The sequence below is a fragment of the Bombina bombina genome, chromosome 8 (assembly GCF_027579735.1).
Source record: "Bombina bombina isolate aBomBom1 chromosome 8, aBomBom1.pri, whole genome shotgun sequence".
Taxonomy (NCBI): Eukaryota; Metazoa; Chordata; class Amphibia; order Anura; family Bombinatoridae; genus Bombina; species Bombina bombina.
Genome location: NC_069506.1, coordinates 209,054,164 through 209,115,111, shown reverse-complemented (window position 1 = coordinate 209,115,111; position 60,948 = coordinate 209,054,164). Strand labels below are relative to the sequence as shown.

The following is a 60,948-nucleotide window of genomic DNA, read 5'->3' as shown; positions in this document are numbered from 1 at the left end:
GAAAACACAACACGTCCTCTCATTAAAAAAGCAAGGTCGTTATGAGTCTAAAATGGCGGATTCCGAGTAGCTGGGAGTGTCTGTGAGGGAGTGTCTGATGTTGATTGGCTCTAATGTGTCAGGCGGCTGTGACATAAAGGGTCAAAGTTTCCACAATGATGACACATAGGGGCGGATCGAACATCGCCATGTGTTCACCCACAAACGCGAACAAGCTATGTTCGCTGTGAACCGTTCGCGGGCGAACAGTTCGGGACATCACTAGTAGATAACACACATTCATTGCAACCAAACCCTCAATGGTCAGATTTATAGTCAAATGTGCAGTTGTTACCCAGTTAGGGCATTGTGACTTCTGTAGTTTGTTATTGTGTATCAATTTTTTTTTTACAATTCTGTTTATTAAAAAAAGAGATCAGGAACAGATACAAATTTTCCATAGGTATACAAGTTACAAATCATCTGCATCACATGTATATTATCACTTGCTACATAAGACAGACTTTTAGGTAAAGTTTCATTGTGTATCAATTTTATGAAAAATCTTAAATACCTACAGATAACCTGGAGACTTTATCAAGCCTCATCTACATAATGAACTCCATACATATTAAATAAGGCAACATGGTATGTATAATAATAATATAATGTAAAAAAGTAACATAAATAAGGAATATTAGGTGCTAGGGAATACAAATCATATTAATGATACAATTACAAAACAAACCTAAGGAAAGTTATTAATAAATAGTGTAGTTAATTTGAGAAATAACAGATGTCTGGAGAAGATCCATGGGAATGACCCAGCTGCTGGCTTTGGGTTGATAAAAAACCTATAAATTAATACCCCGTGCCACACACCATTTCTAAATTGAAGACACCATGTCAGTAATCTGGATCTTGTTGTTCCTGGGGGCTGCAGGTAAGATTGCCAGGTAGAAAATACCTGAATTTTAAGGAGAACATAGAACAACTTTTTATTCTAGTTTTGATGCTAAACAACAGATTGTTTGGTTCCTGTAAAGTTTAACAAAGCTTCACGTCACTTTGGATTTGTCTAGTTAAATACTTTATACTTTTCTACCTGGATATTTTTGTGGCAAACTAACGTGCAACTATTTGTGCATTGAAAGGGCCAGTCACAGCACTTATGCTGTTTGGTTATCATTTTTTTTATATATTATTCTTTATTGTATTTCTGCCATGTACAAAACAAATACAACAATAACAAGAACAGGAGTATCAACTCAATTAGGCAAGTACCGTAAACACAATATGTAGCATGAGCAATGAGACTATAGTTTGTTACAAATATACAGACTTCTGATAGGCAGTCTGCAAGCAAGGAGTCTGCTTTAAGAAGTCTTAGATATGCCATGATTTGGAGTGAAAAAAACATTAACTTTAAGATTTTTTATCACTCATACAGCAGTAGTTAACGTTAAAAAATATTTTGCCTGAAAAAAATAGGAAGTAAAATCTGTTTAAATTTAAATTCAAATTAATATAGCAGCATTAGTTGTGGCAGATATGAACTTCCAACTAAAGCTGATTGCCTGATAGATACTTCCTGCCAATGCCTTGGTATAAAATGTGCTCTTTCATATCAGTAAGTACAGTGTCCTTTTAAAGGGACAGTATACACTCATTTTCATATAACTGCATGTAATAGACACTACTATAAAGAATAAGATGCACAGATACTGATATAAAAATCCAGTATCAAACTGTTTAAAAACTTACTTAGAAGCTCTCAGTTTAGCTCTGTTGAAAAGGTAGCTGGAAAGCCCACTGCAAGTGGCAAATAAGACACTCCCCCCTCCCCCTTCATTTGCATATGAAAAGACCCTTTACACAAACAGGAGCAAGCTGGAGAAGGTAGCTGACAGTATTCTCATAAAACTTTGGGGCTTGGTTAGGAGTCTGAAAATCAGAGCAATGTTATTTAAAAATAAGCAAAACTATACATTTATGTAAAAAAAAAACTTTATGGGCTATATAAATAGATCATCTACAAAACATTTATGCAAAGAAAAAATGAGTGTATAACGTCCCTTTAAGTGCATTATGCATTTGCATGTTCATTATGTTATCACTAGAGTGTGTTGTTTCATGGCTTTCTTTGAGAGACATTATATTTACTTAAATGGACATTAAACACTTTGAGATGATAATAAAAAAGGATAAATTGTATATATAAAAAGTCTGCAATATACTTTCATTATTTATTTTTTCTCCTTTTCTGAAATTGTGAGCTTTTCAGTTAATATTAGAAATGGAAGTGCAAACACTGTTATATTCCACACAGTCATTGGCCACAACAGAGAAGGTAACCTAAGTTACAACATGGCAGCTCTCTTTGTTTTATAGATTCTAAGAAGCTGATTTATCAACCCCCCAAATGCTTATAATTCCGCGCAAGTCTTCAGGCTCGCCGGAATCAGGAGTTAAAAAGCACCGCTGCTCCTTAACTCGTCCGCCACCTCTGATATGGCGGACAGCAATCAGACTGATCGGGGACGATCGGGTTGATTGACACCCCCTGTTAGCAGCCGATTGGTCGCAAATCTGCAGGGGGCGTCATTGCACATTTCACTATAAATACTTGAGCAATGAAAAATGCAGACAGCGTACAATGATAATTCGGCCCCCAGAACGTTACACTTATTTTGTCATTATTTAAACATCTGATGAAACTTTAATAAATATATCTATGTTATTCTCAGACTAATATTTTATTTGAATGCATCATTCTATCTAGCATTTATTTAGTGTTTAATGCCCCTTTAATGGAAATACATTAACAAGTTAGGCTGATGCTTTACAGCACAGTCTATAATAATCTTAATAAATCTTAATAAATACTGTTTCCCTGTAGCTGCTGCTCCTCTGGATGATGATAAGATAATTGGTGGCTATGAGTGTGGCCGTCATTCACAGCCCTGGCAAGTGTATTTCACGTATAATGGCAATCGCTGGTGTGGAGGATCCCTGATCAATTCTCGGTGGATTATTTCAGCTGCTCATTGCTACAAACAGTAAGTTACTTCACTTATTAAAGGAACAGTATAGTCAAAATTAAACGATGATTCAGGTAGAGAAAGCAATGTTAAAAGGACATGAAACCCAAAATTTTTCTTTCGGGATTCAGATAGAGAATACAATTTTAAACAACTTTCTAATTTACTTTTATTATCTAATTTGTTTCATTCTCTTGGTATGCTTTGTTGACCGAGCAGCAATGCACTACTGGTTTCTAACTAAACACATGGGTGAGCCAATGACAATCGCTATATATATATGCAGCAACCAATCAACAGCTAGAACCTAGGTTCTCTGCTGCTCCTGAACTTGCCTAGATAAACCTTTCAGCAAAGGATAACAAGAGAATGAAACAAATTAAATAATAGAAGTAAATTGGAAAGTTGTTTAAAAATGCATTCTCGGTTTCATGTCCCTTTAAACAACTTTCAAATTTACTTCTAAAGCAGATTTGTTTTGTTCTTTTGGTGTCCTTTGTTGAAGATTAAACCTAGGTAGGCTGATAGGAAGTTAGGAATATACACGTCTTTCACAATCTATGTCAGCAGTGTTTGCAACTATGTATAAGACTTCAATAAACATTGTTGAAAACACTGATGCCAGATGGCTAAAGACAAGTGCACACACACTCCTGAGCTCACCTACAATTACTCTTTAATGAAGGATACTAAGAGAACTAAGCAAGATTGATAATAGAAGTAAATTGGAAAGTTGTTTAAAATGCCATGCTCTATTCATTGAAGTAACATTTTTTCCTTTGGTACATGGCAGATATAAAGAATAGAGAGATGACCTCTTAAAACAATTTTAAATTGACCAGTCTTTGTACTTCAAAGGTATAAAGGAATAAAATATGAGAAACTATAGATTTGACATGAACTTTTCTATACATTAAAGGGGGTGTGACTCATACTCGTCTAATTTTTTAAAATTATAATTTATTCATATAGAGCATGTGATTTTATACAACTCTCCAAGTAAGTTCTATTATCTAATTTGTTTTGTTCTCATGTTATCCTTTGCTGAAAATGATACCTAGGTAGGCTCATGATGAGCTGCTGATTGGTGGCTGCACATAAAGTCCTCATGTTAATGGTTTACCCAATGCGCTAACTAGCTCCCAGTAGTACTTTGTTTCTTCAACAAAGGATAACAAGAGAATGACGCAAATAAGATACCAGAAATAAATTTGAAAGTTTTTTAAAATTGTAAATTCTATCTGAATCATAAAAGAAAAATGTTTGATTTAAGGCATTGTTGTGGCTGATTCTGGTTATAACATAATATGTGTATGCACTTTTTTAATGTTGCGCCCGCACTAAATTGTGCTCATATTACAAGTTGAAAGTAAACGTGTCCACATGAGCGCAAACTACATTTTTCGCATAAAGGGTTAGGGCTAAATTAAAAGTTTAACCAAACACAAAATAAATACATTAAAATAAAGTGTTACACTAATATATACACTATATAAATATGTGTATGTATGTTTATACACTTATGTATATATGTGTATAAATAAATATTTATGTTTATATGTGTATATATGTATGTAAATACATATATACACATATGGATATATATATACGCATGTATACACATATATATATATGCATATATACTTTGGAGCCCTTATCAATTTAAAACTTGCAAAAAAAGAAAAATCTTTTTATTTATTTTTTGTTTTAACATTTAATAATCATCTAGATTATGAGCTATGCGCGTTATAGGGAAATTGATGAATGCAAGAAAAGTTGCGTTATTTAACCCCCTATAGCGCAGCCACTACAAGTTTTTCAAAACCCGGCTTGTGCGTGCGATATGGGTGTTTTAAGCTCCATACCACACACAAAACAAGTGCTGTTTTGACGTGCTTGAGCACGCTTTCCCCATAGACATCAATAGGGAGAAGGTGTCTGAAAAAAGTCTAACATCTGTGATCGCGGAAAGAAAAGCTCTGTAACGCAGCCCCATTGATGTCTATAGGGAAAAGAAAAGTTACGTTTAAACCTAACACCCTAACATAAACCCCGAGTCTAAACACACCTAATCTACTGCCCCCGACATTGTTGGCACCTACATAATGTTATTAACTCCTAATCTGCCGTCCCCAATATTGCCGCCACCTAAATAAAACTAGCAACCCCTAATCTGCCGCTCCCGATATTGCAGTCACTATACTAAAGTTATTAAACCCTATTCCGCCACACCCCAACATTGCCGCGGCTATATTAAAGATTTTGACCCCTATTCCGCCACTCCCCAACATCGCTGCAACTAAATAAAGTTATTAACCCCTAAACCTCTGACCTCCCACATCACTACCACTAAATAAACCTTTTAACCCCTAAATCACCAGCCCCCCACATTGCAACAACTTAAATTAAACTATATTAACCCCTAAACCTAAGCCTAACGTAAACCTAAGCCTAACCCTAACCCTCAACCTAACCCTAAACCTAACGTAACCCTAACGTAACTCTAACATCCCCTAACTTTAACATAATTAAAATAAAGCTAAACTAAAGTTACAATTATTAAAGTGAAAGTAAATTTGAAGATCCTGGAATATGGAATATGCATTCACCTAGTAGCAAACTATCTAGTCGCTAACTTTTTTTAAAAATAATTGTAACCGTTTGCGATGTTCATCCACCCCCTGCTCGTTTCCTGCTGTTGGTGTGTTACACGTAAGAGCGGTCCCACCTGCTCTATGTGTAATGTTCCCTGCTCGCTCTTGTGAACAAAATTTCTAGAGTATGCGCAAAAATACGCTGTACGCTCAGAATCAATGTGGATGCAGTGAAGTAATTAGATGGGTTTCCCTGTTCATTTAACTGCACATGCGGGTATCATGAACGTGCTTCCTACACACAGAGTAAATTTAGTGATAGCCGCATGCGCATTTGGCATGCGCATTTGAACATGGGGGCGTTGATAGAAAGGTTTTAGACGCCACTGGGGGACAAATCAAATAGTTATATGAGCATTCGTCATCCCACACTCTTTTTTTTAATGCGGGTGGAGGAACGGGGAGATTGTTTTGCGGCTTCAAAGGTACATAACTAGGCGAATGAAGCAGCTTTAAAAAAAATTATGAATTAAAGTTAGCTTAGCATATTTTTACATGTATTTTCATGTCAAACATAGTGATTATGTATAGTTTACCTTCACTTTAACTAACTAATTCCTATTTAAAACTAAATACTTACCTGTGAAATAAAACCTAAGCTAGCTACAATATAACTAATAGTTACATTGTAGCTAGTTTAAGTTTTATTTTTATTTCACAGGTAAGTTTGTATTTATTTTAACTAGGTAGACTAGTTTGTAAAAAGTTAAAATAAATACAAACTTACCTGTGAAATAAAACCTAACCTGCCTTACACTTAAACCTAACATTACAAAAAATAAAAAAACCTGCCATTACAAAAAATAAAAAAACTACCATAACAAAAAATAACAAACATTATCCAAAACAATAAAATTATTCCTATTCTAATACCCTTTTAAAAATAAAAAAAACCCACCCCAAAATAAAAAACCCTTGTCTATAATAAACTACCAAGGGCCCTTAAAAGGGCCTTTTGTAGGGCATTGCCCTAAACTTAACAGCTCTTTTGCTACAAAAAAACAAACACCTCCTAACAGTATACAACCCCCCACCCCCCAAACCCACAAAATAAAAATAAAGTAAAACCTAATCTACCCATTGTCCTGAAAAGGGCATTTGTATGGGCATTGCCCTTAAAAGGGCATTTAGCTATTTTGCTGCCCAAGCCCTAATCTAAAAATAAAAACCCACCCCAAAACGAAAAAAAAAACCATTACACAAAATAACACATTATCAAAAATAATAAAAATGATGCCTATTCTAATACCAATTTAAAAAAAATAAAAAACACCACAAAATAAAAAACATAATCTAGAATAAACTACCAATGGCCCTTAAAATGGCCTTTTGTAGGGCATTGCCCAAAATTAAAAAGCTCTTTTACCTGAAAAAAATATATACAAAGACCCAATAACATTATAAATTCCCCCCCCAAACCCACAAAATAAAAAAAAAACTATCTAAAAAACCTAAGCTACCCATTGCTCTGAAGACATCCGGCACGGAGCATCCTCTTCATACGGTCACCGCCGTATACTGAATCTGATTCAAGATGGCGTCCCTTGCATTCCTATTGGCTGAAAAATTTGAATCAGCCAATAGGAATTAGACCTGCTAAAATCCAATTGGCTGTTCAAATCAGCCCATAGGATTTAAGCAGCTCTCATTCTATTGGCTGATTCAAATTTTTCAGCCAATAGGAATGCAAGGGAAGCCATCTTGAATCGGGAGGGCGGCGGCGGCTTAGAGGTTAATAACTTTATTATAGTGGCGATGATGTCGGGGAGCGGCGGAATAGTGGTTAATACATTTTATTAGTGGCGGCTATATCAGGAGTGGCAGATTAGGGGTTAATAAATTTAATATAGTATTTGCGATGCGGGAGGACCTCAGTTTAGGGATTAATAGGTAGTTTATGGGTGTTTAGTGTACTTTGTAGCAGTTTAGTTATGAGTTTTATGTTACAGCTTTGAAGGGTAAAACTCATAACTACTGCTTTTAGATGGAGTTACGGATCTTGTTAGTTTAGGCTGTAATGCAGGTTTTTTAGCCAGAACGCAAAACTCGTAATGGCAGCGCTATGGGAATCCCATTAAAAATGTAATTTTTAGTAGTGCGGTATTGACGTTGAGTTACAGGCTAAAAGGCTTGCGGTACACCTATACCGACAAGACTTGTAATGGCTGAGGTGCTGTTTTAACGCTGATTTTTAAATAGATATTCCTCTCTCTCTCTCTCTCTCTCTCTCTATATATATATATATATATATATATATACTGTATATATATATATATATATATATATATATATATATATATATATATATATACAGTATATAACAGGTTTCCGAAGTCAGTCATTCATAACTTGAACATTCTATGATGCCCACTTCCAGTCTACACAAGTTATTTCACTTCCGGTTACGCAAATGGTATACAGACCGGAATCTACAACATCATTTGATGATATGGCACTTGTTACACATGTTTATCACTGCTACTTCTGAACGCAATATTGCACTTTGGGTTTGAGATGTTGAAGTATTTGTTATACATTATGTGAGTTTTCAATACGTTACGTCGGACTGGAAGTGGTTTAGAATACTACTTCCGGTTTGGTGATTTTCTCAATGTTTGCAATGGTTTGAATTTTGGCACCTTACACACAGGGGAGGAGGTAACCATGGTTTCTTTTTTGCCCAATTTAAGAGTGTGATTCACATAATTTGTTTGTTCTGAAGAAGGGGAGATTCATCCCCGAAACGTCAATTAAACTTGGAACGTTTGGAAAAATCCTGAGGCTTCACTGTAGGTCTAATGCAGTGTTTGGTTAGTGCTGTAGGTCTAATACATGTTGGGTTAGAGCTGTAGGTCTAACGAAGTGTTGGGTTAGTGCTGTAGATCTAACGTGGTGTTGGGTTAGCCCGCGAATTATAGGTAACAGTTTTTCCCCAGTTTGTGCTCTCCATTAAAGTCTATGGGAAAAGTTAGCAGTTGTGATATCCGAAGCCCTCGAGTTAAGAGTCGGCTTTGGCTCACACACACAAATTTTACTTTCAACTTGCTAACCTGCTCACATTAAGAATTTACTTCTGGTGGTGTAATCTATCCCTTATTGTTTTGCTTGGTATTTTTATAAAATCATTGCAAATACTTTCTTTATAATTTGCATTACATAATCCAAGTATATAAAATCTGCAATTTTTATTTTTTTATTACATTTTTATTTTTTATTAGGGAATAGGTTTGTCAATGGTTTATCACACGTTTGCTGATTACTGCTTTATTACCAAAATTATTTTGGTATTTTTATTTTCTTTTTCCTATAGTTTGTGTTGTTATTGGTTCACTATAGTTAATAAATTGCATTATCACTTATAATACATGAATGGCATTTTCTTATTCTAATTTTGCTTTGGGGGACACATGAAAAAGAGTTTGGTAACATTTTCATTCAGTGCGTTGTTTTATAATTATTCAGAGTGCTATAATATGTGTTTTTCCTTACTTTACTATAATAAACATTACTCCTATTTTGTGAGAACCATTATCCCTATAAATGTAACTTTCCACCTAAATGTACAATATATGCTTAAATATAAGCTAGAATTTGTTTTACAGCAAGCATAAGCAGTTCCAAAATTTGCAATTCCTTTATAAAGTACTTAGTTATCAGCTTTGAGTTTTTATATATGTGACAAATTATTTATATAAAGCTACAACAAATATACACTCACCGACCACTTTATTAGGTACACCTGTTCAGTTGCTTGGTAACACAAATTGCTAATCAGCCAATCATATGGCAGCAACTCAATGCATTTAGGCATCTAGACGTGGTGATGACGACTTGCTGAAGTTCAAACAGAGCATCAGAATGGGGAAGAAAGGGAATTTAAGTGACTTTGAACATGGCATGTTTGTTGGTGCCAGGCGGGCTGGTCTGAGTATTTAACAAATTGCTGATCTTCTGGGATTTTCATGCACAATCATCTCTAGAGAATGTTCCGAAAAAGAGAAAATATTCAATATGAGCGGCAGTTGTGTGGACGAAAATGCCTTATTGATGTCAAATGTCAGAGGAGAATGGGCAGACTGGTTCGAGATGATAGAAAGGCAACAGTAACTCAAATAACCACTTGTTACAACCAAGGTATGCAGAAGACCATCTCTGAACACACAATATGTCGAACCTTGAAGCAGATGGGCTAGAGCAGCAGAAGACCACACCGGGTGCCACTCCTGTCAGCTAAGAACAGGAATCTGAGGCTACAATTCGCACAGGCTCACCAAAACTGGACAATAGAAGTTTGGAAAAACATTGCCTAAAACTTCTTGAAACTTGAAGCAGATGGGCTAGAGCAGCAGAAGACCACACCGGGTGCCACTCCTGTCAGCTAAGAACAGGAATCTGAGGCTACAATTCGCACAGGCTCACCAAAATTGGACAATAGAAGTTTGGAAAAACATTGCCTAGTCTGATGAGTCTCCATTTCAGCTGCGACATTCAGTTGGTAGTGAAAGCATGGATCCATCCTGCCATCCTGCCTTGTATCAACGGTTCAGGCTGGTGGTGTATATAATTATAACTACAGTCTGCCCATCTTCTGATGGCTACTTCCAGCAAGATAATGCACCATGTCACAAAGCTCAGATCATCTCAAACTGGTTTCTTGAACATGACAATAAGTTCACTATACTCCAATGGCCTACACAGTCACCAGATCTCAATCCAATAGAGCACCTTTGGTATGTGGTGGAACGGGAGATTTGGGAGATTTGCATCATGGATTTGCAGTCAACAAATCTGCAGCAACTGCGTGATGCTATCATGTCAACATGGGCCAAAATGTCTGAGGAATGTTTACAACACCTTGTTGAATCTATGCCATGAGGAATTAAGGCAGTTCTGAAGGCAAAAGGGGGTCCAACCCGGTACTAGCAAGGTGTACCTAATAAAGTGATCGGTGAGTGTAGATATTAAGCCAAAATTCATCATACTCCAGAATCTCACAAAACATAGTTTAAAATTATCTTCTAGGGCATGCTGTGCAAATAAATATATATATTTTTTTATCCCTAATGGCACCATTCCAATCAATTAGAATATTCTTATCTATTAGTTAGCCTATATGATTTGCATTTGCAAAAAAATCTTTAAAAAACTCTAGATTTCATACATATGAATTGCGTAAACATTCAAACCTATAATAACCTTTAAAAACAGTTATTAGAGTATCTTTTTTTGTTTTAAATACAAAACACTTTGGAACCAAACAATAAGCCGCCAACAGTATGGAGAATGTTATTCACAAATTGATTATGAATTACTGGTGCTGTCTCATTTGTTAGATGATAGCTTAACCTTAGGTGCAATCATAAACAGTATCTTGACCTTATTTTAGTTATGAACATGATTCATAGTTTAAAAGTTTGATTTGATCACTATTTTTTTTTTTTTTATAGAACCAGAAAATTATTATGTTAATTGAAATGTTATCTGAGGATACATGAGGAAGCCAATATGTGGTGTTTGAAAAATGCCTAAATAAGTTTTTAATAGGGCAAGGCTGTGGAATTAGTAAAATTAAAATAAAATAAAAAACATACAAAATCTCAATTTAAAAAAGTATTTTTTGATGGATTTGGATATAACTGGTGAGAGTTCAAATAGCTCATCCAACACATTTGAAAAGAGCCCACTATTTCAAAAGCACTTTCTGATGAACACCAATCATATCATGCCCATCCTTCCAGACCTCTCTTATTGCACAACCATTTTTATGTTTTTACATTTTTTTCTTTCTTTCTTGTAGGCCCAAAACTTTGGTTGCTCATCTAGGAGAGCATGCTACTTCCAAAGAAGAAGGGACAGAACAGCATATTCAAGTAGAGAAGGCATATCAATACTTCTACTACAATCAATATGATTTGGACCATGATTTCATGATGGTCAAACTTAAAGAACCTGCTCAGTTTAACCAGTATGTCCAACCAATCCCAGTTGCAAGCAGCTGTCCAAAAGAAGGCAGTCACTGTGTGGTGTCTGGGTGGGGAAACCTGCTAACATCTGGAGGTAAATAAGATTCATTATTTGCCTACAGCACTAGGAAAGGTTATTAACACTATTTGTACTACATTTTCCATTTCCCCATGCTAAGGGTTAATGGTATGGGTATACAAACAGCTGGTAACTAAAATCATCACTATTTGAGTAATAGTAAGTGTACATAATGGGCTAGATTACAACCGGAGAGCTAATTTATCGCTCACAAATTTGGCTGTTTACAAGTGTGCAATAAATAACCAGCCATTACAAGTGGCTGGTTATTGCTACAGTGAGCTCACGGTAGCAATTAGAGCTCCGAAAATTAACCAGAGATTAGATCCCTGGTTCATTTTCCAAAAGTGCCCCAATTGCTCCCAAGATACAGTGTAGTGTAGTTTATTAAAATAAAGCAGTTTTTCTGGCTTAAAATTAGTGGGTCTAAGGTATTAGAAAAGAAAAAAAAGGCACTGAAAAGTGCCTTTACATTGCGGTCTATAGGGAACTGTGTGTTCTCTATAAATATATATGTATATGCTTATATACATATATATTTAAATTTGCTGCCCATTGCTGTGCGACTTACGCTCTTCGCTGCGCTAGGTTTTCATGCCGTGTCTGGCGGCATGAGAACGAGGCTCCTATTGGAGCCTATGGAAGCTCACTCTCGTGAGTGCAAAGCTTCCCTGCAATGCGAATGTGACCTTAAACAATTAAGGGACAGATTACAAGGTGGGGCAAAGTATTGCTTACGTGAGTGCCATATTTGCGCTCCACTCAGTACAGTACACTGGCCCTTAATTGCTAAAGGGGCAGTTAAATACAAATTAACTGCTCATAATTCAGGTAGAGTGCACCATTTTAACCAAATTTCCAATGTACTTCTATTATCAAATTAGCTTTGTTATTTTTGTATCCTTTGTTGAAGAGTAAAACAAGGTAGGTTGATAGGAGTTTAGGAGTGTGTGCGTGTCTTTAGAAGTCTATGGCAACAGTGTTTGCAACTACGTATAACATTGCTATAAACATTAGTGCTTCCAAATGGCTAAAGATACATGCACGCTCCTAAAATTACCTATGATTACTTGTTAACAAAGCATACAGAGGAAAGTTGTTTAAAATGTCATGCTCTGTTCCATCTATCAAAGTTTAATTTTGACTTTACTGTCCCTTTAACCACTTAAGCCAATTGGACATAGCTACTATGTCAAAGGGTACTTTGGCTAGCGTACCCTGTTGACGTAGTGGCTACGTCCAACCTTCTCCCTCATACTGCGGTCCTAGTTGTCAGCTCTGACAGCTAAGATGGCAGCCAGAAGGACAAGGCATTTGCTTTCATATGGCAAGAGTTCTGATCCTGCTCCCATTGCCATATGAAGCAGATTACTGATGCAAACAGTGAAAATCTGTGTCACTGTTTGCATCGGCATGCGGTAGTGCAGTTGGTGGTGTGGGAGGGACAGTAGGAAGGCGGTTGGGAGGCCCATCACCGGAGAGGTCAGGTAGGGGTGGGATCGATACACTGCAGGGATCCGCTACACTAGGGAAAATAGTTTTTTAGAGGTGAGAGGGGGCTCTACAGTAAGATCGCTTGAAAGCGGGAGGTGGGGAGGGGCGTCACTTCACTACAGAAACATTGTCTAATAAATAAATAAATAAATAAATAAATAAATATAAACATGCATAAACAAAGTACAGCTTCCAGTACCTAAAGATGGCAGAGATCGTTAGGAGGTTTTGTCTCTGAAATTTCCGGTCTTTAAGGGGTTATTGTATACAGTTTATGTATGTTTCCCCACGTATACAGTGCAATGGGTATGTATCTCTTGCTGTATACATTGTTTAATGAAGTGCATACAACAGAGCGCCTTAAAAACTCACAGTTTGCTGAACGTCAACAGTTTTCCACCAGGGCCGGATTTATAATAAAGCAGAGTAGACATGTGCGCATGCACGGAGTTCAACTTCCCCCCACATGGGCAATGCTTTTATTTCACTGCCGGTGGCCATCTTAGTTAAGGTCACTGGCACAGCAGTGAGTGTGGAGCATGGGGGGCACTTTAGATTTTGGGTTATAAATCTGGCCCTGGCCACCACCTTGGAAGTCCTTACTCCACCCTTTTCTCACCAGCGACATCCATAGACTGACTGATTCCATGTTATTTACCTGTTCTCCCAGCTGTACAGACTCATTTCTGAACCTCTTGGTCCTGACAACTTAGTTGTCAAAGTTGGATGGATTGATACAAGATTATGGCTGTTTTTAATATATAAAACTAGCATGTTTGTCACTTCATATACATTACAACAGGAGTGTACGCCATTATGAACATGCCTTATTCTTTATATATTATTTTGTTTGTTGTAGTGCAATATCCTGATTCTCTGCAATGTCTGGATGTACCTGTGCTGTCTGATTCCAGTTGCAAAGCTTCATATCCTAGTAAAATAACAAGTAATATGTTTTGTGCTGGTTTCCTGGACGGCGGGAAGGACTCATGTCAAGTAAGTATATAAAATATTTATTTACAGCTATTTGCATAAGAAAACAACAACAACAAAAAAAACAACCTCCTCTGACAATTATATTATGTTTTAGGGAAGTAATAAATTCTGCAAGACCAATTGCTATATTTTTTATTTCTCAATGTATTTACTCATCCTTATTTGAAGCTTAAAGGGACAGTCTAGTCAAAATTAAACTTTCATGATTCAGATAGGGCATGCAATTTTAAACAACTTTCTCTGCTCTCTTGGCATTCTTTGTGGAAAGCTAAACATAGGTAGGCTAATAAGATAATTTCTAAGTCATTGAACTGCCTCTTTTTCAGTACTTTTTGACAGTGTTTGACAGTTAGACTACTAATTCATGTTAGTTATATAGATAAGGTTCTGCTCACTCCCGTAGAGTTATTTAAGAGTCAGCACTGATTTGCTAAATGCATATCTGTCAAAAGAACTGAAATCTGGGGGCAGTCTGCAGAGGCTTAGAAACAAGGTAATCACAGAGGTAAAAAGTGTATTAATATATATATATATATATATATATATATATATATATATATATATATATATATATATATATATATATATATATGTTGTTTATGTAAAACTGGGGAATGGGTAATAAAGGGATTATCTATCTTTTTAAACAATAACAATTCTGGAGTAGACTGTCCCTTTAATACTTTTTTTTTTTAAACAATATTTTTTTATTTCAGATTTTAAAGCAAAACAAAGAAATATATAACTTTCAGTGTTCATACAAACATATTGGTATTACAGGTCATGTTATCAAAATACATTGCTACAAGAGGGAGGGAGAGAAAAAAAAAAAAAAAAGACATTCAATAACATCACTGTCATAGTATATATAATCGTATGTATTTCCTAGGTATTTGCTGTTAAGGGTAAATTAGGGTTGTGAGATTCATGGAAAGCAGGGTAAGAAGAAATAGAAGGGGGGTAAGATGAAATAAGATGAAATCCAAGGGTGGAGGGAAAAAGGCCCCTAACCAAAAACATCTGTTGTGTATGAGTCAGGGCGAATGCACATCACAGTTTGCCTTTTATTTATCTATAGTACCTAGGAAAGAGTCCCAACAAAACCTAATATCATAAAATCTAGTCAGGGTTCCCCTTCTATAATAGACATATTCTTCGTGGGATAGCAGTGTTGTTGTGTTTTGTATCCAGTCATTCCTAGAGGGGATTAAAGCAGATTTCCATTTTCTTGCTATCAAGTTCCTAGCGCTGTTAAGTCCTATCAACAATAGGTTCCATCTAATTTTGCAAATATTCGTTGGTTTATAATTTAGAATTGCAGTCAAAGGAGTTAGTACAAAAGAGTCTCCTATTATTGTTTGAAAGTCCTTCTCAATCTGTGTCCAAAGTGGTCTAATTCTGTCACATTGCCACCAGATATGAGACATATTGCCTTTCATGCCGCATCCCCTCCAACATCTGTCATCAGTGTTAAAGTAAATATGTTTTAAGCGATTAGGGGTCATGTACGATCGTGTCAGTATTTTGTGATTCATTTCTAATGTCTTTGGTGAGGCTGATGATTTATGGGTATTATGAAATATATTCTCCCAGTCCTCCCCTGAGATAGAAATCCCCAATTCTTTCTGCCAACTTAAAGTGTAAGATGGAAGTGCATTAGTTAGAGTATCTTCCAGTAATCGCCTAATCATAGATAAAGTGCCCGACATATGCACCTCCATTAAGCATCATTTTTCAAATCTTGTAGGGGATCTAAGTAACTCTGACTTGTGTTTGGAATTATGAACCAAATGGCTCAGTAGCGCATGTTTTAGCCATGATGAGTAGTTTCCACCCGCTATCTCCCCCATCTCATTTCTATGCCTCAATCTGCCGTATATAGTCAATTTTACAAACGGGATCGTATATCCCAAGTCACCTCGAGTATTTTTTTTAGGTTCTAGTCCCCCAAGAAATTCTGCATTGTATGATATAGGCGAAAGAGGAGAGACCCCGGATGAAATGCCTATCTTAGAATCTCTCAAAATATCCCAGCTTTAAAAAATATGTGTGTATAACGAGGAGGTTCTAGCTAAGAGTGGCCTTACATGATGTGGAACCCAACATAGAGCCCCTAATGATGTTGCTTGTAAAAGATGTGAGTCAATTGTGGGCCATGCCTTGTTCTCTACTTTACCATGCCAATTTAAAACACGTTGAAGCGTCACTGCGTTGTAGTATCTTTCTATGTTTGGTACTCCTATACCTCCTTTCCCTAGAGGTCTATGCATAGTAACTTTATTTATCCGTGGTCTAATTTTTCCCCAAATAAATGCGTTGATTTCTGACTGTAACTGAGATAAATATAACTTATTGAGATGTATAGGGACTGTTTGAAGTATATATAAGATCTGTGGGAGCGTGGTCATTTTAATGGCCTGGATTCTACCCCACCAAGTCAAGGGTTTGTCTTGCCAGAGCCGAAAATCATTTTTTAACCTATTTAGCAGAGGAATGTAATTATGTTGGAAAAGCTGGTTGGTTTTTGGTGTTAAGTCAATACCCAAGTATCTGATCTTACGTTGTTGAAGTCTATACGGGCATATGTCCTTTAACTTCTTAAATTGATCACCCCTTTAATACTTTTATACAGACACATCCAGGGTGCCTGAAAGTTATATATTAATAAAGACTTTTATAATATCAAGATTAAAAATTAAATACTATATTGTACCAAAACCACACATGATATAATCAGCAAAGTGATTACTAAAGTAGTGCATATAAATGTGTACATCTGTAGGCTTACAGACTAGTACACACAGACAGCAAACCTGGTGTTGCTTTAAATTAATCATAGTATTTTCTTACAGCATTGGCCAAATTAATTACTTCTTTATTTACTCATATCATTTTTTATAACAAGTTTGATGTTTACATATGAAAGAAATGTATATAAGGTGCACAAGTAAGAAAAACAGCACACAGATGGACTGACAGAAGATTAGCATCAGTACACCTGTAAAGTGGTCCAGATTACGAGTGGAGTGCTATTTGTGCGCAAGCAATGTCGGGGTTTTGTATATATATATACATATATATATATATATTTATATATATATATATATATATATATACATAGAAACATACACCTAGATTATGAGTTTTGCGTTAGAGGCTATGCGGTGCTAACGAGCAGTTTATGCTCACTGCTCACTTACAGACAACGCTGATATTACGGGTTTTTACAAACCTGGCGTTAAAAGACAAAAAGTGAGCATTGAGCAAAATTTTGCTCCACATCTCACTCCAATACCAGCGCTGCTTACGTTAGCGGTGAGCTGGTGTAACATGCTCGTGCACAATTTCCCCATAGGAATCAACGGGGAGAGCCGGCTGAAAAAAAGTCTAACACCTGCAATAAAGCAGCGTAAAGCTCAGTAACGCAGCCCCATTGATTCCTATGGGGAAATAAAATGTATTGTCTACACCTAACACCCTAACATGAACCCCGAGTCTAAACACCCCTAATCTTACACTAATTAACCGCTAATCTGCCGCCCCCAACATCGCCGACACCTACATTATATTATTAACCCCTAATTGGCCGCTCCAGACATCTCCGACACCTACATTATACTTATTAACCCCTAATCTGCCGCCCCCCACATCGCCGACACCTACATTATAACTATTAACCCCTAATCTGCTGCCCCCAACATCGCCGACACCTACATTATATTTATTAACCCCTAATCTGCCGCCCCCAATGTCACCGCCACTATTCTAAATTTATTAAACCCTAAACCTAAGTATAACCCTAACCCTAACCCCCCCTAAGTTAAATATAATTTAAATAAATCTAAATAAAATTCATATCATTAACTAAATTATTCCTATTTAAAACTAAATACTTACCTATAAAATAAACTCTAAGCTAGCTACAATATAACTAATAGTTACATTGTAGCTAGCTTAGGGTTTATTTTTATTTTACAGGTAAGTTTGTATTTATTTTAACTAGGCACAATAGTTATTAAATAGTTATTGAAGTTAAATCCTATTGGCTGATCCAATCAGCCAATAGAATGCCAGCTCAATCCTATTGGCTGTACCTGCAAGACTCGAATACCAGCGGGCGTTAAAAAGCAGCATTAGGACCGGCCAACGCTGCTTTTTAAGCCTAACGCACAACTCGTAATCTAGCCGATAGATATTGACTGCATATAAGAGTCATAGGCCCAGCAAGTTTGTCCGATATTACCTAAAAGTATAAACTTATCTAGTTCGTAGGATAGACTTATGCTTGTCCCAGGCATTTTTAAAGTCCCCCACAGTGTTTGTCATTAATACCTCTTGAGGAAGTTTATTCCATGAATCAATCACTCTTTCTTTTTTTTACCTCTCCACCCCTGTTCTCTCTCCCTCTGTCCTTTCTCATGTCAGCAACTGCTTATCTGGTATTTCTTCCTGGATGGCCTCTCACCACATAAAGATTAACATGTCCAAGACTGAGCTCCTTCTTATCCCCCCCTCAAGCACTACGCCGACTTCTGACTTCTCTATCCCTGTTGACGGCATCACCATTTCCCCATCGCCCCAAGTCCGCTGCCTCTGAGTCACACTTGACTCAAACCTATCCTTCATCCCCCATATCCAATTGCTTTCTACATTCTGCTGCAACCATCTAGGCAATATTTCCAAAATTCACCCTTTTCTGAGCGCTGACACCACAAAGCAAATAATCCACTCCCTTGTTATCTCCCGACTTGACTACTGCAATAACCTACTCGCTGGCCTTCCTCTTTCCCCCCCTCTCCCCCCTTCAATCCATCCTAAATGCCTCTGCCAGGCTGATCCACCTTTCCCGTTGATCTGTATCTGCTGCACCTCTCTGCGAGTCCCTTCATTGGCTCCCCATTCACAGCAGAATTAAATTCAAAATTCTCACCCTTACATACAAAGCTCTCACCAACGCCGCTCCCCTCTACCTATCCTCTCTAATACACAAGTATACTCCAGCCCATCCACTAAAGATCCAACAATGACCTGCTCCTTGCATTCGCAACTATCACCTCCTCTCATGCTAGACTGAAGGACTTCTGTAGTGCAGCACCTACCCTCTGGAACACTCTCCCTCATGCTGTCAGGCTTTGCCCTAATCTTTCTTCCTTTAAATGTTCCCTGAAGACTTTTCTGTTCAGGGAAGCCTACCACCCAACTCAATAATAAATTAATTTCACTTACCCAACATTTCCCTCATCTAACTCTGTATTAACATCTTTCTCAATCTTGCAGTCCTCACCTCCTGTTTCTTAACCTCCTACCCTTCTAGATTGTAAGTTCCCATGGGAATAGGGCCCTCAATCCCTCCTGTATGTGTTTGTAAATTTTGTTCTGTCTCTTACAAGTCTTGTATTGTTTTATTTAAATGAATTGTATACATGGACAGCGCTGCGGAATATGTTGGCGCTTCATAAATAAAGTATAATAATAATAATAAATAGCACACAGAAGCACACCAGTGACGTGCGGTGAGGTCAGAGACTGGGGAGGCAATGGCTATGATACTCCAGAGAAACACACACGTAGTATAGTATATATATATATATATATATATATATATATATATATATATATATATATATATATATATATATATATATATATATATATATATATATAAAATCATTGGCGGCTGGTGAATTTTCAAGATGGTGGGGCGCAAGACCTCACCCCTTGAAATAAAGCCCCACCCCTCAGCTCCACCCACAAAGGGGGTAAACACATAGTTAAAGTACCAGTAATAGTATTATAATTTAGCCATAATATTTTCTTTATGTAGGTTAAATCATCAAGCTCCTTATCTCCCTTATCCTCTTCTCAAGCACATCCTTGGTGGAAGAATAGCTTTATAGCACATGAACAAAATAAACAAGTAAAGATTAAAATACTAACCCTCCGGCATCTGTATAGCATGACACCACAAATAATCCTAGTTTATACAGATAATACAGAACCTGAAATTAGACTGATATTAACTCTAAGACTGTACTTTTCCCCATCCAGACCCTTCAGGGTCTCTGACACAAAGTAGCTATGCAGGCATGGGCGTGCAAAGGTGGAATATATAATATATATATTATATATGCGGTGTATATATATATATACATATATATATATACATATATATACACACTATATATATATATATATATATATATATATACATATATATACACACTATATATATATATATATACACACACATCACACATATATATATATATATATATATATATACACTATAGTATATATATATATATATATATATATACACACATATATATATATACACTATATATATATATATATATATATATATATATATATATATTCAATGCAATTACAGTATTACATTTATTTGGAGGACCAGTCATCCCCTACCTTTTTTCTCCTGTGTGCTGGCTGCAGTGAGGTTGAGTCTACAGAGGGTCTGGACACATGGGGGCTGGAGGGGCAGAGCACTGTGTTTAAAGTTAAGCACCATGATCTGCAGCATTGTGAGCCGTGCACTGAACACTATACAAAGTGTGTATTGGGGCTGGCTGGGGGAGACTGCTTTGGCTGCCCTGCTGCTTCTCATTGTCACATTGTGAGAAGATCATCTGCTGCACTGGGCAGCTCAGGGCTCTTCAACTTTTTACAGATCGTGCTGCTGCTTCCCTCCTCCCCCCTCTCAGCAGCTATCAGAAATAAAAAAAAAAGAGTAACGCTTTGACTGCCAGAGAGGGAGCTGATAAGCATCTGTTCAGGCAGCCAAAGTTAAATCAAACAAACTTAGTTAGTTTGTTGTAATTAGCCTTGTGTAAATTGCTGCAAAGGTCAGGGTTTACCTTTACATCGTCTGCTGATGTAAAAGTAAACCTGGACCTTTGCAGCAATTTACACAAGGCTAATTACAAACTAAGTTTGTTTGATTTAACTTTGGCTGCCTGAACAGATGCTTATCAGCTCCCTCTCTGGCAGTCAAAGCGTTACTCTTTTTTTTTTTATTTCTGACAGCTGCTGAGAGGGGGGAGAAGGGAAGCAGCAGCACGATCTGTAAAAAGTTGAAGAGCCCTGAGCTGCCCAGTGCGGCAGATGATCTTCTCACATTCCCACAGTGAGAGTGACTGGTTATGACCCCTGACAGACGTGTTTCTGAGCTGCTTACTATCTTTCCGCCCTGAGTATGCTACCTGCAGCTAGATTATTGTATGTTATAAGGAGGTGGTGCAGCGGAGTGAGGGCTTAGGGCTATGTAAAAAAAAAAAAAATGCACACATTCACAACCCTGCAGTGCTTATTGCGCAATCTATCGTTCGGAATTAGAGGAGCAGATGAGAGTAATCAGAGTAGGTTACAAGTTCCAGTCCAGTGTAATAAATAGCACAATGGGAAAAATATTTTACACTGGACTGGAACTTGTAACCTACTCTCATCTGCTCCTCTACTTCAAAATGATAGATTGCGCATTTTAAGTATTTAATTTTGTTCCCATTGTTCAGCTGGGTGGGTGCTGCTGTGGAAGTGTGAAACCTACTCATCGGCTTCCCTATTCCAGCAGATAGATTGCGCATTAAGTATTTTATTTTGTAATTAGAGGAGCCGATGAGTAGGTTTTTGGTTTTACACAAGGCACAAGCTGAAGCTTCAAAGGCAAAGCACCGCACCCTGCACAATAGCACATAGAGAATGTATCTGTTGGTAGGTACCGTACTAGAGCGCCGCTCGTGTCTTAGACAGTGGACTTTCAGGCAGGGCAGCAGTCATATGGGCTGAATCACACTCACTCGGCAGCCGCAGGCACTGTCTTGATGATTCTCCCTCCTTCACTATTCCCGCCAGCAGCAAATGACGCCAGTTAGTCCGACGTCACAAACAAGCCCGGCCGACACGCCTCCCTGATGGCTGATTGGCTGTGAGTATCTCCATCTCATAGAGGCGGTTTTAAGAACCGCCTCCATTGGAGAGTGATATGGGCCCTGGTGAAACACCACTGGGTGGCGCTGGCCAAGAACAGTAGTCAGCATCCATTGTTGCGCAATCAAGAAAGGCAGCGGAAGGGCTTACTGCCTCTTAATTGCGCAACATGGATGGGCGGCGAATCTGGCGATGGGAATGGATGGGATAACATCTGGTGGCGCACGCGCGGGGGGGGTACCTATGGGGGGGGGCATGGTCCAAAAATACTAATAAAAAAAATTAAAAAAAAAGTTTTTTTTTTTTTTTTAATCATAATTAAAAAATTCTTTTTTTCTGATTGGACAGGGTAGGCACTGCCTCCCCTGCCTCCTATTACTGCACGTCACTGAAGCACACAGAAAAAGTCCTATAATTGGGCAGTGTGACTGTGGTATGCAGGTACTTATATAGGTGCCGATTCTCACCAAGGAGACTCTGAGGATCTAACCGGGAAGAGAGGGGAATTGACGTGTGGCGATGACATCATCGCTACACGCTCACAGCAACCGACACATCTATGGCAATGGCCTTAGCAACAGAGCGGCACAACGGAAGAAAGGAGCAGCTCGGCGTGACACTGACAGCCTCAGTTTTACTAAGCCCTTTAACGTACTTGAAAGTTGCTATCATATTACCTCTTTCCCTTCTCTTCTCTAAGCTTCTCTCCTCTAAGCTATACATATTTAGGTCATTGAGCATATCCTGGTAAGTTTTATTTTTTAGACCATGTACCATTTTGGTAGCCCTCCTTTGCACAGATTCAAGTTTGCTAATATCCTTCTGAAGATATGGCCTCCAGAACTGCATTCAATACTCAAGATGAGGCCTAACTAATTATCTATAAATTGGCATAAGAACCTTCCTACTTCTGCTGCAAATACCTCTACCAATACATCCAAGCATTCTGCTGGCCTTACTCGCTGCAGTACTACATTGTTTACTAAATTTTAAATCATCTGAAATAATAATTTCCAAGTCCTGTTCCTCATTTGTAACAGTCAGTAAAGTGTAATTGAGTCTGTAATTAACATTTTTATTTTTCTTCCCTAAATGCATACTTTTACACTTTGCTGTGTTAAACTTTAGATCCCAGTCATTTGTCCAATCCTCTAATTGTTGTAAATCACTTCTCATTTTGTCTACCCCCCTGAAACATCCACTCTGTTACAAATTTTTGTATCATCTGCAAACAGACATACTTTCCCCTGTAGCCCTTTGCTGATATTACTGATAAATATGTTAAACAAAACAGGCCCAAGAACTGACCCCTGAGGAACACCACTAGTAACAGCTCCCTCTGCTGAATGTATTCCATTTATTAAGACACTTTCGGCTAGATTATGAGTTTTGCGTTAGAGGCTATGCGGTGCTAACAAGCAGTTTTCTCTTACCGCACTCCAATAGCAGCGCAGCTTAAGTCAGCGGTGAGCTGGTTGTACGTGCTCGTGCACGATTTCCCCATAGGAATCAACGGGGAGAGCCGGCTGAGAAAAAGTCTAACATCTGCAAAAAAGCAGCGTAAAGCTCCTTAACACAGTCCCATTGATTCCTATGGGGAAATAAAATTTATGTCTACACCTAACACCCTAACATGAACCCCGAGTCTAAACACCCCTAATCTTACACTTATTAACCCCTAATATGCTGCCCCCGACATCACCTACACCTGCATAATATTTATTATCCCGTAATCTGCCGCTCCGGACACCGCTGTCACTTACATTATACTTATGAACCCCTAATCTGCTGCCCCCAACATCGCAGACACCTACATTATATTTATTAACCCCTAATCTGCCACCCCAATGTCGCCGCAACCTACCTACACTTATTAACCCCTAATCTGCCGCCCCCAATGTCGCTGCTACTATAATAAACATAGTAACCCCTAAACCGCCACACTCCCGCCTCGCAAACATTAGTTAAATATTATTAACCCCTAATCTGCCATCCTTAACATTGCCGCCACCTACCTACACTTAACCCTAATCTGCCGCCCCCAACGTCGCTGCCACTATACTAAATTTATTAACCCCTAAACCTAAGTCTAACCCTAACACCCCCTAACTAAAATATAATTTAAATAAATCTAAATAAAATTACTATAATTAACTAAATTATTCCTATTTAAAACTAAATACTTGCCTATAAAATAAACCGTACGCTAGCTACAATATAACTAATAGTTACATTGTAGCTATCTTAGGGTTTATTTTTATTTTACAGGCAAGTTTGTATTTATTTTAACTAGGTACAATAGTTATTAAATAGTTATTAACTATTTAATAACTACCTAGCTAAAATAAATACCAAAGTACCTTAAAGGAACCTTCATTCATCGGGTAGTCGTCGGATGAAGAGGATGCTCTGCGTCGGATGTCTTGAAGATGGACCAGCTCTGCGTCGGATGGATGAAGATGGAAGATGCCGTCTGGATGAAGACTTCTGCCCATCAGGAGGACCACTTCGCCTGGCTTGGATGAAGACTTCTCCCGGCTTCGTTGAGGACTTCGGCCCATTTGGATGAAGACTTCTGCCGCTTCCCTGAGGATGGATGTCCGGTCTTCAGAACTGTAAGTCGATCTTCAGGGGGTTAGTGTTAGGTTTTTTTAAGGGTGTATTGGGTGGGTTTTATTTTTAGGTTAGGGTTTGGGCCTGCAAAAGAGCTAACTGCCCTTTTAAGGGCAATGCCCATCCAAATGCCCTTTTCAGGGCAATGGGGAGCTTATGTTTTTTTAGATAGTATTTTATTTGGGGGGTTGTTTGTGTGGGTGGTGGGTTTTATTGTTGGGGGGTTGTTTGTATTTGTTTTTTACAGGTAAAAGAGCTGTTTACTTTGGGGCAATGCCCCGCAAAAGGCCCTTTTAAGGGCTATTGGTAGTTTAGTTTAGGCTAGGGTTTTTTTTTTTTATTTTGGGGGGGCTTTTTTTATTTTGATAGGGCTATTAGATTAGCTGTAATTAGTTTAAATATCTGTAATTTGTTTATTATTTTCTGTAATTAAGTGTTTGTTTGTTTTTTGTACTTTAGCTAATCTAATTTAGGTAATCGTATTTAATTTAGTAAATTTATTTAATTATACTGTAGTGTTAGGTGTTATTGTAACTTAGGTTAGGTTTTATTTTACAGGTACTTTGGTATTTATTTTAGCTAGGTAGTTATTAAATAGTTAATAACTATTTAATAACTATTGTACCTAGTTAAAATAAATACAAACTTGCCTGTAAAATAAAAAATAAACCCTAAAATAGCTACAATGTAAATATTAGTTATATTGTAGCTAGCTTAGGGTTTCTTTTATAGGTAAGTATTTAGTTTTAAATAGGAATAATGTAGTTAATGATAGTAATTTTATTTAGATTTATTTAAATTATATTTAAGTTAGGGGGTGTTAGGGTTAGACTTAGGTTTAGGGTGTTAATACATTTAGTATAGTGGCGGCGATGTTGGGGGCGGCAGATTAGGGGTTAATAAGTGTACGTAGGTGGCGGCAATGCTAGGGACGGCAGATTAGGGGTTAATAATATTTAACTAATGTTTGCGAGGCGGGAGTGCGTCGGTTAAGGGGTTAATATGTTTATTATAGTAATAAAAAAATATAAAGAATCCCAGCCACAGAGTCTTAGAAATCAATTCAAAACAAAGTTTTTAATTTATAATGTTTATAGATACAGGTTTATACCCGAAGAAATAGCATCAAGAGTGGAATAGCACACAAGATGAAAGCTTACTCATCACCACACATACCCCATCCACCAACCACATCCATACTCCCACCAAGCAATCCTAAACATAAAAAATCAAGTGATGCTCAATTCTAGAGAAAAAGAGCAAAAGATACACCCACTGGGCGTCCCCAGTAAGTGCAGACACACTCCACCTGTCACTCAGAACAAATGTAACTATATAGCTTCAAAAGAAAAAATTGGACCATAATGTATGATGTTTCACAGTATCACCATAACCTCATATAACTTCAGCAAAGAAAAAAACAGTTTATGTTATAGGACACTTGTATCATAGTAATGAAAAAGAAAAACAATCCATGTTGAGATTTTGTATCCAAATTGAGAGAAAGATTATGTTTAGGATTGCTTGGTGGGAGTATGGATGTGGTTGGTGGATGGGGTATGTGTGGTGATGAGTAAGCTTTCATCTTGTGTGCTATTCCACTCTTGATGCTATTTCTTCGGGTATAAACCTGTATCTATAAACATTATAAATGAAAAACTTTGTTTTGAATTGATTTCTAAGACTCTGTGGCTGGGATTCTTTATATTTTTATATTATTAGAGTCTTAGGCCAGACTCCATCCCGTGCCTGAGCATTTATTTGACTGAAAGGTGGTGCGGTTACTATTTATTATTATATGTTTATTATAGTGGCAGCGACATTGGGGGCGGCAGATTAGGGGTTAATAAGTGTAGGTAGGTTGCGGCGACATTGGGGGCCGCAGATTAGGGGTTAATAAATATAATGTAGGTGTCAGCGATGTTGAGGGCATCAGATTAGGGGTTCATAAATATAATGTAGGTGGCGGCGGTGGCGGCAGATTAGGGGTTAAAAATTTAATTTTAGTGTTTGCGATGCAGGAGGGCCTCGGTTTAGGGGTTAATAGGTAGTTTATGGGTGTTAGTGTACTTTTTAACACTTTAGTTATGAGTTTTATGTTACGGCATTGTACCATAAAACTCTTAACTACTGACTTTTAAATGCGTTAGAACTCTTGACAGGGTAGGGTGTACCGCTCACTTTTTAGCCTCCCAGGACAGACTCGTAATACCAGTGCTATGGAAGTCCCATAGAAAAAATACTTTACAAAGTTTACGTAAGTTGTTTTGCGGTAAGGCCAAAGAAGTGTGAGGTGCCCCTAAACCTTCAAGACTCGTAATAGCAGCGGTAGTGAAAAAGCAGCGTTAGGACCTGTTAACGCTGCTTTTTCAGCCTAGCGCACAACTCATAATCTAGCCGTTTGTTTTCTGTCCTTAAGCCAGAATTCCACCCAGTTCACAATTTTTGAGTCTAGACCAAGGAGATACAGTTTGTAAATTAATTTGTTATGTGGCACAGTGTCAAATGCTTTGCTGAAATCTAGATATGCTACATCAACTGCTAAACATATATGTCTACTCTATATATGTATACTTTTGTATTTATGTATTTATAATTGCATACATGTATTTACAGACATATATACACATATAAACAAATAAATACATATGTACCCATATATAGACATATAAATAAGTGCATTGGAGCCCTTTGCAGTCAAGTACATGAAAACATGTAAAAGCATATTTATGCAATAATCATTTTAATAAATGTTTTAACTATGTATTTACTGTAAATATTTCTCATTCCATTGTTCTTCACATAGGGGAATATGTTCTAAGTATTTTTAAATAGATATTCCTATATATATTTGTGTCTATCTATACAGGTATAGATATATATTGTACCAAATTAGCATCAGGTACTGTATATATATAGAAATATTTATTTCTTGTGCAATGATAAATGCCTTCATTGTATCATGTCCGCTCGCACTTTGATAAATATGCCCCTTAATCTGGCCCTCTATTGGCTGAGGTGTTTTTGTCTCTTTTTCTAGCTGAAAAAGACACTTTTTATTTAATAATTTATCTATCACAATAATGTGTTTTCTGCTATTTTTCCAGCCATGACAGCATTTTTGGTTCACAGAGAAAAGTCTATTCTTAACATGCCAACATTTTTTCTCAGATCACAATCCATTTTCAAGAGACTTTTGAACAGCTTTTTAAGGTCATTTTTGCCTTTTCTAATTAAACGCCTCAGGGCACTTCATAAAGACCCAAAATGGATTTTAGGACATATTTGCAATTATTCAAAAACTATTTTGAATTGTTCTATTCATGTGCAACAGCCACAGGACCACTTTAGAGGTGTTTAGCATGGTATCATACTGTATGGTATTGATTCATTAAAGCTTTGTTCATTGCTATTGTTTAGTCTGTAGTGGCGAGGCCACACAGTTACATAGTAAAGGTTAATTTACATTTTATATGTATTGAATACGTCATATCCTGTACAGCGATCTGCGGGAAAAGTGAGATCAGGTCCCCAAATGCTTGAAGTAGTGTGTAGGAATCCATTTCTGTAAATGTCACACTCGCACTGTCGTGATTGTCACTGTCATTGGAACCATTTAGCAGGACAAAACTATGATAACTATAACAACAAAATTTAAGACACAATTTTATAAACATGATTACTAATAATGCATGCAATTGTTAAAAAGACCCTAAAGTCAAAATTAAACTTCATTTTCAGATAGAGCTTGTCATTTTAAACAACTTTTAATTTGAATTTGTTTATCTTATTTGCTTTGTTCTACTGGTATCCTTTGGTGAAAAAACATACCTAGCAGCAACCTAGCACTATTGGGAGCTTGTTTTTGATTGGTGGTGGCACATATATGTCTTTTTCAGCTAGCCCTCTGCATTGTTGCTCCTTCAATAATGGATATCAAGAGAATGAAGCACATTTGATAATAGAAGTACACTGGAAATGTATTATATGATTTCTCTATCTGCAACATGAAAGAAAATTTGGTGTTTTATGCCCTTTTAAATATTTAGAATGAAATTTGTCTCAGATATCTCACAGACACTAACACTAACAAGAGGCTGATCTTGTTAGTTCTTTAGGTGTTCTAGGGTATTCTTGAGGGGTGGTCTGGATTTTTTACTTACTCCTCAACTGAGCATCTGTAATATAAAAAGTCCCGATTTCCCTTGTTAAGTACCTTGTCTCATGATTGTCTCACTATTTTTCAAAGCTAATGGCCTTGTGTCCTTTTTTGTTTTCTTTTAATTTTCTTGAATTTCTTTATATTTTTGCGTGCGCAAATGTTACAGTGGTGTATTTTTAAAAACGTGTTTGTTTAGTAATGTTTTGAGGCGCTTTTTTGATGCTGGTAGCATCGTCAGTGGAATTTATTTTATGGATCAAGAAGTGAACGGTTATTTATAATGGAGCAAATCTCTCTGTGAACAGGAGCAGTTCCAGATCTTTATGAAATCCACAATATTTAGGCACCAATATTTTCAGCTAGATATTAGTTTCAATAATGGATTTTATTTAATCTAGTCTGTTGTGTACAATTACTTTTTGTTGTTGGAAAGCACTGGTTATGGATGTTCACTATATTTATTGTACCCTAAGACAGTTTGAGGAATTTTTATCTCTAAATAAACTAGGGCTCGTTTAAACAAGGGCTGCTAAAATTCTACATACAGGGAGTGCAGAATTATTAGGCAAGTTGTATTTTTGAGGATTCATTTTATTATTGAACAACAACCATGTTCTCAATGAACCCAAAAAACTCATTAATATCAAAGCTGAATATTTTTGGAAGTAGTTTTTAGTTTGTTTTTAGTTTTAGCTATTTTAGGGGGATATCTGTGTGTGCAGGTGACTATTACTGTGCATAATTATTAGGCAACTTAACAAAAAACAAATATATACCCATTTCAATTATTTATTTTTAACAGTGAAACCAATATAACATCTCAACATTCACAAATATACATTTCTGACATTCAAAAACAAAACAAAAACAAATCAGTGACCAATATAGCCACCTTTCTTTGCAAGGACACTCAAAAGCCTGCCATCCATGGATTCTGTCAGTGTTTTGATCTGTTCACCATCAACATTGCGTGCAGCAGCAACCACAGCCTCCCAGACACTGTTCAGAGAGGTGTACTGTTTTCCCTCCTTGTAAATCTCACATTTGATGATGGACCACAGGTTCTCAATGGGGTTCAGATCAGGTGAACAAGGAGGCCATGTCATTAGATTTTCTTCTTTTATACCCTTTCTTGCCAGCCACGCTGTGGAGTACTTGGACGCGTGTGATGGAGCATTGTCCTGCATGAAAATCATGTTTTTCTTGAAGGATGCAGACTTCTTCCTGTACCACTGCTTGAAGAAGGTGTCTTCCAGAAACTGGCAGTAGGACTGGGAGTTGAGCTTGACTCCATCCTCAACCCGAAAAGGCCCCACAAGCTCATCTTTGATGATACCAACCCAAACCAGTACTCCACCTCCACCTTGCTGGCGTCTGAGTCGGACTGGAGCTCTCTGCCCTTTACCAATCCAGCCACGGGCCCATCCATCTGGCCCATCAAGACTCACTCTCATTTCATCAGTCCATAAAACCTTAGAAAAATCAGTCTTGAGATATTTCTTGGCCCAGTCTTGACGTTTCAGCTTGTGTGTCTTGTTCAGTGGTGGTCGTCTTTCAGCCTTTCTTACCTTGGCCATGTCTCTGAGTATTGCACACCTTGTGCTTTTGGGCACTCCAGTGATGTTGCTGCTCTGAAATATGGCCAAACTGGTGCCAAGTGGCATCTTGGCAGCTGCACGCTTGACTTTTCTCAGTTCATGGGCAGTTATTTTGTGCCTTGGTTTTTCCATGCGCTTCTTGCGACCCTGTTGACTATTTTGAATGAAACGCTTGATTGTTCGATGATCACGCTTCAGAAGCTTTGCAATTTTAAGAGTGCTGCATCCCTCTGCAAGATATCTCACTATTTTTGACTTTTCTGAGCCTGTCAAGTCCTTCTTTTGACCCATTTTGCCAAAGGAAAGGAAGTTGCCTAATAATTATGCACACCTGATATAGGGTGTTGATGTCATTAGACCACACCCCTTCTCATTACAGAGATGCACATCACCTAATATGCTTAATTGGTAGTAGGCTTTCGAGGCTATTCAGCTTGGAGTAAGACAACATGCATAAAGAGGATGATGTGGTCAAAATACTCATTTGCCTAATAATTCTGCACTCCCTGTAGTATAAAAAATAAAACTTATAAGGAAATACTCCATGATCTTATTATGTATAACGGATACATTATATAATATAAACTTTTATGTTTAAATATTTTTATTGTGGAAACATTCATAGAGTTTACAAAACCAAAAATACAGCAAATTACAAATAAAGGGAGATCTATTAATGTCCTCTCTCGACTCCCAGCTGTAAATGTGTATATAACTTGTTGAAAGGGATGCAAGGGTTCTAGTGTATAAGTCTTCAACAAACCATGGGTTTGACCACCTCTTACTGAGTCTATGAAGTGTCTCAATATCTTTAACTTCATCTAGCATTCGTCATAACTGTGACTAACTTTAACAGCTGTGAAATAAAGCTAGTAGATATAAATAAATGGGGTAGGGGGAGGGAGAGGGTAAGGGGCAATAAAGGGTGCAGTGACATTTTAGAATTTATTAGTTATCTATTGACCAATATGTTATTCCATGATGCATGACAAGGCATATCCAAAAGGGAATGTTTATGTACTTGGTTTTCCCTACCTATCCAGTAGTACCAAACCTTATTGACTAGTTCTCTATTGTTTAGGATGCGGACTCATACATATTGTAGGTGTGTTGCACTTTATAATATATTTCGGGACAAGGAGGGGCACCTGATGTCCAGTATTTCTCAATACTGGTCCTGGTGACTGTGCAGAATATTTTAATAAAACTGTTAAGGTTTGTCGTAAGTGTTACTGCCTTCATGAAGCAGAGCCTGTTGGGCTGTGAGTTTAAATTCCTCCCCTATTAGTTGGCCAATAAGAGCGGATGACAGTCTCCACACTGTCCGGACTTCAACACGCTCCCACCACATATGTTTGTACGAACCCTCCTCCCCACACCCTCTATAACAAAGTCTATTGCCCAGTGCATATGTACAGTTTTCACCGGTGTTAGATACCATCTGAAGATGTTTTACATAGAGTTTACTTTTAGATTTTTACTCAACAAATCTTTGTCAGTGGACTGGAATATACGATCCCAATCTTGTACATCCCAGGATATATTTAGATCTTTTTCCTGTGCTAACATTATGGGGGATTTAGTCCTGTTTGGGGAGGACTGTATGGCCACATAAAATTTGGATATGGAATGTTTAGTTCGGTTAGGACTATTACTAAAAAGTTCCAAAATAGTAGGTGCTCTACTCTGGGATTTCTTTAAAAATGATTGAAGAGACAAATTTAATTGGAGATACAGATACCAACACAGTTTCAGGGGTTCTAATCTTATTTGTAATTGACTGAATGAAATCATCTTTCTATTTTCTAAGATATCTGCTACTCTATACAGCCCCTTATTTCCCACTTCTTGATTTGTATCTAGAGGTCCCTAGGTAATAAGAATCTGAGTGAAGTCGATAAGGACTGCTCTGGGAGAAGATCTTTGTTTTTCACAACCCTCGTCCATGTATTTAATGTGAGGTCTAAAGTATAAGGTTTAGAGATATCCCTATTAGTAAGTGAGCTGCTTGTGTCCCACAGAATTGAGTCCAGGTCTCCCCATCCTCCTATCTCTGCCTCAAGTGAAGGCTATACAGTTTCCCTTGTTCTTTTCAGAATTATAATGCCTTGTGCTATTCTGGCTGCTCTATAATAGTCCATCAAGTTAGGGGCTCCAAAGCCACCTAACGATTTATGTCTGTTTATTATTAGTTTTGTGATTCTCGCTGACTTATTTCCCCTTATAAAGGAGAGTAACTTGGCTTGTAATTTTTCTATATCCGATCTAACAATCTTGATGGGTAGGGCTCTGAAAAGGTATAAAATTCGAGGGAGTATGTTCATTTTCGCCACGGCCCTATACATCTAAAGGATACCTACCTCTATACAAACTTGAAAAACAACATCGATACCAATTAACTCTCTCAAGCAACAAATCAAGGTACTGAAGTGAATCAACAAATGAGAAATGACCTTTAGGAGATCAGTAAAGGGAGACAAAGCATTGAAAAAATACAGCAATGTCCACCTTCTTTACACCTCCCCAGTCTTGGAAGAAAACCAAAGATATGGAGATAGAGGAAGAATCAGGCAATGAATCACTGCAACAATCAGAGGATAACACCCCATTGATGAAAGCTGATCTCAAAACTGGTCTGGTTTTGGCGCTCTTCTGACATCTATCACTTTACCCAGCTGCTTTCTCCTCCAGAACTTATGGGTTTCTATCACTCTGACTGGGATTTGCTTGCTGTCCTGTATCGGGAGTTGCGTGGGTGCCCTCCGATGGCTCCGGTATAGTCACCTCTGCAACTACTCTCGCAGGCTGCAGGCCCCGTATCGAGGCAGCACTGTTTTTTCTCAGCTGCTTTGGGGATATATCCCCTAGAATCTGTTTAACTGTTGATCCCAGTCACTTCCAGACTATAGGTGGATCAGTTCTGTCATTAAGTGCATAAAATTTAAGTTTTTAGGGCATTAAAACAATTTTAGTAGCTCCACCCCCTAATATAAACTTTTAAAGGGACATGAAACCCTTTTATTTTCTTGTTATATTTTGTTGAAGGAGCAGCAATGCACTATTGGGAAATATCTGTACACACCAGGTTAGCCAATGACAAGAGGCTTTTATGTGCACCCCATCCAGCTCCAAGTAGTGCATTGCTGCTCTTTAGCCTACCTAAGTATGCTCTTCAACAAAAGATAGCAAAAGAGCAAAGCAAATAAGATAATAAAATTGATTTTGTAAAGCTGAGGCAAACAGATCAACACCAGAAAAACATAATTTATGTAAGAACTTACCTGATAAATTAATGTCTTTCATATTGGCAAGAGTCCATGAGCTAGTGACGTATGGGATATACAATCCTACCAGGAGGGGCAAAGTTTCCCAAACCTCAAAATGCCTATAAATACACCCCTCACCACACCCACAATTCAGTTTAACAAATAGCCAAGCAGTGGGGCGATAAAGAAAACATCAACAAAAGAAATTTGGAAATAATTATGCTTTATACAAAAAAACATAACCACCATAAAAAGGGTGGGCCTCATGGACTCTTGCCAATATGAAAAAAATGAATTTATCAGGTAAGTTCTTACATAAATTATGTTTTCTTTCATGTAATTGGCAAGAGTCCATGAGCTAGTGACCTATGGGAAAGCAATACCCAAGATGTGGAACTCCACGCAAGAGTCACTAGAGAGGGAGGGATAAAAATAAAAACAGCTATTTTCCGCTGAAAAAATTAATCCACAAACCAAAAAAATAAGTTTATTCTCATAAATGAAAGAAAAAAACTAAAATCAAAAGCAGAATAATCAAACTGAAACAGCTGCCTGAAGAACTTTTCTACCAAAAACTGCTTCTGAATAAGCAAATACATCAAAACGGTAGAATTTAGTAAATGTATGCAAAGAGGACCAAGTTGCCGCTTTGCAAATCTGATCAACTGAAGCTTCATTCTTAAAGGCCCACGAAGTGGAGACTGATCTAGTAGAATGAGCTGTAATTCTCTGAGGCGGGGCCTGACCCGACTCCAAATATGATGAATCAAAAGTTGTAACCAAGAAGCCAAGGAAATAGCAGAAGCGTTCTGACCTTTCCTAGGACCAGAAAATAAAACAAATAGACTGGAAGTCTTCCTGAAATCTTTAGTAGCTTCCACATAATATTTCAAAGCTCTTACCACATACAAAGAATGTAAGGATCTTTCCAAAGAATTCTTAGGATTAGGACACAAGGAAGGGACAACAATTTCTCTATTAATGTTGTTAGAATTCACAACCTTAGGTAAAAATTGAAAAGAAGTCCGCAAAACTGCCTTATCCTTATGAAAAATCAGAAAAGGAGACTCACAAGAAAGAGCAGATAGCTCAGAAACTCTTCTAGCAGAAGAGATAGCCAAAAGGAACAACACTTTCCAAGAAAGTAGTTTAATGTCCAAAGAATGCATAGGCTCAAATGGAGGAGCCTGTAAAGCCTTCAAAACCAAATTAAGACTCCAAGGAGGGGAAACTGATTTAACCCCTTAACGACCAACGACGTATGGGGTACGTCCTGCAAAAAAATGCAGTTAATGACCAAGGACGTACCCCGTACGTCGTTGGTCTTTGAAAGCCCTGGAAGCGATCCTGATCGCTTCCAGCCGCTTTCATGTTATTGCAGTGATGCCTCGATATTGAGGCATCCTGCAATAACAGTTTTGAGCAGTCCGATTTAGAGAGAGCCACTCTGTGGCCCTCTCTGCATCGGCCATTGATCGCGGTGTTCGTTGGTGGGTGGGAGCTTACCAAGGGAGGCGGGTGGGCGGCGATCAATGGAGGAGGGGGGCAGGATCGCGTGTGCGGTGCGTGCCAGAATGCGCGCACGTGCACAGGAGCGGGTGCGTGCGCGTGCACGCGGGCGGGTGCGCGCGTGTGCGGGTGGGAACCCTACACTATGGAACAATTATAGTGGGAGAGACTCAGTGGGAGAGAGGGTATAAATGGTATAAATAAATACAATTAGTAATCTGGGAGAGGGTTGGGGGTTGGGGGTTGTGGGGGGGCAGCTACACTACAGAAAATAGTTGTTTTTTTTAATAAAAATAAACATAACCGTTTTAATTTGAAACTGGGTACTGGCAGACAGCTGCCAGTACCCAATATGGTGCACAATAAGGCAGGGGGGGGGGGTTAGAGAGCTGTTTGGGGGGGGATCAGGGAGGTTGGGGGCTAAGGGGGGATCCTACATAGCAGCATATGTAAATATGCTCAAAAAAAAAAAAGATAACTTTTATTTTAGTACTGGCAGACTTTCTGCCAGTACTTAAGATGGCGGGGACAATTGTGGGGTTGGGGATGGAAGAGAGCTGTTTGGGAGGGATCAGGGGGTGTGATGTGTCAGGTGGGAGGCTGATCTCTACACTAAAGCTAAAATTAACCCTGCAAGCTCCCTACAAGCTACCTAATTAACCCCTTCACTGCTAGCCATAATACTCGTGTGATGCGCAGCGGCATTTAGCGGCCTTCTAATTACCAAAAAGCAACGCCAAAGCCATATATGTCTGCTATTTCTGAACAAAGGGGATCCCAGAGAAGCATTTACAACCATTTGTGCCATAATTGCACAAGCTGTTTGTAAATGATTTCAGTGAGAAACCTAAAATTGTGAAAAATTTTAAGTTTTTTTTAATTTGATCGCATTTGGCGGTGAAATGGTGGCATGAAATATACCAAAATTGGCCTAGATCAATATTTGGGGTTGTCAACTACACTACACTAAAGCTAAAATTATCCCTAAAAGCTCCCTACATGCTCCATAATTAACCCCTTCACTGCTGGCCATAATACACGTGTAGTGCGCAGTGGCATTTAGCAGCCTTCTAATTACTAAAAAGCAACACCAAAGCCATATATGTCTGCTATTTCTGAACAAAGGGGATCCCAAAGAAGAATTTACAACCATTTAAGCCATAATTGCAGAAGCTGTTTGTAAATAATTTCAGTGAGAAACCAAAAGTTTGTGAAAAAATTAGTAAAAAAGTGAACAATTTTTTGTATTTAATCGCATTTGGCAGTGAAATGGTGGCATGAAATATACCAAAATGGGCCTAGATGAATACTTTGGGATGTCTACTAAAAAAAAATATATACATGTCAATGGATATTCAGAGATTCCTGAAAGATATTAGCGTTCTAATGTAACTAGCGCTAATTTTGAAAAATAATGGTTTGGAAATAGCAAAGTGCTACTTGTACTTATTGCCCTATAACTTACAAAAAAAGCAAAGAACATGTAAACATTGGGTATTTCTAAAATCAGGACAAAATTTAGAAACTATTTAGCATGGGTGTTTTTTGGTGGTTTTAGATGTGTAACAGATTTTGGGGGTCATAGTTAGAAAAAGTGTGTTTTTTTCAATTTTTTCCTCATATTTTATAATTTTTTTTATATTAAATTATAAGATATGATGAAAATAATGGTATCTTTAGAAAGTCCATTTAATGGCGAGAAAAACGGCATATAATATGTGTGGGTACAGTAAATGAGTAAGAGGAAAATTACAGCTAAACACAAACACCGCAGAAATGTAAAAATAGCCTTGGTCCCACGGACAGAAAATGGAAAAGTGCTGTGGTCATTAAGGGGTTAATGACAGGCTTAATATGAACTAACGCCTGTACAAAACAGTGAATATCAGGAAGTATAGCAATCTTTCTGTGAAATAAAACAGAAAGAGCAGAGATTTGTCCCTTCAAGGAACTTGCAGACAAACCCTTATCCAAATCATCCTGAAGAAACTGTAAAATTCTTGGAATTCTAAAAGAATGCCAAGAGAATTTATGAGAAGAACACCATGAAATGTAAGTCTTCCAAACTCTATAATAAAACTTTCTAGAGACAGATTTACGAGCTTGTAACATAGTATTAATCACTGAGTCAGAGAAACCTCTATGACTTAGTACTAAGCGTTCAATTACCATACCTTCAAATTTAATGATTTGAGAAAACGGAACTTGAGACAGTAGGTCTGGCCTTAACGGAAGTGGCCAAGGCTGGCAACTGGACATCCGAACCAGATCCACATACCAAAACCTGTGTGGCCATGCTGGAGCCACCAGCAACACAAACGATTGTTCCATGATGATTTTGGAGATCACTCTTGGAAGGAGAACTAGAGGAAAATGAAAGCAGGATGATAACACCAAGGAAGTGTCAGTGTATCCACTGCTTCTGCCTGAACATCCCTGTACCTGGACAGGTATCTGGGAAGTTTCTTGTTTAGATGAGAGGCCATGAGATCTATCTCTGGAAGACCCCACATCTGAACAATCTGAGAAAACACATCTGGATGGAGAGACCACTCCCCTGGATGTACAGGGAGTGCAGAATTATTAGGCAAATTAGTATTTTGACCACATCATCCTCTTTATGCATGTTGTCTTACTCCAAGCTGTATAGGCTCAAAAGCCTACTACCAATTAAGCATATTAGGTGATGTGCATCTCTGTAATGGGTGTGGTCTAATGACATCAACACCCTATATCAGGTGTGCATAATTATTAGGCAACTTCCTTTCCTTTGGCAAAATGGGTCAAAAGAAGGACTTGACAGGCTCAGAAAAGTCAAAAATAGTGAGATATCTTGCAGAGGGATGCAGCACTCTTAAAATTGCAAAGCTTCTGAAGCGTGATCATCGAACAATCAAGCGTTTCATTCAAAATAGTCAACAGGGTCGCAAGAAGCGTGTGGAAAAACCAAGGCGCAAAATAACTGCCCATGAACTGAGAAAAGTCAAGCGTGCAGCTGCCAAGATGCCACTTGGCACCAGTTTGGCCATATTTCAGAGCTGCAACATCACTGGAGTGCCCAAAAGCACAAGGTGTGCAATACTCAGAGACATGGCCAAGGTAAGAAAGGCTGAAAGACGACCACCACTGAACAAGACACACAAGCTGAAACGTCAAGACTGGGCCAAGAAATATCTCAAGACTGATTTTTCTAAGGTTTTATGGACTGATGAAATGAGAGTGAGTCTTGATGGGCCAGATGGATGGGCCCGTGGCTGGATTGGTAAAGGGCAGAGAGCTCCAGTCCGACTCAGATGCCAGCAAGGTGGAGGTGGAGTACTGGTTTGGGCTGGTATCATCAAAGATGAGCTTGTGTGGCCTTTTCGGGTTGAGGATGGAGTCAAGCTCAACTCCCAGTCCTACTGCCAGTTTCTGGAAGACACCTTCTTCAAGCAGTGGTACAGGAAGAAGTCTGCATCCTTCAAGAAAAACATGATTTTCATGCAGGACAATGCTCCATCACACGCGTCCAAGTACTCCACAGCGTGGCTGGCAAGAAAGGGTATAAAATAAGAAAATCTAATGACATGGCCTCCTTGTTCACCTGATCTGAACCCCATTGAGAACCTGTGGTCCATCATCAAATGTGAGATTTACAAGGAGGGAAAACAGTACACCTCTCTGAACAGTGTCTGGGATGCTGAGGTTGCTGCTGCACGCAATGCTGATGGTGAACAGATCAAAACACTGACAGAATCCATGGATGGCAGGCTTTTGAGTGTCCTTGCAAAGAAAGGTGGCTATATTGGTCACTGATTTGTTTTTGTTTTGTTTTTGAATGTCAGAAATGTATATTTGTGAATGTTGAGATGTTATATTGGTTTCACTGGTAAAAATAAATAATTGAAATGGGTATATATTTGTTTTTTGTTGAGTTGCCTAATAATTATGCACAGTAATAGTCACCTGCACACACAGATATCCCCCTAAAATAGCTATAACTAAAAACAAACTAAAAACTACTTCCAAAACTATTCAGCTTTGATATTAATGAGTTTTTTGGGTTCATTGAGAACATGGTTATTGTTCAATAATAAAATTAATCCTCAAAAATACAACTTGCCTAATAATTCTGCACTCCCTGTAAAGCCTGATGGCTGAGATAATCCGCCTCCCAATTGTCTACACCTGGGATATGCACCACAGAGATTAAACAGGAGCTGGATTCCGCCCAAGCAAGCATCCGAGATACTTCTTTCATAGCTTGGGGACTGTGAGCCCTACCCTGATGATTGACATATGCCACTGTTGTGATATTGTCTGTCTGAAAACAAATGAACGGTTCTCTCTTTAACAGAGGCCAAAACTGAAGAGCTCTGAGTTCTAAAATATTTATTGGTAATCTCGCCTCTTGAGATTTCCAAACCCCTTGTGCTGTCAGAGATCCCCAAACAGCTCCCCAACCTGAAAGACTCGCATCTGTTGTGATCACAGTCCAGGTTGGCCGAACAAAAGAAGCCCCTTGAATTAAATGATGGTGATCTATCCACCACGTTAGAGAGTGTTGTACATTGGGATTTAAGGATATTAATTGTGATATCTTTGTATAATCCCTGCATCATTGGTTCAGCATACAAAGCTGTAGAGGTCTCATGTGAAAACGAGCAAAGGGGATCGCGTCCGATGCTGCAGTCATGAGACCTAAAACTTCCATGCACATAGCCACTGAAGGGAATGACTGAGACTGAAGGTGCCGGCAGGCTGCAAACAATTTTAAACGTCTCTTGTCTGTTAAAGACAGAGTCATGGACACTGAATCTATCTGGAAGCCTAAAAAGGTGACCCTTGTCTGAGGAATCAAGAAACGTTTTGGTAAATTGATCCTCCAACCATGTTTCCGAAGAAACAACACTAGTTGATTCGTGTGAGATTCTGCAGAACGTAAAGACTGAGCTAGTACCAAGATATCGTCCAAATAAGGAAACACTGCAATACCCTGTTCTCTGATTACAGAGAGTAGGGCACCTAGAACCTTTGAAAAGATTCTTGGAGCTGTTGCTAGACCAAATGGAAGAGCAACAAATTGGTAATGCTTGTCTAGAAAAGAGAAACTAAGGAACTGATAATGTTCTGGATGAATCAGAATATGAATATGAATATGAATAGCCCCATCAACTTTGGGGATTTTTTCCCAAAACTCTATAGAATTTGTTGGTAAAGGATACAATTTTTTAAACCTTGAAGAAGGAATAAAATAAGTACCTGGCTTATTCCATTCCTTAGAAATCATATCAGAAATAGCCTCAGGAATAGGAAAAACCCATGGAGAAACCACAGGAGGTTTAAAAACAGCATTTAAACGTTTATTAGACTTAACGTCAAGAGGACTAGTTACCTCAATATCCAAAGAAATTAACACTTCTTTTAATAAAGAACGCATATACTCTATTTTAAATAAATAAGTAGATTTGTCAGTGTCAATGTCTGAGGAAGGATCTTCTGTATCAGATAGATCCTCCTTAGAGGAGGATACATTATTATGTTGTTGGTCATTTGAAATTTCATCAACTGAATGAGAAGTTTTAAAAGACCTTTTACGTTTATTAGATGGTGGAAATGCAGACAAAGCCTTCTGGATAGAATCAGAAACAAATTCTTTAAAATTCATAGGTATATCATGTACATTAGCTTTGGTAGAACCGATGTCAGGCAGCAATGTTCCAGCAGAAACTTCTGAGGCAGGATCAGATTGAGACATCTTGCAAAATGTAAAAGAAAAAACAACATATAAAGTAAAATTATCAATTTCCTTATATGACAGTTTCAGGAATGGGAAAAAAAATGCAAATAGCATAGCCCTCTGATAGAGAAAAAGGCAAGAGGCAAACATCAATGGGGTATTAAAATAATGAAAAAGTTTGGCGGCAAGTATGACGCGCAACGTAACTGAAAACTTTTTTGGCGCCAATAATAACCGGAAATTACACACTCGCGTCACTAATGAAGCAACCGTGTCAAAGGCTTCGGTGTCAACTATGACGCCGGAAATGACGAAGCTGCGTCATAGACGTATTTTTCGCGCCAAAAAAATTCTCGCGCCAAGAATGACGCAATAAAGTCTAGCATTTGGCGCACCCGCGGGCCTAATACTGGCCGCAATTTGCAAGAAAGAAGTCAATTGAAAAAAAGACTAAACCCCAGGTAAGAAAAAAATTTCTCAAAAAATATTTATTTTCCCCAAATATGAAACTGACAGTCTGCAGAAGGAAATACATGAACCTGACTCATGGCAAATATAAGTACAATAGATATATTTAGAACTTTATATAAATGCATAAAGTGCCAAACCATAGCTGAGGTGTCTTAAGTAATGAAAACATACTTACCAAAAGACACCCATCCACATATAGCAGATAGCCAAACCAGTACTGAAACAGTTATCAGTAGAGGTAATGGTAAATTGAGAGTATATCGTCGATCTGAAAAGGGAGGTAGGAGATGAATCTCTATGACCGATAACAGAGAACCTATGAAATAGACTCCCATTAGGGAAATCATCGTATTCAATAAGTGATACTCCCTTCACGTCCCTCTGACATTCGCTGTACTCTGAGAGGAATCGAGCTTCAACAATGCTGAGAAGCGCAACGTAGAAATCTTAGCACAAACTTACTTCGCCACCTCCATAGGAGGCAAAGTTTGTAAAACTGAATTGTGGGTGTGGTGAGGGGTGTATTTATAGGCATTTTGAGGTTTGGGAAACTTTGCCCCTCCTGGTAGGATTGTATATCCCATATGTCACTAGCTCATGGACTCTTGCCAATTACATGAAAGAAAAGGAATCATGGTATCAGTTTGGTTTTATTTAATGGGACATGAAACCCAATTTCTTTCTTTCATGATTTAGAAAGAGCATGCAATTTACTTCATTTATCTAATTTGCTTCATTCTCTTGATATCATGTGTTGAAAAGCATATCTAAATAGGCTCAGTTTCTTCTGATTGGTGTTTGCACATAGATGCCTAGTGTGGTTGACTCATCCATGAGCTTTGCTATTTCTTAAAGAAAGAATATCTGAAGTTATACGCAAATTAAATAATAGAAGTAAATTGGAATGTTGTTTGAAACTGTATTCTCTATCTGAATCATGAAAGAATAATTTTGGGTTTCATGTTCCTTTAATGCCTAGAGGGGTTGCATTTTACTTAGTGAGACTGGGAACCATTGTAGCTTACAAGTCATGATGAGTTCTTTTTTCTTTAGCTTTTTTTAATGCTGATTACTGTTCCTGTGGTCAGCACAACAAGATACCCTGACACAAATAGACTGGGAAGTAGTCAAATGTGGAACTGTTTTCTTACTTCAGACTATATCAGAGTAGTGTTTGCAAAACCAGTTCATAAACAAATCCTTTTATGTCAAACTACAGTTTAAAACAATATATGCACCATATTTCATTATTAAAAAGACACATTTAAATATTTTTTCTTCATATTTGTATTTAAAATGTGTTTTGATATTGTTCTCACTCATAAAACTATTATATTTTGTCTCTCTACAGGGTGACTCTGGCGGCCCTCTGGTGTGTAATGGAGAGCTCTATGGTGTGGTATCTTGGGGGCAGGGTTGTGCCGAAACTGGTTATCCTGGTGTATACACCAAAGTTTGCAATTACATAGATTGGATAAAGAATGTTACAGACAATTACTGAAGAAGCTCAGCCCTTAAGTCACTGTTTTTATTGTATCGCTAACTTACCAATGTGCGTTCATATTATTGGCAACAAAAAGCAATAGTAATTACTGCTATGTTATTTAATATCTTAAAGCAAATATATCATTTCAATAAATGACTCATTGTAACATCTTCAATGCATATGGTCTTCCTTTTAAACCAAACACTTCCATTAAATTAATATTCTGTAAATTATTTCAATTAAAGTAATATTTGTAGGTTCTTAAAGGGCTATTATAGATAGAAAAAATAACACACAGTAATTCAATAGATCTTGTATTTTTCCGACTAGCGACCCTGCACCTCTATGTTTTTAACCACAGTGAAGATGTTAAACATATACAGTAGTAACAATACTGCTTGGGACCCACAGAGCACTGCTGGTCAAGAGCAGAAAATGCCACAAACCCAATCAGCAGCAATATCAGGATCATGCCACTAACGCTGCTGATTGGGTCAGCTGCAGTTTCTGTAAGGAACAAGCAGTGCTCTGTGGGTCCAAAGTGGTACTCCTACTATGTGTTAAACAGAGGTACAGGGTCACTAGTCTTTAAATTATTTTTTTCCACTATTATGACCCTTTAATAAGGAAAGGGAAAAAAAAGGTGAAAAAAATACGTAGCTTCTCTCTGCAATTTACATGGGGCACGTAAAAAAATAGTTAGTCTGTTGCTGATAATGAATGACTGTTGTAAAGTAAGAACAAAAGGTATAGCATCTTAATTATACTTAAAATAGAACTATACATAACTCTACCCCCAGTTGATAGTATGTACAAGTTCACTTGTGGATATTGATTTGATCACACATTTATTTGTGAATATTCTGGATAAAAAAAATGAATTGTGCTTCACTTATTATAGATCTTAGTTAAAGGGACAATAAACTCAAAATTAAACGTTTATGATTCAGATAGAACATGCAATTTTAAACAACTTAACAATTTACTTTTATCATCAAATTTGCTTTGTTTACTTGGTATTCTTTGCTGAAGGCTAATCCTAGGTTGGCTCATATGCTGATTTCTAAGCCCTTGAAGGCAACCTCTTATCTTAGAGCATTTTATTAGCTTTTCAAAGCTAGACAGAAGTAGTTCATATGTGCCATTATCTTTTTAAACAACAAAAAATTCAAGTAGATTGTCTCTTTAAATTCCATTAATGTCTATTCTAAACCTGTGATTTTGTTGGAGTGAATTTGCACTAGAGTGGATGTTTTACAAACACATTTTTTCAGCCTATTTCAGGGATTTGTGTCAGTTCAGCCATATTTAATTTCCTATTAAGGCGAAAGCCATTAATCTTATTTTAATTGAACTGACATGGTTATCAAGTGCTATATATTCAAAATGTTAATTTCTTGACCAAGGGGTGGGCACCACATCTGTGTATTTATCTGAATGACATTGTTGGAATTAGAGCAAGATTATGTTTCTATTTTAAACCTTAGCAAGAAAAGTTAGTGTAGGGCCCAGCATGGGCCTGGAGCAGGCTAATGGTTAAGGCTGTAGGAAAGTGGGATAGGAGAAAGAGGGTTGGTTCTAGGTGCAACAATGTTGCAGGTTAGGGAAGGCCCCTCAGTACCAGGTAAAAAGGCTGATGCTTCCCATTCAACTTACTCTTCTCCATCCAATCCAGGCTGAGACGTGTTTTCCCTCCCTCCCAATCCCCGTTTGTCCATGGCGGCTCACATGTGAATGGCAGGGCTATGGCTAATCAGCCTAGGCCTGGATAAGTCTATAGCGGTAAGGTGTATGATCTCCCATCTCCAACTATTCAGTTCGAGCGGCTTGGTAGCGGAGAGTCCTTATCTCAGGTGGAGATCTAATTACACCCTGGCAGCGGGAGGTCTCGGCCCTGTTGCGCAGGAAAAGGTTGCTAGGGGTGAGTGATGACCAGAAAGTGGAAGAGCGGTAGGCCTCATGTGCATGTGAGGTAACCCTCCTCCTTCTCTGATGAAGCACATGTGCTCATGCGCGAAATGCGTAAGATAGGAGTTTACCTACTGGTTTTCATGGAAGCTTGCTCCTAATAAAAGCTTTTTGCATCCACTTACAAGACTCAGCGCTTCCTTTTCCTCATCTTCATAATGGTTAAGGCTGTAGGAAAGTGTGATAGGAGAAGAGGGTTGGTTCTAGGTGCAACAATGTTGCAGGTTAGGGAAGGCCCCTCCTTACAAGGTAAAAAGCTGATGCTTCCTATTCAACTTCCTCTTCTCCATCTGATCCAGGCTGAGACGTGTTTTCCATTTGTAGCTGGTCATCTTCAAACTTCCATTCTTTGGAAATGAATCATTCCAGGCGTTCAATCCTTCCACCCAGGAGTTACCAGGACCATTTAGGCACTGAAAAAGCAAAAAAGCAGATAAGTACACAGGAAAATAATGCTGAAGATGTAGACATTATCCCTCCTACCCCATATCCTAATGTGGTCTCAGCTCAGATTCATTCAGCCCCATTGCAAGAAATTATTCCTGAAGATTCGGTACAGGAATCTCAGTTAGCAGGGGGGGAAGAGCAAACTTCCTTCATGCTTTCACAGCAGCCTCCGCAAGTGGTAGATGTAAACCAGGTAGCCTCCTTGTTTAATACTGTGCCTCCATCTGCTGTATCTGCAGTAACTAATTTCATTACATCAATTGCAGCAGCAATGGCTACTACTGGGATATTGCATGGCCCACAGGTCACTAGTCCAATAGCTATCCCAGGCCCTATTTCAACGAACCCCCCTCCAATTTTGTCAGCAAAGCTGCTGCAATCTCCTAATAGATTAACAGTGCCCACAACCTTTTTGAGCCCAGGACATATAGGCCTTGTGCAGCAGCAGCACCAATTTGGTCATTCATTAGTGCAGGGGCCCCATGCTGCTATACAGCCTCAATTAACCGTTATTTCTAATGTCACACCACCAGTGCCATCATTATTGGTGGGGGCCCAAGCTGCTGCTATCCAGCCTCAATTGACCGGTATTTCTACCCCAACACCACCTGTGCCATCAGTAATGCAGGGGCCCATGCTGCTATCCAGCCCCAATTGCCCAATATTTCTACCACCACACCACCAGTGTCACTACATCAAGTAGCCCCTCCGGTGCATACTTTACCACCATCGGCCCCTGTGGCACCATCATCGGGGCCTAATGTCATCTTGAGGCCTAATACCCAACTGGAGCCTTCGGTAACTCGACCGCAAGCTCTGGGATCTACTTCCGGTGTCGCAGTTCCTTCGGCCGTGTCACTGGAAGTGGGTGGAGTAACTTCCGGTTCGGCCATTCAAGACCATGGAAGCAACACGGCAGGGTAGGTCCCTCAGGTTATCCAAGACATTGGTTGCCAGGAGGGGCTTGGTGAGAAGGGATGCATGCGCAAGCGGACCTGGGCTTGGTGGTAGTACAAATGTTATGAGAGGGAGAGGCAGGAGTAGAAATTTTTCTCAAAATACCAGTCCGATACATAAAAAGTCAATAAACACAAAATTGGCTCAAATTATAAAAGGGGGTGCAATACACTCTACTAACAGGGGGCATAGAGTAAAAAGACCCCTTGATTTTGTGCAGTCTAGCGTGTCTGGCGTGACTCAGGCCCATATGTCTTTACGTAATCACAATGGGGCTATTCTTCCCACTAACCATTTAGGGGGTGTGAATGCTGTGAATGCTTCTGTTGGTTTGAGTGCTTTAGCACAGCAAAATGTGGCAGCAAGTGTGGGCATTATTGATGCTGGCAGGATGAATGTTTCTTCACTTAGGCAAGAGGGGCTTATTGGCAATCCTGATTATTTGCATATTAATAATGATGCATTGATTACTGACCATAGGCAAAATTCTATTTCATCCATAATTGCTAATGTAACTCCATCCACAATCAATGTCCAAAGTGCTCGAAATCTGATTAATCTTTTGCAGGAAGTACTAGATGCAGATGGCTCTACATCAGCAAAGCAGTCTGCAGCAATACCCATGAGCACACCTGTGGATACGGCCAACCCAGGCACCTCCAGGGAGCAGATGAAAACTCCCACTACAGTATCAGTTCCTCATCCAGAACCACCACCTGATGCTGGTTTGTTGGGACATAGCCAGCCAGTTGCCCAAGGTGTCTTAAGTCATGATCAGCAAGACTCTTCTGACTCTTCACACACGGATACTGACTCTGACAGTGATACGTCCTTAGGTTTGCAAGGGAAGGGTCAAAAGGAAATGTTTCGCATGAATAAAAATTTTTTGAGAGAGGGCTGGCGGATCAAAATAGAAAGCTAGTTTAGAACCTGCCCAACCCCCTCACAGGGATAACCCGGTGCCTACTATGGTAGATTTACCCCCCTCCAGAGCCATTTCAGAGAGGAGGGCGCCTCTTTATGGCGATGCCCATTTGCGGCAAAAATTTGTAAAACGAATACATCAGGGGAAGTATATTAATATTTTTGATTTGTCTGTTGAGGCGTATAGAGAAAAAGAAAAAAGTGCAGATGGGACAGGCCCTAAGAATTTTAAGCGCCCTGACTCATTTGACGAATGGCTGCAGTGTTTTAGGGTTTTCTCATCCTGCTATCTTGAGAAATACCCTTCTCAAAACATAGCTATATTGAAATACACCAACACCATACACTGGATACAGTGTAATCGTAGTGAAGGTGCTTGGAGAGAATATGATTCCGAATTTCTGAGAAAAATGGCAGGCAATCCCACATTAATTTTTGATTCAACTGATAACCAACTGTGGCAGAGTATGGACCCCCACGGGGCTTCCACTAAGTCCACTGCAACTGGAAATCCACAGCCTTTTTGGAACAATATATTTAGAAAAAGGGGTGGTTTATGTTGGGCATACCAGGAAAAAAGTGTGAAAGGGGCAGCGCATGCCTTTTCAGACATCCTGTAAGTTCTGCTCAGGGTCTCACCCGGGTAGTGACTGCACAAAAAGAAAAGATAGTGGCACAGGCAATAGGCCCCCAAATTCACTCCTGGGACAAAAGGGCGGACAACCCAGTGAAGGTCCATGTGCTTGAACCCTGGTTGCTGGCCTATCCAGACCAAGACACAGCCAGAATGTTATGGGAGGGTTTTACTTATGGTTTTCGAATTCCCATTTTTCAAATATTAGGGGGCGCTTTTTCAAAGAAACTTTATTTCGGCATACCATCATCCTGAAGTGGTATTGGATAAAATACGCAAATAATTGTCCCTGGGCTGCATGGCTGGCCCATTTTCTTTGCCTCCACTTCCAAATTTGGTCATTTCACCCCTAGGGGTAGTTCCCAAGAAGGACCCTGGAAAATCTTGCCTGATACAGCACCTCTCGTACCCAAAAGGTAGCTCGGTTAATGATGTTATCGACCCTCAACTTAGCTCAGTGCGGTATCAATCATTTGAGAGTGCATTAGACCTGGTTCGACGGGCAGGGAGGGGTGCTCTATTGGCAAAGTTGGACGTTGAGTCTGCCTTCTGTTTATTACCACTTCATCCGTCAGTTTTCCCGCTTATGGGGTGCAAATTTCAGGGTGCGTATTATGTGGATCATTGTCTGCCTATGGGCTGCTTCCTGTCATGCGCCCTCTTTGAGGCCTTTAGCACCTTTTTGCACTGGGCAGCGGCCAGTAGTGCTGGCAGCGATTCAATGGCACACTACCTGGATGATTTCCTACTGGTTGGAAAGGGGCTGAGTCAGGCAAATGTTTAAGGTTAAGGAACAGCATGCACAGTATTTTGTCCCATTTTGGGGTTCCGCTGGCAGAGGATAAAATACAAGGTCCCACTTCATGCCTGGTCTTTCTAGACATTGAAATTGACACTGTAGCAATGGTTTGTAGATTGCCCGCTGAAAACATTCATACTATGTTGGAAGCGGTTTGAGCGGCTGTTTCCACAAGGTTTCTTTTGCTAAAGCAGTTGCAATCCTTGCTAGGGCTCCTCAACTTTGCCTGTAGAGTCATCCCCATGGGTAGAGTCTTTAACCGAAGGCTAGAAAGTAAAACCTACTCACAGAATTATACTCACGGCAGATCTTCTTGCGGATCTGGGAGTTTGGGAGACTTTTCTTTGTCAGTTTAATGGGGTGCGAGTCTGGCGCTCAGACCCAATCTCCAGTCAACTCTTGCACCTCTTCACGGATGCAGCAGGGTCACACGGCTATGGGGCCTACTTCCAGGGGGAGTGGGATGCGGAGCGCTGGCCGGGTACTTGGGCATCTCTGGGCCTTACCCGCAATTTAACCCTCCTCTAATTGTTTCCCATAGTCCTGTCAATTGAACTCTGGGGTAGAAAATTTTCAAACAAGACAGTTGTTCTCTGGACGGACAACATCAGTGTTGTATACGCAATTAATGACCTGTCAGCCACTTCCGGGGTGGTAGTGACTTTGCTGCGACACTTGGTGCTGCATTGTATAGAACTCAATATCCAGTTCCAAGCAAGACATGTACCTGGAGTTAATAATGAAGTGGCAGATGCTTTGTCAAGATTCGAGTGGGAGACTTTTAGACGTCTAGTTCTGAGTGCATCCCCAGTTAGTTTATGTTGTCCTGGTTTCCTTTGGCAGCTGGTCATTCCTGGATAGCTTTGTTGCGCTTAGTGTGCTCCTCCTTAGCTCCATCCACGTGGCACACTTATATGAGACTTTGGAACGAATGGGACCAGTTCTGTATATCCAGGGACATTGAGGCTGCTCGGGGGCATCAGGCATCTTTATGCGACTGGTTGGTGAGTCTGCACACCTTAGACGCATTTCAAGGAGCCATCCAATCTAAATTGGCTGCTTTGTCATTCTTTTATCGGGCATTGAATTTACCAGACCCCACAAACTCATTTTTCATTTGGCAGGTGGTTAAAGGGTGGGGAAGAGCTCAGCCATGGAAGGTTGATGCTCGCGAACCCATCACTGAAGAGCGTCTTGATAAGCTGGTCCAAGCGCTTGATAGTACCTGTTCCTCCCCATTTGAGGTCCTGCTATTTAAAACTGTTTTTGTGCTGGCTTTTGCTGCAGCACTTTGAGTTAGTGAGCTAGTCGCCCCCTCAAAGCAGAAGATAGGCTCGGGGGTTCAACTTGAGCACATTAGAGCTGCAGTTGATTCCCTCTTGCTATTTATTCCCCTTTAAAAAATGGACCAGTCAGGTAACGGCATTTGGCTCTCCATTTCACCTAAGCAGGGCAGTCCTTCCTGCCCTATAGCCATAGTCAATGCATACTTGTCTTGTAGACCCCAGGTGTCAGGTCAGTTCTTAATACACGCCGATGGGAAATCCCTATCCAAATTCCAATTTAGCCAGGTCTTGAAGCAAGCAGCAATTAAAGTGGGCCTAGATAACAAACAAATTGCACCACACTCATTTTGCATCGGGGCAGCTACGCAAGCAAGATAATAGGCTCTTCAGCGAGGATATTAAGCGTATGGGGTGGTGACATTCCAATTGCTTTAAAAAATATGTCCGCCCGCTTGTTTAATTTCACATGTGTTGTGTCCACATACTAAACTCTTTGTCTCCACAGAAGCTAACCACAGACTGGGCCTCCATTCAATGCTCCTCCCTTCCGTTTGGCCAGAATTTAGGGTTCCCCTCACACAAAGCCTCCATTAGGTGGTTAGGGAACAGGGGTATGTGCTGGCCACAACTAGCTGAGGTGATCTCTGGGGCCCTCTTAAGATGGGGGAAACCTAATTTACTTATCCTTAATCTGGGGGGTAACGATGTGGGGGCTTTCCCGGTACTCCAATTGATTAAGATTATGCAGTCAGATATCAGCTAGCTGCACATGCGTATCCCTGGAGTAGTTATTGGTTGGTCCAACATAGTTCCCCGTCTTCATTGGAGGCATATGACAGCCCATACGGCAGCATATAGAATTTGTAAAAAGATTAATGCCTCAATTTCAAAAATCGTCACAGGGTCTGGTGTCTTCGTGGTACGACACAAAGCTATCTCAGCCGACAGAACTGAACTTTATAGAAGGGACAAGGTTCATTTATCAGATGTAGTGCTAGATTTGTTTATTAAAGACATTCAGAGAGCTATTTCCCCCTTCTTGTAAGTCAGGTTGTGGTGGTGGCGGCAAGAGCATTGGTAATGCTTCCTTGTGGTGGGAGGTCTCGGCCCTGTTGTGCAGGAAAAGGTCGCTAGGGGTGAGTGATGACCAGAAAGGGGAGGGGCGGTAGGCCTCATGTGCACTTGAGGTAACCCCCCTCCCTACCCTTGGGGGATGGTCACGTGATCTCTGCAACCCCTCAACGTCATTTTCCTTTTGAGCAGAGACCTCTCTGCTGATGTTTTCGTTGGGCAGTTGATCTCCATGCTGTTCTGGGCTTTGTTTATCTCAATGCCACCATATTGTTTCTGTTGGCTAAAAAAGTAGTTAAAAAAGTTAAAGGTTTAATAAAAATTTGACCTGTGACGGTCAAAATTTTCCCACTGCACATGTTTATAATTTATAGTTAAGAGTGTGTTCCCTTCTCTCTGCTGGAAACGCCCTGATAAGCATTTAATCCCTTAAGTTAGTGTAGGGTCCAGCATGGGCCTGGAGCAGGCTAAGGGTTAAGGCTGTAGGAAAGTGGGATAGGAGAAAGAGGGTTGGTTCTAGGTGCAACAATGTTGCAGGTTAAGGAAGGCCCCTCAGTACCAGATAAAAAGGCTGATGCTTCCCATTCAACTTACTCTTCTCCATCCAATCCAGGCTGAGACGTGTTTTCCCTCCCTCCCAATCCCCTTTTGTCCATGGCGGCTCACATGCGAATGGCAGGGCTATGGCTAATCAGCCTAGGCCTGGATAAGTCCATAGGGGTAAGGTGTAGGATCTCCCATCTCCAATTATTCAGTTTGAGCGGCTTGGTAGCGGAGAGTCCTTATCTCAGGTGGAGATCTAATTACACCCTGGCGGCGGGAGGTCTCGGCCCTGTTGCGCAGGAAAAGGTTGCTAGGGGTGAGTGATGACCAGAAAGGGGAAGAGCGGTAGGACTCATGTGCATGTGAGATAACCCTCCTCCCTCCCCTCGGGGGATGGTCACGTGATCTCTGCAACCCTTTAGCATCATTTCCTTTTAAGCAGAGACCCCTCTGCTGCTGTTTCCGTTGGGCCGTTGATCTCCTTACTGTTCTGGGCTTTGTTTATCTCTATGCCATCATATTGTTTCTGTTGGCTAAAAAAGTAGTTAATAAAGTTAAAATTTTAATAAAAATTTGACCTGTGATGATCAAAATTTTCCCACTACGAAGTTGTCTGTCTTTATTTATTATTGCACATGTTTATAATTTATAGTTAAGTAAGTTAAGAGTGTGTTTCCTTCTCTCTGCTGGAAATGCCCCGATAAGCATTTAATCCCTTAGGGACAATTCAATGTCAGGGTTCACCAAAGAGTGGGACAATATTAGAGGCTAGTGACAAGCACAGTCGCGTAGGAGTTGTGGGAGGCTTATATTAAGAGAATTCTTACTTAAGTGAGCTGGTCCAGAGGGAAGGCAGGGTAATCCTTCCAGCTTCGCAACAGGCCCATGAAATTCGGCATGAAAAAACTCCCTTTTTCTAATGAAGTATAAAGGAGCACGTCTGACTGACAGAAGAAAATAAAGGGGTGAGAGATTTCCTTTACTGCACTTTAACACCATCTCAGTCTTCAGACATCCACAAGAGGTCTCAAAATTAGCAGCCCCATGAACTCTGCTTAACCAGCTTTAAGCTGTAACTACGGGGCACACTGCTCAGTACATTCAGTAGGCCTTAAGAAATTAGGAAATTGATCCACCATAGCCTGAGTACTGAAGGGATTCTCATCAGCCTTCTAACAGTGAGTGCATGGAGGGGCACAGCAGTTGTTGAGGGGGGGAACATATACAGGACATTAGTAGCCCACTAACCCCCACAGCTAACAAGAACATCCCTTGCACTGGACTGACCCTCATAGTGAGCAGGCATACACCAAACTGCTAGAACATTAGTTACCGGGACATCAGTGCTTGAGAGGCTAGCAGTTTTGGCGCAAACCGCCACTCCACAAACAGACCAACTCCTGCTCATGCTGACTCTATTAGCAGCTGCTTGAAGGAGCCGCTCTCCTCAATGAGAGGGCTTTCATTGAAACAGTTGAAAATACATTTTTATATACTACTACATACTGTTACACCTAATTGTTGGTGGGTGGTAATCTTTCTCCTCCCTTTCCCACTAGGTGGCAGCTAGTGGGTCATATCCCTCTAATTTTTTCCCCACACGGTCATGAGGTGACAGCTTTCCTAGGAGAGGGACACAACATTTGCATACCTTACATCTACCTTCAGTAGTCCAAACAATAGACATAAGGTGACAACCTCCCCAGGAAAGAGACATTGTCCCCATTTCCCACCTATTGATAATAGCCATTAAAGAGGAAGCAAGATAACAAGAAAGCAAGCAGTCTAACAGTTATGTGACAAGCTTGCTCTGATCTTGTCCAGCTTTATATCATTGTGAGCTTTTTCTATCCTATTTTCTTTCTTGAAATGATCAAAGTGTAAGATGCCCTGCATCCCCCCCCCCCCTGCTGTGAACATATCCCCGCTGTGAACATATAAACGCTAACATTTCGCAGCAAGCCAGAAAAAACAGAAAGGTAGCTTTGGGGCAAAGAAGACTGTGAATGATAATTTTCAGCCCCACAGGGACCGTGAAAATAGTAGGTCGGATGATGAACAGTCCTTCCCTCCGGACCTCTTTGATGAACGTCTGGAAGGTAGGTGCTCGTGCTCAGCTACCCCTGGGAGAATCCATGGAGAAACCTCAGCTTTGCCTCTAGAATCCATACAACGCATGTTTGAAAACCAAAATCAGACTTTCACACTTTGATAAGCTAGAAAGGTCTTTTGAAGATCTTAGGAAAGACATCTCCACTATTAATGAGTGCACTGACATAATAGAAAGAAAGCTTATGTTGGACCATGCCAACTGGGTCAGTCACACCCAAAGCCTAGCAGTTCAAGTCTCATTTCTTGAAGCGAAATTGGCAGACTTGGAAGACCGCTCCAGGTGGAACAACGTGAGACTGAGAGGGATCCCAGAGTCAGTACCTCCGCAGAAGTTGGAAGAATTTGCAGTACACCTTTTCCAGTCAATCCTGGGTCCCACTGCCGGAGATACAGGGAGGATAGACCAGATTCACAGAACCACAAGATCAAAAAATCTCCCCCCCTTGAAAGACGAGGGACACCATAGTTCATCTACATTATTATTCATATAAGGACAAATTTATGAGAGCCATGTTATGCTCTCCACAGCTGAATGGACATTTCAGGGATGTCTCTTTATTTCCAGACCTTTCATCCTTCACCTTGTTGCAGAGGTGTAGCTTCTCTGAAGTTACTGGAGCTCTGAAGAGCCACCAAATTAGGTATTGATGAGGGTTCCCGACCAAGCTAATTGTTACCAAAGATGGGGCCTAGCACACCATCCTGACTCCCAGGCAAGGGTAGGAGTTTTTGAAAGCCTGACATCTTGATCAATGGGACCGCGAACCCTCCCATTCTCCGGGGAGACCAAACAACAGCCAAGACACCCCCAATCATCCACACAGGGGGAATGTTGGCCTCAGAGCAAGCAATGTGCTCTTGTAAGGTGAATGCTATCTGGTATTCTTAAAGGTACTTAGGTTTTGCTGTGACTACTGGGCTGGACGACCCATGGTCTTTCAATTATCTAAAAATGTTAAGTTTGGTTTGGTTAGATTCAGTTACCTGTTATGCTATGCAAAATACTCACCAGTTCTCTCTTGTTCGTAAAATGTCACTGGAGATGTTCCACCTTACATGGTGGATACCAGTACACTATTTTTTGTACAATGGGAACCAGTGCAGCATGATCAGGTTTGAATACTGTTAGTACAGTATAAAACCAATACAAAGTATTTACAGCGCAACTGGGAGGGTTGTCGGTACTGGCTTTTTGGGTCTAAATGATAATTTTTGTTTGTAAGTTGTATAAAAAGTATATAGATCTAAAATTGAACAACAAACAAATAATAATGATAGTTAAAAATAATAAATTATTGTAAAATTAGTTAAAATAACCACAATTCATTTATACACAATGGCCTAGATTTGGAGTTTGGTGTTAGCCGTGAAAAAACCAGCGTTAGAGGCTCCTAACGCTGGTTTTAGGCTACCGCCGGTATTTGGAGTCGTGTAGGTAAGGGTCTAACGCTCACTTTTCAGCCGCGACTTTTCCATACCGCAGATCCCCCTACGCCATTTGCGTATCCTATCTTTTCAATGGGATCTTCCTAACTCCGGTATTTAGAGTCGTTTCTGAAGTGAGCGTTAGAGCTCTAACGACAAAACTCCAGCCGCAGGAAAAAAGCAGGAGTTAAGAGCTTTATGGGCTAACGCCGGTTCATAAAGCTCTTAACTACTGTACCCTAAAGTACACTAACACCCATAAACTACCTATGTACCCCTAAACCGAGGTCCCCCCACATCGCCGCAACTCGATTAAATTTTTTTAACCCCTAATCTGCCGACCGCCACCTACGTTATCCTTATGTACCCCTAATCTGCTGCCCCTAACACCGCCGACCCCTATATTATATTTATTAACCCCTAACCTGCCCCCCTCAACGTCGCCGCCAGCTACTTACAATAATTAACCCCTAATCTGCCGATCGCAAAGTGCCGCCACCTACGTTATCCTTATGTACCCCTAATCTGCTGCCCCTAACACCGCCGACCCCTATATTATATTTATTAACCCCTAATCTGCCCCCCTCAACGTCGCCGACACCTGCCTACACTTATTAACCCCTAATCTGCCGAGCGGACCTGAGCGCTACTATAATAAAGTTATTAACCCCTAATCCGCCTCACTAACCCTATCATAAATAGTATTAACCCCTAATCTGCCCTCCCTAACATCGCCGACACCTAACTTCAAACATTAACCCCTAATCTGACGACCGGAGCTCACCGCTACTATAATAAATGGATTAACCCCTAAAGCTAAGTCTAACCCTAACACTAACACCCCCTAACTTAAATATAATTTACATCTAACGAAATTAATTAACTCTTATTAAATAAATTATTCCTATTTAAAGATAAATACTTACCTGTAAAATAAATCCTAATATAGCTACAATATAAATTATAATTACATTGTAGCTATTTTAGGATTAATATTTATTTTACAGGCAACTTTGTAATTATTTTAACTAGGTACAATAGCTATTAAATAGTTAAGAACTATTTAATAGTTACCTAGTTAAAATAATAACAAAATTACCTGTAAAATACGTCCTAACCTAAGTTATAATTAAACCTAACACTACCCTATCAATAAATTAATTAAATAAAATACCTACAATTACCTACAATAAAACCTAACACTACACTATCAATAAATAAATTAAATACAATTTCTACAAATAACTACAATTACATAAACTAACTAAAGTACAAAAAATAAAAAAGAACTAAGTTACAAAAAATAAAAAAATATTTACAAACATAAGAAAAATATTACAACAATTTTAAACTAATTACACCTACTCTAAGCCCCCTAATAAAATAACAAAGACCCCCAAAATAAAAAAATGCCCTACCCTATTCTAAATTAATAAATTTAAAAGCTCTTTTACCTTACCAGCCCTGAACAGGGCCCTTTGCGGGGCATGCCCCAAGAAAATCAGCTCTTTTGCCTGTAAAAAAAAACATACAATACCCCCCCCAACATTACAACCCACCACCCACATACCCCTAATCTAACCCAAACCCCCCTTAAATAAACCTAACACTAAGCCCCTGAAGATCTTCCTACCTTGTCTTCACCTCACCGGGTATCACCGATCGGTCCTGGCTCCGATATCTTCATCCAACCCAAGCGGGGGCTAGATGGCGTCCCTCGAATTCCGATTGGCTGATAGGATTCTATCAGCCAATCGGAATTAAGGTAGGAATATTCTGATTGGCTGATGGAATCAGCCAATCAGAATCAAGTTCAATCTGATTGGCTGATTTGATCAGCCAATCAGATTGAGCTCGCATTCTATTGGCTGTTCCGATCAGCCAATAGAATGCGAGCTCAATCTGATTGGCTGATTGGATCAGCCAATCGGATTGAACTTGATTCTAATTGGCTGATTCCATCAGCCAATCAGAATATTCCTACCTTAATTCCGATTGGCTGATAGAATCCTATCAGCTAATCGGAATTCGAGGGACGCCATCTTGGATGACGTCCCTTAAAGGGACCGTCATTCGTCGGGAGACGCCGGAAGAAGAGGATGGATCCGCGTCGGATGCTTCAACATGGACCCGCTCCGCACCGGTGGAAGAAGATCGAAGATGCCGCTTGGATGAAGATGTTTGCCAGTCCGGATGTCCTCTTCTTGCCGGATAGGAGGAAGACTTTGGACCCTCTTCTGGAATTCTTCAGTGGATGTCTAGCCCCCGCTTGGGTTGGATGAAGATATCGGAGCCAGGACCGATCGGTGATACCCGGTGAGGTGAAGACAAGGTAGGAAGATCTTCAGGGGCTTAGTGTTAGGTTTATTTAAGGGGGGTTTGTGTTAGATTAGGGGTATGTGAGTGGTGGGTTGTAATGTTGGGGGGGGGGTATTGTATGTTTTTTTTTACAGGCAAAAGAGCTGATTTTCTTGGGGCATGCCCCGCAAAGGGCCCTGTTCAGGGCTGGTAAGGTAAAAGAGCTTTTAAATTTATTAATTTAGAATAGGGTAGGGCATTTTTTTATTTTGGGGGTCTTTGTTATTTTATTAGGGGGCTTAGAGTAGGTGTAATTAGTTTAAAATTGTTGTAATATTTTTCTTATGTTTGTAAATATTTTTTTATTTTTTGTAACTTAGCTCTTTTTTATTTTTTGTACTTTAGTTAGTTTATGTAATTGTAGTTATTTGTAGAAATTGTATTTAATTTATTTATTGATAGTGTAGTGTTAGGTTTTATTGTAGATAATTGTAGGTATTTTATTTAATTAATTTATTGATAGGGTAGTGTTAGGTTTAATTATAACTTAGGTTAGGACTTATTTTACAGGTAATTTTGTTATTATTTTAACTAGGTAACTATTAAATAGTTCTTAACTATTTAATAGCTATTGTACCTAGTTAAAATAATTACAAAGTTGCCTGTAAAATAAATATTAATCCTTAAATAGCTATAATATAATTATAATTTATATTGTAGCTATATTAGGATTTTTTTTTACAGGTAAGTATTTAGCTTTAAATAGGAATAATTTATTTAATAAGAGTTAATTAATTTCGTTAGATTTAAATTATATTTAACTTAGGGGGGTGTTAGTGTTAGGGTTAGACTTAGCTTTAGGGGTTAATACATTTATTAGAATAGCGGTGAGGTCCGGTCGTCAGATTAGGGGTTAATAATTGAAGTTAGGTGTCGGCGATGTTAGGGAGGGCAGATTAGGGGTTAATACTATTTATGATAGGGTTAGTGAGGCGGATTAGGGGTTAATAACTTTATTATAGTAGCGCTCAGGTCCGCTCGGCAGATTAGGGGTTAATAAGTGTAGGCAGGTGTCGGCGACGTTGAGGGGGGCAGATTAGGGGTTAATAAATATAATATAGGGGTCGGCGGTGTTAGGGGCAGCAGATTAGGGGTACATAAGGATAATGTAAGTAGCGGCGGTTTACGGAGCGGCAGATTAGGGGTTAATAATAATATGCAGGGGTCAGCGATAGCGGGGGCGGCAGATTAGGGGTTAATAAGTGTAAGGATAGGGGTGTTTAGACTCGGGGTACATGTTAGAGTGTTAGGTGCAGACGTAGGAAGTGTTTCCCCATAGGAAACAATGGGGCTGCGTTAGGAGCTGAACGCAGCTTTTTTGCAGGTGTTAGGTTTTTTTTCAGCTCAAACAGCCCCATTGTTTCCTATGGGAGAATCGTGCACGAGCACGTTTTTGAGGCTGGCCGCGTCCGTAAGCAACTCTGGTATCGAGAGTTGCATTTGCGGTAAAAATGCTCTACGCTCCTTTTTTGGAGCCTAACGCAGCATTTTTTTGAACTCTCGATACCAGAGTTAATTTTATGGTGCGGCCAGAAAAAAGCCCGCGTAGCGTTAACAGCCCATCTACCGCCAAACTCCAAATCTAGGCCAATATTTTTTACCACATGAAGGTAAAGAGTCTTTTGGAAATCCCAATCCAAATATGGCAGTTGTAATAAAAACCAGGGTTAACTCCAAAGTCCTTAATATGTGGGATGCAGCTGCTTTCAGAGGCATGTCCCAGAACACTCTCTTATTCAAGAATCCTGTAGCAAACGACAAAAGAAAAAAGCACAGCCCCACATCAAGGTAGACGTTTTTCAAACTTTTATTGCACACGCTACATAAACTGCACTTACAAGATGGAGTTAAAAACAGGCCTTGATCCCACTTAGGGGCAGAAAGTAGCGAGTCCCAATCTGATATAAATAGCTTTAGGTATTGTCCAATTTGTAGTTGCTCGTTTACTCTCTATAACAATGTTCCTTTGTTTTGGAGCCGTCCAAAGCCCTATTAGAGGGTGAAAAGCGTAGAACTGTGTAAGGAACCCTTTTGGGAAGCAGGAGAGACCGGACAGAATCTGTAAAGATCACTGTGACTAAAGGACCAGACAGGAGGCGGAAAAGACTGCAAGAAAATTGCCAGCTCTGCGTACATAGTACTAAAGTGCAGAGAGAGACCTATTCTGGAAGCCGATGAGATCGGGAGAAATACTTGTGCAAGTACATCCAAGCATCGGAGTCTAAGTGACGTCACACGCGCACAGCAGCGTGGAAGTCTCAGACAGCTACGGTCCATGGTAGCGGAATAACCAGAGCGATCTAAATGAAGACTTAAACTCACAACCCGAAGAAGGAAGGGAGAGAGGTAAGCGGACCTCCCAGCTATATATAAAAATATAAACTTATATCTTGTGGGACATTACATCTGCTTCATAAAGGGAAAATCAGATCCTAAAGGACATTCCCTATAACAGGATATTCAAAAAGAATCCTTTACAGTTAAAAAACTGGAGTAAAGTATATGTTGAGAATACAATTCTACAAACATATTGATTATTGATTTTATGGACATATCTTGTTATCTTATTGAAAATAGGCAGAAGTGTTAGCGTGATATGTCAGTTTTCATATAGACCTTTTTTTGTTTATTTGTTTGTAAGGTGATACTAATTGCGAGATTATTATCAGGAGTGAGTGAATAGTGTGTATGACTTTGTATAGAAAGTATGAATGTTTCTATTGATTTGATAAAATAAGGTTAGTGATACTTGTATCATCCCCTGAGGAGGCTTGGCCTCCCCCCTTCTTTTGACCTGGGGAGTACCCCGGGAAGTCCTGGGGATGGGCACCTTATGGTTAAGTGACTATATTATAAATTTAAAACTAGGCCTGCCCCAGATAAAGATCGTAAGGCCTGCTATTTTACATTATTGGTCCTATCATGTGCCTACTTGTGATTGTGGTACCTTGGGACTGGGCCGGGGGGGGAGTCCGCTGGGCATTTTAAGGCCGGAAATGATCTTGAGCAGAGAGAAAATGTTCTCCCTTGGCCTGGCGGGCTTCTCGGTTCAGCCTCTGTGGATGCACATTGAGGCTATGTTAAGTTATATACAAGTAACACCTACTACATGTTGATGTTTCCAGTTTAACCCACCTTCCTATACACTCAGTTAGCTTATATAAAATCTATGCTTGACTGTATACCTGTAGTTTTTACTATATTTATTTACATTTGTATATTATTTTATTAGTTCTTTGTCTTTTTTTGTCTTGCTCCCCCCATTGTTCTTAGCTGCTGTTAGGGGATCTTACAAGCCCTCCGCATCTTAATGCAGAGTTAGGTAGTCTCTGACATATGCGAGGCAGCAGAGTTTTCCTATTCTATACCTCATTTCCCCACATTTCCCTATCTCCTCCCCCCTTTTTTTCTTCTCTCTAATTCTTTATTTACCTCCTGGGTCCCATCATG

The 60,948-nt window shown here is 39.4% G+C and overlaps 1 protein-coding gene across 1 annotated transcript; it reads left to right on the top strand.

The window, feature by feature from the left end:
- The first annotated feature begins 863 nt into the window (after positions 1–863).
- On the top strand, positions 864–43,149 carry LOC128638112 (cationic trypsin-3). The gene is made up of 5 exons (XM_053689975.1): positions 864–922; positions 2,879–3,038; positions 11,472–11,731; positions 14,070–14,206; positions 42,840–43,149. Exons 1-5 carry the CDS (start codon positions 883–885, stop codon positions 42,987–42,989), a joined length of 747 nt encoding a protein of 248 aa, XP_053545950.1. The 5' UTR covers positions 864–882; the 3' UTR covers positions 42,990–43,149.
- Positions 43,150–60,948: the final 17,799 nt, after the last annotated feature.

Bases quoted from the DNA above. Each gene is read 5' to 3' on its own strand.
- LOC128638112 (XM_053689975.1), top strand. From the start codon at position 883: ATGTCAGTAATCTGGATCTTGTTGTTCCTGGGGGCTGCAG. The intron at 923-2,878 runs GTAAGATTGCCA...GTTTCCCTGTAG, and splicing joins GTTGTTCCTGGGGGCTGCAG to CTGCTGCTCCTCTGGATGAT. The intron at 14,207-42,839 runs GTAAGTATATAA...GTCTCTCTACAG, and splicing joins GCGGGAAGGACTCATGTCAA to GGTGACTCTGGCGGCCCTCT.